The sequence below is a fragment of the Sinohyriopsis cumingii genome, chromosome 1 (assembly GCF_028554795.1).
Source record: "Sinohyriopsis cumingii isolate HCF-2022 chromosome 1, ASM2855479v2, whole genome shotgun sequence".
Classification (NCBI taxonomy): Eukaryota; Metazoa; Mollusca; class Bivalvia; order Unionida; family Unionidae; genus Sinohyriopsis; species Sinohyriopsis cumingii.
The window spans coordinates 179722850-179794938 of NC_142961.1; the positions used below are offsets into that span (position 1 = coordinate 179722850).

The following is a 72089-nucleotide window of genomic DNA, read 5'->3' on the forward strand; positions in this document are numbered from 1 at the left end:
TTTGGTACACATCTATTACCTATAAAAAGATTTAAGAGTAAAATCTGATCATTATAGCTGTATAATTAATTTTCACTGACGAATATTTTATGTGCTTTAAAATCTTGACAGAACTGATTCACCGTCATTCCAGTGAAGCCATGTGACCAGCCATAGCTTCCATTTCTCATGTCTATGTCGACATCGCTAAATCACCCGAATTTGATAAATTAGAAAAGCTCAGTGATGCCTACATCAACATCGGAGTCTTTACCTATTTTATTGAAGCTTTAATAGTCATGATTGTAATCGTGCAAACTCCAGAAAGTACTTAACAAAATCCTCTGCCTCTATATTGGAGAGTGGAAAATCAGACCCAGTGACGTTAAACAGAAGATTACAACTACAACTAAAAAAAAGGGAGTATGTGATCTGATGTAATTGTCGTTCACATCAATAAATAGTATCTAATGGGGGGGGGGGGGCCAAGGTGGTGCTACGAAAATCAGCTCAAAATGGTGATGTTACAGTGGGCATTAAAATGTGCTTCCAATTGAGAATGGTGCAGAGGCGTCAAATCTCGCTTCCATGCGAATCTGGTAGAGGCAAACAAAGGCGCTTCCTAGAGAATGGGTTAGAGGACTTTAAAGGCACTTACATGAGTTATTTTTTTAGGGTTAACCTGTGATTTATATGATCCAAGTTTTTTACCCACAAAGCTAGCAGAGAGATTGATAAATATAAAGACACCCAATGGACAATCAACCATACTAATATTTCCTGCACCTCCAAAAAGATTACATTGAAATATGATGTAAAAAATACATTAAATTGTTTAAAATTATACTTAACACTCCAAAAATAAATCAGAAAGAAGTATACATGTTTATGCCCATATTTTATTTCATGTCTTGCATAGACGTTTTGTGAAATATTAAAATATTCAAAGAGGTAAGTTAACAAATGAAAATAAACTTTGAGATCTCCTCAGCCCAGATCACTACAATGAAAAGGGATGCTTAACATTAGACCTAAATTTGAAAAAGTACAGACAACACACAGTCTGAGTTACTTAGACCATTCACAGTCTTAGGTCAACATACTAGTACCATATACAGTATAGAATAGTCAACCAACATGTACTTAAAAGCAATCTATAGAAACCTATGTATGTATACTAACAACTTTATTCATACTGCAATATGGATAAAGATGATGAAATATATTAAAGGACCCAAAGAAATTCTTCCACAAATATAGGATTAATGAACACAATAATTTTCACTTCTGTGTAAAAAATTACAGAAAAACTGTGGGGGAGAAAAACATTGATGCAGAATTTATAACATGAGAAAAATGTATATCACAAATGTAAGGTATTTCCTTTCTTTAGAATGATTTTAATTTGTTATGTGTTTCTGTGATGAGATATTTTTATTACAATAAAACCTTGCCTTCTCCTGTTATGTTTTGGAGGGATCTTTTCCAACACAGGAACAAACTTATACCTGAAATAGATCAATAAATATATTGGTTACCGAAATAATTATTAATTAATAAACTAATTATTAAATGCTAAAAAATAACAATAATAAAAATAAATATATTACTGCCTATTACTAACTGTACAAAAACTTTGTTTTGCATAATAAAAAATAATAATTTGAGATTTCCTGAAAAGGTTTTGAAAAAAGGTCTGACATACATAGCTCCACAATGCCTGAGAAGACTATCAAACTAAACAAAACTGTCCAGCCAATACATTCTAGGTACAATTGCAGTGAAATTCTCTATTCTTTACTAATTTAGAAAAGGGAGGTCACATTTAATAAGCAGAATTTGTCACAAAAAATGACAAGACCTTGTTCAAAGAAACAGACTATCTTCAAATTTGGTAACGTTATGTTTAGTACATTCATAGAAAATATCGTTAAATTAAATTTTAGCAGCTGTGATGATGTATGATAGCTAATACTTTATTCTAAAATAACTGATAACACTAATGTTTTCTTTTAAAATGTGGCCATATACTGGTTTTTGTTTAAATGGAACTTGCTTTGATGTTTTTTACATATTCACTAACAGTGAACACAACTGATGGCAAATACGTTCCCTAATCACATTACTTGAGCAGAAGACATAATAGGAGAAAGGGATGCTGAACATCCGACCCCTATCTCAGGTATCTTTCTAGGGAAAAATAGCTGAGTTACATTTGCAGGATGATGGATTTGAAAGAAACCCAACTGGGTCTACTTGCAGCTTTGAGGAAGACATACAAGGTAATATGAAATAATTCAATTCATATGAAAACATCACTAGGTCTCCTCTTGTGGACAAGCAGTGAGCATAAAGAAATCCAACACTGCCAGGGCTGCCTGCTGGGTTGTCCATCGAATGGTCGGCCTGGAAGCTAACATTACAGAAGATGGTCCAGCTATTACTGGTACTGGCCGCTCCAAGGGCCTGGCTGGATAGACAGATTTCTAACTGAAATCTGTTATAGAAAGGGCATATTACTGATGGTACAGTTAGATAGATGGTTATGTCACTAAGATCCCCACAAATCATGGGTGGCTGGACTGATTCAATGAAAAGGTCCTCATGTTGGAATGGTTGGACGGACAGTGATGGCTGGATGGCTGTTGTATAATATATTTGATCCAATGGATCCAATGGATCTGGTACAAACCCCTTGCATCCTGACTTATAGGCCCAGAGACCATGCTTTGATATGTAAACTGGGCTGCCAAAAAATGAATGAGTCGGAAATGCAAGAAACAATCTAGCTGGCTGTCCGTTTTTACAAACGTCTCCGTGGTGGATGGTTAGTGATGGCCAAAAAAACTGTACAGTGGTATAAGGAGGTATATCCAATTGATCTAATTTGAACCCCATGCACAAGACATACGGGAGGACTTATGCCCACTGGGCTGCCTAAAATAGGGGAATACTCCCCAGTGTGTCTGTATCACGAACAATGAACAATAGAGTCTCTTCCTTAATTTATTCCATCATTCCTTCCCTTTAATGCCAAATTGACAATAGCTTTGATCATGAATTTCATTCATTTAGTAAATATTTCTCCTGAAACAACACAAAAACCAAGCATAGATTATCAAATCAGTATGTGACTAACTAGCTAATATGGTAGCCCAGACTTCCTCTGACCATATATTCCAGATGATGCATAGATGGTGCACGCTTATTATAAACAAAACAAGTGTAATGGTAGATTTCCAGCCCGGGATTCGCTTAAATAGCATTTAATTGACATACTGCTGAAATGACTCGAGAGGAGAAAATAAAGCATAACTTATTAATTCAAGTTACTAATTCACTAATATAAATATATTCCTCATTACTAATGAAGGAATTGAAAAAGTCAGTATCGTGTTCAAACATTGACTATGCTTTGAACTTATGCATTTGAAGCATTAGGTTGACAGTTCTAATGAAACTACACAAGTAGAAAGAAGCATAAATAAGCAATGCAGCATGTTAAAAACTTGCTAAAACCAACTCCAATACAAATGGAGCAGCGAAACAAATCAAAGTCTGCCTAAATCGTAATGACCTTGCAGAGGTCAACATTAGCATGGTGTAACGTGGACTTAAAAGGACAACGTCCCTAAAGGTAACAAAATCACTCGATATTCCCTGAAATTTAAAAAAAAACGAATGTATATAATCTGCAGCAGATTGATTAATCCACACAATAATTCCAAAAGGAATACTGAATGAGTTAATTAGAACAAAAAAATTGCTTGGATTTTTGGAAGATAAACTGGTCAATGTTATCCAGCCCAGCAGCAAAGCTAACAACCAGCAACACTTGGTGGTGCCAAGGAGAGTTAATGGGCAAGAGTTATTGCCACTTGTCTATTGAAATATAATTTGTTTTTAAAAATAGGACTGGATTCAGGAGGTAGCAGGCTAATATATCTAATGTAACGTGATAGGGAAATGTATTTAAAGGAGAAATGTGCTTTCCTGCATTTTCACTTTTCGAAAACACAAATTGCAGATTAGATCCAAGACAAGGGGCTTGTCCAAACATTAGCAAAATACCATAACTGATTTAGTGACAGCTCTTTAGCTTTAGATAGAACTTAAAAGTTTTACTGTGTATTTTATTATCTCAAGTGGACTGTTTCATCCATTTATAAACAGTTCAAATTTTGCATTCTATGGTATTTGGATACTATGATGATCTACAGTCTACCAACACCAACCAACAAACATAATATTCTAATGCCAAAAATGTGGTTTTGACAAATTTAGAGAAATTTCCTTCAGTGCTATTTCGAGCAAATGTTTACTATCAAGGTTTTATTCTTCCTACAAAATGGTCAGTGTTTTAATGCACATGGTCCTCATCTGTGCAAATATGTAAGGTCTTCATACAAGCTGTCAATTTAAGTAAACTTTATTGTTTGGTTTGGGCAGCATTACAAAATTGTTCTCTTTTGCTATTTGTAAGAAAAGTCATTCAAAAGTGGGGTTGTTACTTTTCGGTAACAGCTGCCAACTTTGACAGCCGATTTGTACAAATCTGACAGGTCTTAGTAACAGTATAATGTTTATTAACTTTGGAGTAGGTAATTGGTGGAAAATACCGGTATTTAGTTGAAATGTATTCTATTGTTAGTAATGGTGGCTATATTGATTTAGCTATGACCTTGAAATTTGTTAAAAGATTTTCCATCAAAACTAACTATGGCAATATTTGATGGTAGATTTGCATCATGTTTTACAAGATGTGCATGTTGGCTTGTAAGATTCTGCAAAACAGTTTTTGATATAATATTTCAAGTATTTACTATTAGTAATAGTGGGCATCATTTGCTCTAGTGTCTATTTTCAAATCTTGTCCAAATTTTCCCGGTTCTTATTACCACAAAAAGTATTTACAGATTTTTCAGTTTTAATAAAAGTAGCTTAACTTGATGTCAAATCAGCATCATAAACAGGCATTGTTGCCAGAAAGATATTATTTCCCAAAAGTTCTGTTCAGACAGCAGACTGATAATATTTTTACAGACTGGAATGGTTTGACGTTAGGGTGCATTCTGATAAGTTTTATTATTAGCTTAATCTCATCTCAGAAGAAACCGTTTTTAAGTTTATACTTTTTTTAAAAATAACTTTGCCTATATCTGATTGTGGATCGGCATTATTCGTGTGAACTGTAAAGGACTGATGTTAGGATACCAGTCCATTCGTTAAAATAACAAAATAGACATAAAAGCTATATGGACTATATCAGGGAGAGTTTTAGCAATGATCTTTACCAGGTGCATGTACATGTAATATGCAATATGGAAGATACAGAGGATGTGACAGAAAGAAAACAAGATTACAATCTTGAGGTAAAAATCTCCTCAACACAATTTAAAATTGATTGTCTGATTTACTGCTTGATATCCAAACATAATAACATATGGAAATTGAACCTACTATTAATTTTATAATAGAAGAAAACTGGAAACCATAACAAAGGCAAAACAAAAAGCTAATTAGAATTTTTACCAAAAATAGTCGTATTTACCACAAAACCATTAACCTAGATTATGAAACACCAATATTACAGAAGCTTAAACAAAGCACTAGGTTAAAAAAAAAGCAATGCAGAAAAGCAGCCAAAAATTAAAAGAATTTTATTAAACATAATATAGCATTTTGTGGACATACCTACAAAAATCACCAAAAAGAAGCAAATAGGAACTAAAACTTTTACAGTGAGAAGCTCTGAATCATCTCTGCTCGTTGAACTAAGGGTGGTGGACGTTCTAACAAATGGAGGATTGAATGCTGCAAAATAAATCAATTAATAATAATAATAATAATAATAATAATAATAATAATAATATTAGTAACAGCAATAGCATAGTTGTCTGGTTATATTAGTGGTAGAGAAATTTTAGCTATTTACCAGTCAAATACAGAGGTAAAGAAATAAATCCAATTCAAGTTAATTTTCCTGAGCAGGAGCAATGATTTACACAAAGGATGAGAGTCATAATTGACATACATACAGCACAAGTAATAATTTGCTCAAATCCTGAGCAATCATAGTGATGGATGTAACCAACTAACCCACAGCAATATAAGAGAAGAGTTATGGCCTGTCCCTTTCGACAAATAAACTTTGAAATCCTGAAGACCATGAGAAAATGAAACTGAAAACTGCAATATAAAAGGTTGGCAATCCATGGCTACAAGAAACTAAAGAAGAACGTTTTGAAGAACCATTTAAACAATGGGGTATCTGAAGATTTTATTAGAAATATGAATGGATTATTAATCTGAATTTTTTCTTAATTTACTTGTTTATTCAAGATTTTGTGCTGCGCCATGAATTTGTAATTAATATGTAGTCTGTTTTATCAATGGAGTACTAATACCTAATAGTCAAATATTATCATCAAAATGCTTAATATAGTTAAAGTACACGAATAAAATAAGCAATTCATCACTATATATTCACGTGGATACTCAACAACAAATTTTTTGAAATGGACATGGACATTTAGGCACAATATTTTTTTCTAAATGACTTGACAACATTCTATCTGAATTTTTGTCCATTTTCCAGCTGAATTAGAAGGAATAACACAAATTCTTTTTTCAGGAAATGATCACCATACCTAGTACATGTACTTTGTCAGGTAGTATAAACATACGACATTTTTGGATTTTACTGCTGCTTTAGTTATCTAGATTTTTTGTTTTCATACTTGTGTGCTTTACTTTAAATTCATTCCTTTCTTGTATCCCTTCACCTACATACCTAATAGCCATCACATGTCTGCAAAACTAAAATATTCTTTTCTTTTCCTTCCAGATTTATTTTCTTAAGGTTGCTTTCATTACTTTATTCCTCTTGCTTTTGATTTTTCCCAACCAAATAATTTTGTTATGTCTGCCAAAAGCTGGAGTTTAATTTTATCATGCATGTCTGTCTGTACATCCATATGTCAGTTACTTTTTTGCTTTTGCACAATAACTTTAGTTTTACACCATCTAGCACTTGAAGGAACAAAGATGCCTATTCATTTTGTGACTGAAAAAAGAAAATTCATTTTGACTCTGAGAAATAATACATGTTCTGCAACACAAAGCAGGACTAAACTTTGTGCATGGATTTTGCTTCCATTAGGAATACAACTCAACAATTTGGGGGTCAAGGCCATAGTCACTAGATTCTGCACAATAACTGGCCAATGTACATTCACTAAAGCTTGAGTATGCCATAGAATTTTGGATGAGAAAGAAGCCAGTAGATTGTGGGGTAAAAAAAACATAGATCAAGGTCATCCTGACACAATGAAAAATTGGTTTTGAACAATAACATTTATTTTTTTAATCAAGCTCCCTATCTGAAATGTGTGGTTACATTAGGCTTAGAATAAGAAACAAACCTATGGCTTTGTGTCTAGAGGTTAAAGGTCATGGTCATTTCAAGTCTAACAAGAAAACAATTGTTTCTACACTGTAAAGTTAGTTCAAGACGGCATTCCTTTGCTTAAGGTCACAGATACCCTTTGGATGATAATCTACAAAGTCAAAAATGTTTCCAAAAATTTCATTGTTGCCAAGAGAATGTGAAACAGGTGTTTGTTGAAAACTCTGCAGTCAACTAGTAGCAATCCATATAAACTCTGAGAGTAAAACCAGACATCATTCAAAAACTTGTGAGCATCCAAACTCTTTGTTCCCACTAAATATAAACATCAATATTGGTTTAATGAGAATGGTGCTGACAAATGGAGTGTACTGAACAAGAAACACTGGCTCCAACATATCCCTTTACAACACAGGACTTCATCATCCAATAAGCAGGTTTTAAGAGCATCACAAGGACTCTCCAATGGAAGCTCTGAGAGTTGCAAGACTGATGGAGCGGTGTCTTGATATACTAAAATCATATGTAACACAACTATTAAAGGAGGGAGTTGAAGTTACTGTTGCTCCCATCATTACATTTCAATGGTGACCTAATTCTTATTTCCTGTATTGAATGAATGACATATTCTTCCTGTATCTAATAAGGGAGATAAATCTTGTGTATCTTCTTACAGACCAATCTTCTTACTTAGTTGTTGTGGTACAATTTGTGAAAAGTGTTTATCTTATAAAACAAATAACTTTCAACAATTTTAATAAGTTTATTTACTTAAAATATGGACAAATCATCACCTGCAGATGTTACTTTAGTAAATAAAAAGATAATAATAGATAATGATAACAGTGCATATTTTAGCACTGGCAAGAGTAATTTCCATCACATTAACCCCTAGTGATAACATTACGGGACAGGAGGTAGTAGCCTACTGCCGAGCTCTGTAGCGTCATGGTCATGCATGACACACTAAAGTGGGTGGTATTATAGAAAGGTAGACAGATGTAGCTCTACAATGATACCAAATATGGAATAGCTAGTTGCACTACAAAATACAGATAGAAAAATCTCACTATTTGGACCCGACTTTTTAAGGCAAAATTCGCCTGTGGTTGGAATCCGATTTCGTGTCCTGATTTTAGACTTTTTGGTCTCAGATCAAAGGCAAACCGGTATGAACTGCAAACATACAGATGAGCCTCTGCAAAAAGTAGGATAAGATGGGCATTTGGACTAAAGAGTCGTCTCCATACAAAAAGAATGGCTCCGTTTAGCAAAAGAAAAAAGAAAAGAAAAAAGAAGTCCAACTTTTACCCTTCTGCTCATACGCGAGTCAAATAGCCAATGAAAAACTATGTTTCTAGCACAATTATGCAGTATGTTATTGAAAGATGACTGGGGATTTGGTCTTTTCGAGACTATTCAGAAATAGCTTTCAAAATGTGTTTCTTACTTGATTTTCAGGCGAAAATGACAAAAGCTCCAGGGGTTAATGTGTTATACAACTTTCACACTGCTAAACTTTATAGTACCTACAACAACTAGCATTAGGATTTTAATCACAAAAACTTCAATGCTGATGTATGAACTACATCTATTCATGTAGCTTATTGATGAAAGTAGTGATGTTCAAAGGACTTAAACAAATATTGATGTGATTGAAGGCTGCTCCTTATAAGCAAAATTACCAAAGAAACCAATCAGTGATATGTGAAAGCAGGCTTCCTCAGAACCCTCTACTCAGTCCTATACCATTCTTCATAAAAGTCAATAATATTGTTACTGATACATAGTCCTGTGTACAATTATTTGTTGATTACACATAGCAATAGTAGATCTTCACAAGGTTAAAAAAATATATTCTTAAAAATGGCCTGAACTAAACACTTTCAATCTATTAAAAACTGGAACGAAGACTATAATCTGGAAAACTGTTCCCCAGGATCATTCACCACTGTTTGTGAACACAGTAATCCATATTATCACAACATTTTGGCTTAAAGTTTGCGAATAAAGGTCAATGGCACATTCATATGACTGAAATAACCGAGCTTGCATGAAAAAGAGTTGAGAAATATAAAGGAAATAGATGAAATGCAGGATAGGTTAACATTGTGTGGGTTAAACGCATTAATCATGCAAAGGACAAACTCAATACAGAAATCAAATTTTTGGAAGGGTTGTCCATCATAGTCTGCTTGCTCAGTCAGATATATTTTGATCAAATAAATATCATTGTTTGATTGTTATTTATTCAGTTAATCTTAACCTTTATAGGGACAAATAGTTTTGTAGTGCATGATCCCACAAGGCTTAATTCTTTGAGAAAAGAAATGAAAATTGCACTCTATTTTTAAATTGTCTATATTTGAATTAGTCTTGGTATTTTGCCTTTTCTACATTTAATTTTGAACGACCACTGCAAGGGGTGTGGGGGTGGGGGTGGGGTGGGGTGGGGCAGCTGGCATGCTGTCTATTTTTGTCCAAACATCATTTATACTGGACTTGTATGTAATACCATTTTCAGGCTCCAAATTAATTAATGGTATTGACATTAATAATTTGCTTAAATATTATGATTTACTTTATAACTTTAAAAATCCTTGTCATCATTACTATCATGGGCCAGCATTTTCCATTTTCTCAAGATGAACTAAACTGAGAATCAACAATTTTGGATTTTCTAGGAAACGTGTATTTTAAACATGCATTTGTAAAATTTCCTTCATGCAAGGTTCAAACTATGACATAATGCTTGTTCCAGGGCCCAGTGTGCCATTCAAACTTAGTTTTACATCTGTTTAAGTCAATCTGAAGAATCCAGATGCATCAACAGTTGCCTGCCCTAAACTCTTGATGTCGCGACAAGTGTTAATGATACCTCTACTGGCATGACTTATGTTGTGGGAATAAATGGTTAAATAAAAACTGCATACTGCTCATAGTATATTTTCATATGCATAACTCTAAACTAAATTGTTGGAGTTCTTGCACATCACTTCTTTCCAAGCGAGCAAACTCATACAAACTTTGCACAATTGCACCCCCTGGAAGCATCTCTGCTTCTTGTTGGCAAATCCTCAATAGTAAATTATACAGTTATAAGCACGCAACTCAATTTACATATGGAAATAAAATGATGTTATAAAGACTATACAGTGTATCCAGCAATCAACAGGTATACTGATCACCTGCTTTTACAGAAATATTTAGACATAATGGTTACATGGAGTCATACCTAGCAGACAGTTCTTAACATCATAAAATGTGCCATGATGCCATTATCCAATAAAACATCCAACTGTGATGGAGGACCAAGTTCTTGATGTGTAGCACCATCCATACCTGGGAGTTAGATCTGAGTGACAACTTATAGTACAACCCGCATATCAACATCATCAAAAAAGATTCAGCTGTGCTTGGATTCCTTACAAATAATTGAAGAAATTGTACATCTAAAGTTAAAGAAAAGGCTTACTTCACCAAACTAGAATATGCATGCACCATCTAGTAGCTATATATGGATTGTTTTATATTATAATGGGCCATACAACATTTACCATTATGATAGTGCCTCAAGCAAACTTAATGCCTTGTAATGGCAGTTGTTATAATAATGGTACATCTATGCAGAATTTACACTACCTTGCAAATTTGTAAATCTTCATGATACAGCTACTCACAGCAGATGATCATGTACCATTACGAAGTATCTATGATGATGTTAAAATAGTACAATGGCCACACAATCACTACAGATAGTACCTGAATTAAATGTTACTTTCTTCCTGGGAGCACCCTATATTTACTGTTGTCAGATAACTTAAAGAATAAATTACTGACTTCATTATTATTAAGTAGATCTCCATAACCTCTGCCATTGACACTGTGATAACATCTGTCAAGGGATGGCAATTACTAGAGACAATGTCAAGGACTGGTCTCAGTATGCACCTCAACTGTGAACACCCAGTAGCCAGACAAACACCCAATAGCCAGACAAACACCCAGTAGCCAGAATAAAAAAAAGTAGCCAGGCAAACACCCAGTAGCCAGTAAAACACCCAGTAGCCAGTAAAACACCCAGTAGCCACCAGTAAAACTCACAAGATAAAGGAGATCTTATGCTTGTTTCTGATCCTGGTCAAGAGGTCATATTAATTACATTTAATTATTGCATTACAGGTCATATTAATTACATGTTATTATTACATTACAGGTCATATTAATTACATAATATTATTAGATTACAGGTCATACTAATTACATACTATTATTACATTACAGGTCATATTAATTACATGTTATTACATTACAGGTCATATTAATTAATGCTATTATTAGATTACAGGTCATATTAATTACATGTTATTATGACATTACAGGTAATATTAATTACATGCTATAAAGGTATTCTTTTCTAATTGAATAGACAGATCTGTCAATTAAATGACATGTGATTGTATGATTTATTCTTAATTTCTTTATTAAATTGTAAATAAATCATTTGATTTTGTGTACTGAAAAGGTAATACTAAAATAACATGTTTGTTAAAGGTAGAAAATATTGTTTTCATTCATGCTAAATTAAAAGCCAGCTTATACCAATAATTAAAGAATAAAATTATCTTTTAAGAATAAATTGCTAAATTTCTCATCCATGGAAATAACCCTCTGTACAATAACAATAATATTAATAATAATTTACTTATTTGAAATGTTAGTCTGTTTCAATTGTTTTAAGAAGAAAATCTATAAATATCATTTCATTCAATAAAACCTATGTAAAAAAGTGATCACTGGTTTCTAGCATATAATAAAATCAATAACATTAGAAATAAAGGATCTAAGCAAATGGAATTAACTGTTCCAAAGCAACTTTTCAACATGTCATGAAAATGTTATGTCGATATAATTACTGCCTACACTTTAAAATAAAGATCACTATAAATACTACTACTACTACTACTACTACTACTACTAATACTACTACTACTACTAATACTACTAATAATAATGATAATTGTTATTATTATTGTCATTCCATATATGCTCAGTGATACATCTACTTCACCTCATTGGAGATTCTTACTTTTCCATGTAATCATTTTTCAGGCAGAGAGAGAGAGAAAGAGAGAGAGAGAGAGAGAGAGATAATTATTACCACTTGTGATACTTTTTAATGTTGAAGTAATGGTTGTACCATCTGGATTGGTGTCATTTCTGTAACAAAATTGATAAGAAAACAAATTACATAATTAAGTCAAGCCATGCACGACAAACGATAATATTTCATTCAATATTGTAAGACAGCTATTAGATAACAGTAATACAATCACTGATACAATCCTTACTTAATCAGGGATTTGAACTTTAACTAATGTTGTACTCTGATTGATTTAACCAACCAATAGATTTGTCTTAAACTATTCAGTTGTGCATGCAAACAGCAAGGCATATTTTAACCTATACCATTAACCTTATGGGTATACATCATTTTGTTTTTAAACCACCATAAAGTCCAACTTCAGATATCAATAACCAAATTCATGTACTAATTAGATACATCATTTTGTTTTTAAACCACCATAAAGTCCAACTTCAGATATCAATAACCAAATTCAGGTACTAATTAGATACATCATTTTGTATTTAAACCACCATAAAGTCCAACTTCAGATATCAATAACCAAATTCATGTACTAATTAGATACATCATTTTGTTTTTAAACCACCATAAAGTCCAACTTCAGATATCAATAACCAAATTCATGTACTAATTAGATACATCATTTTGTTTTTAAACCACCATAAAGTCCAACTTCAGATATCAATAACCAAATTCATGTACTAATTAGATACATCATTTTGTTTTTAAACCACCATAAAGTCCAACTTCAGATATCATTAACCAAATTCATGTACTAATTAGATACATCATTTTGTTTTTAAACCACCATAAAGTCCAACTTCAGATATCAATAACCAAATTCATGTACTAATTAGATGAAAGTACATGTAATGGTGCAAAATCATAGCAAATACACTAACAAATTACGAACTATTTGAAAACAGTCATTTCGCTGATAATTACTTGCTCTCTCACAGTGTTGATCTTAAGGACCCAATTAATAATAATAGTAATAATAATAATAATAAATAATAACAACAACAATAATAATAATAACAATAATAATAATGTAGGTTTGCTAGTGATGCCAAAATTCATTATCTTAATGAAATCAAACTCTGAAAGCAGACTTTGTCACATAAATTTGTTGCCTTCCCTGTGGAACATATTTTTTTCTGTACATCCATCCATATTAAAGTATCATAGACTGGTGTAGATAAAGTAAACAGAAGTGTTACATGTTTAGGCTCGAATAAACAGTAACACAGAAAGAGTGAAAACAACAAGCTTTTTAAAATTTAACAAATAATTTATTTTCCTGGAAAATTCTGTAAAAATTAAAAAAAGTAGAAGAACTTAGTTTCAGAAATCAAATCCAAAACTAATCTAAGAATAATCCATGAATTAAATTGCAAAAGTCCTAGTAATAAATGTTCTCATAATTTCAAGTTTGAATCCTGATGGAAAATCCAAGATGGATGATGATGACGTGTGCTGTAGTCAGTACTGTGCTTATCTACAGTTCCTTGTAGAAATACAAATAATGGCACTCCGGTGTTGGAAATCCAAATTAAATTTGCAAGCAATATCTTTCTAAAATTTCTGTGTGAGCACTCCTCAAAATATATCCAGAGAATAAAGAATTAATCCTTTTGAAATCCAAATGATCTGAAGATAATTAACTAAAAATTTGGCAACAACAAAGAAAACAACTTGATACCAAGTGTAAAAGCCTGAAAACTGAGAAATCTGTCTTAAAGGATCTCTATTAAAACTAACAAATGCGCATAATGGAAAAACCGGAATTATGAAATCGAAAATGGGGGGGGGTCACATGATCGTGTTTACACCAAAAAATGACCCTGACGACAACCAGTCGTTTTACTCCATGAAATAAAATAAAAAAACTGTTTACCACGTAGTCCCATCATGACCTTGGAAACAACCAATCATTTTAAAATAAAATAGAACTTGTTTACAAAGGTAGCTACAAGTTCTGAAACAAGGTGTTTATAAATTAACAGTCAAGGTCAAACAATTTGCTAAAAAAGAATATCATCTCCAGTGAACAAACTCACATTATAATAGCATATAATAAAATTAAAAATTTAAAACTGACAAACAATGAAATTAAAATAAATATGAATTAAATCAGATATACATAACAGAAGAAACATACAAATATTTGAGATTATTAAGACTTTCAACTTTCTACAATAGTGAAAAACAAAAACTCCTGAACCAAACCACAAACCAAATATATGCTACACATGACCAAGCACTAGCTCAGAGTTATAATTACTATAAAACTTTTGGCCCAAATATATCTACAGTGATCATTGTTGACTATCAAATCATTACCTTCAAGAATAGGGGATAAAAACATAATCCTAATAATCCAAATAAAAAATAAAATGAAAAATTGGAGTGAACAAAAATTCCGCCATGAGCTAAATTTTACTTACAATTGCCTGTGCAGCAACTAGTATAAATAAGCATTATTATAATTTACTCTGTATCATCTAATGAGAGAAAATTAAGAAGCAATCAAAGGTAAATATTCTGGAGGTATGTCCAGATGTGCAAAGAAATACAATTATCACATTTGCCTTTACATGATTTAGTTCTATTTATATTTCAAAATCTTTCTTTTATCAAAGCAATTTTAAGCAGACCTTTGGCAGGTAATGTTTTAAAACACATTATAAAGTGGCTTTAGATCAGGGAAAGCTGACATTCTGAGAACATGTTAAATGGTGACTGAACAAATATTCTTGGCATAATGCAGCAAGAAGAGCTTGAAAATTTTGATGTTATTATTCATTTCAGGTTCTGAAACTTTCTTGAAATCAATTTGTTTAACTTCTTTGGCTTTTGTACCTTTAGCCAAAGTTATGGACTACATGTGTTATGTTTTACTACAGTGTGTGTTTAACATTTGTCCATCATTACTGACTGTACGGGTCACTTGTAAACAATATATTACATTGCAAACCTTTTTCCACGATTGAGGGTTGCATTGTAAGATAATATTTGTAAATATCTGTAGAAATGTTAATACGCCCATTTGACCATAGGTGGTTCTAGACAGAGAACTTGTTTATGAATTTGATTGGAAAATAAACCACATCCTGGTCATCTTTTTTAAGGAACGAATAAAATTGGGTCAGGAAGCAATGTGTATGTTAGCTTTTGCTGACTTGTCTGATATATTTATTCTATTTCAACTGAGAACTCAACTTCAGATGGGTTTAATAGTCCACAATTTCTTACATGGATTGGCTCCTGATTATCATAAGCTTAACAATTTTAAATTTGTTGAAAGTATACATATGTATTAAAAAAGATCCATCTTAAACAACAATGTATATTCACTTAACCAAATGTAAGAGTTATATAAGAAGTTTTCATTTTTATGACGCCAAGTTATGAAATTCTGCCCCGACCTACATAAGATGAGCTGACTCATCCAGATGTTTTAGTCAACATCCACATAAAGAAATGTTTGTATGAGTTTGTGTAGTTCAGTAGTACTCCGTTTTAGAATAATATTCTTCTATGTACCCACATGTAGTGTCTGACCCAGGTTCACTACTAATCTTTATACGAATCCTGTATGTACTCATCTTTAAAGCCTTATACATATTCTATCATATTCATGTTATATTGTATAATGTTACGTGTTTAGGCTCAAATAAACAGTAACACATAAAAGAGTGAAAACAACAAGTTTTGAAAAATACAATAATTTATTTCCCTGGAAAAATTCTGTAAAAATGAAAAAATATGAACTTATGGTTTTAAGAATCAAATCCAAAAATAATCAAAGAATAATCCACGAATAAACTTTTAGAAGTTCTAATAACAAAATGTTCTAATGATTTCAAGTTTGAATCACGACAAAGAATCCACGATAAAAGACGATGATGTATGCTGTAACTTGTAGTGTTGAAGTCTACAGTTCCTTGTAGAAACAAGAATTATCACTCCGGTTTTGGAAATCCAAATAAATTTTTATAAGAGCTGTCTTTGCTCAAGAATTTCATATGAGAACATGTATTTTCCAGAAAAAAGTATTAATCCCATTGAATCCAAGTAATTTGAAATAACTCCAAACAGCAAAACATATAACTCCCAGTGTAAGAGCCCAACTACTGAGAATATCTCTCCAAAACTAAGGTTATATCGTATTCTAAAATGCAGAAAATGGGTCACGTAATCATGTTCCAGAACCTATTTGAAATTGTTTGGTTGTTAAAGATCATGAACACCCAGTGTGGAACTGATGCAAACAAATCATTTCAATCATTTCAATCATAAAATTTAATAAATTGTTAAAAAACCAATCATTTTAAAATAGAAAAAGAACTTTTTTATGTGGTTGCTACTAATTTTGAATCAAGGCCAGGATCTAGGTCAAATCTTTGTGTTTACTAAAACAAACAGTCAAGGTCAAACTATTTTCTGGAAAAAGTATCTCTAGTGAATAAATTTACATTACAATAGCATGTAATGAAAAATAATAAACAAAATTAAAACTGACAAACAAAGAATTAAATTGAATATATATATATATATATATATATATATATATATATATATATATATATATATATATATATATATATATATATATAAGATCATATTTAATTAAATCAAATATACATAACATACATATTATATTGTCTGGCATTTAATAGCATTTGTTGTCCAAAGAAAACTTGAGGTGAAAAAAGTTTGTATCATATAGATATAATTGAATAATGTCTCAGTGAAGACTGGTTTGTTGACCTCATGAGCCTCTTTAATTAAAGGCATTATTATTTGGATTTTATGTTACAGGTCTCCCCAAGTATAAAACACTATTTGATGTCCATAAATACCAACCATACAATGTAACAAACCACAGTATAATGAGAATGATAGAAAATTATATGAATATGTTTGAGGTCAGTGGAATGGGGTGTCGGATACAATGCCATTCAAGACATAAACAGTAGTAATAATTTTACTTTATGTAAATTAGATTTCATTTTTCATTCTGTCAAAGGAAATATAGATACAATACTAAGCATAATGTTTTTTTCAACTACATTGTTATACATTTGATTTAATAGGTCACATGAGAACAAATTTAGTCCTTCACAACTTGACTTTGCATTTTGTGAGATTTAAGTCACTTGGGAACATCAAACTTATCTTTCAAAGAATAAGTTTTTCTTTTCCTGCATATCTCCCTTGATAGATTAAAAGTCTCAATTCACTATTTAACCACATGATATATACAAAAAAGAGTTTAGGTTTAATTTACCTGGAAATACAGGTAATTTACTTCAAAACATAGTGACACTTAGCTGTTTTAATGGACCCCATCTTCAGCTACAATATGCAAATTACCATTTATTTTGACTGTCACTATTTTCTCTAGTGACTGGAGAATACACTAGTCTTGCGGGAGAAGAACCAAAGATGAGGATACTGTAGGGTATTGTTTGTGGACATTTTGACAGACAGATCACCGAAAGTTGTGACATGTACACAAGACTGCTAATCCATCCTGTGATTTGTTGCTAACCAATTTTCAGTAAACAATGACTTAAAACAAGCTGGTCTTTTGTATGATTGGTGAGGTGTGTTTCCAGAAATTAAGTCACTGATCCACAGGAGTAGCTTTAGTGCTAAAGGAGATTTGACAGTCTCATGTACTGTTACCAAATAATAAGAGCCAACATGGGCCAAAGTAGAGACATGGGTAATTTCAGGTGTACTATAGACTGTCATAACTACAATATCCGATACTGAATACAATAGTAGCTAATTAGAGTCAAACACTGACCGTAACCACTTATTCTGGTAATTTCCAAATCAGGTACAGTTGTTCTGATGTAATGTTTTCAGATGACGAATGATCAGAATTCTAGAGGAAGAAGTGTGTTATAATTGGGGAGAGCTGTATTGAGTGATGGAGCTGAACAACGGTGAGTGTCAGACATGTGGCCTGTCTATCATATTAATAGCATTGGTGGGACACTTTATAAGCATGTGTATATCATATGCAAGTAACTTGAAATAACAATTAAATGTATGGATCAAGGATACCAACATAGTTTCACGATGAAATATAAGAAAATCAGATACAGTAATACATGTACAAATCTGGGTCGGGAAATAGTTTATAACATTTCTGTATAATTTTTTAATTCATGAATTTAATACCATATAAGTTTGATCATTGGAATTTCTCTTTGTGCATACAGACTATTAATCATCAATCTCATGATAAAACACTTTAAACAGACAGACCACAGCTAGGTATTCTCAGTTGTCATGTAAGATGTGTCGAATTTGCATCTGTTTGTATACCTAGCAAATTAGCATTTTGAATCTTTAATCCTGTGGTCTCCTTATTCCTATTTTTTTAATAGTACAAAACAATCATTACAATATCAAGAAAAATATATTGTGCAAATTACTTTCCAAACAAAAGGCTGAACAGGTTAGCATAACAAGTAATATGCATGTTAGATAAGCATTCTAAACTGTATAAATATCAGTGAATAATCTTAAACAAAATAAGTAAAAACTCATCATGGTTTAATATGTTAATTAATATCACATTATACGCTTGCACCTTTAAATATGCACATCTTTTTATGAGAGCAGGTGGCAAGTAATTATGCCACATACTCAAATGTAGGTAATTCTGCCATTAAATCAAAGGTAAATAATTCTGCCATTTAATAAAAGGTAATTAATTCTGCCACTTACTCAAAAGCTTGGCATTTCCCAGAGTCATTTGGATAATGCATCCCCTCAGGACACTTATCCACACATGAGTAATCTGCCAAGGAAACAGAACAACAATCTGAGGGATAATAACTTATAATTGTTTGAATCACCACTTAATTTATTTGGTTGTAAATAATCCAATACCTGTGTTCTTTTAAAGATAATTATGCATATGTGATATTTGTTGAGGAATAAACACAACATACATGAATAACATCAACTGTTGATCCTATTTACAATAATACCCACTTGGAAAAGCTAGGCCTGGTAGGATGACACTAAGTGTTTTTAGACAGTTTACAAGAAAAACAATGATGACTGATCACATCCACACGGGTCAATATGCGGTATTCCAACTGTGACTGATTACTGACTCAATGACCAAAAGGTGTCTCATACACTTACCATGAAGTGGATGCTAATAAATACATGTTTGAAGAAATTGTCTGCAGGGACTTCCTGGTCTGTAAATATCTAAGACAGTGTCTGCAAACATATATCAGGTCAGTTCCTATTATTGAATGAACAAGCTAGCAACCATGACAGGATATAATAAAATAGCAGAGAAATATGTCTCAGCTGATGAAGTTTTCAGTTTAATGCCGTTCCTCAGCACAAGGTGGGCTATATATGGCAGTCAGCATAACTGGTGGAGAGAGAACCCGGGAAAACCCTGTTAAGAACCATCAACAAACAGGAAACTCCTGGCCATTTTCTATAATACCCTCAATGGCAGACCCCTGGACTCAAACCCTTACAGAGATGGGATGGCAGCGACCGGTAATCGTAACAGCTGTAGACTACTCAACCATTTAGGGCCCCATAACCGAATTAGAAAATATTCTTCATAGAATGTAAAGTGCAAGAAATAGAAATATTGATGGAAAATACTTCCCTTACATGCTTTTTAACTTCCTTCATGGCTTAGAAAATATAGGCAGCAAAAGGTTTTGATCTTTGCTCATACTTTAAATTGCTTAGAGTTCTATCGGCAAGTTCATAAGATGTCACTGGTTGAGAGAATTACATAAGTAACCAGCATTTTCTTTAATTATTCGGTATCATATTCATAATACCCCATGGATAGCTTCATTTCCCTATTGATAGACTCACTTATCTGATCTGGTTTGCCAAATTGTGACCTCGAATAGGTGTTAGCTTTCAAAACATGACTACAGATGCAGCATATTTCATTAGTATGTACCACTACAAAACTACAACTTTGACAATGGAAGTGGTAACTGAAACTAAAAGGAACTGCCTACCCAGTGCTATTAATTGATAATGGAATATAGTGCTGCACTTGTATATGAGTAAGATCAGTCATCAGGTGAACAATACGCTTTTCTCTCTCTCTCTCTTTCGCTCTCTCTCTCTCTCTCTCAAAATGGGGCCTAATTTTTATTTGCTCTTGATGTGCAAGAAGAAAACTGTGATGGGATATCTGTCTTTGTCATGGTAATTCCTGGTCTAACTAGTCAATTCAAATGCACATCTATGTAATCAAATTTAACTTATATTACTAGCGCATTCCTCTCTTGTACAATTATATCTGGTGTATGCTAATTTTTAATACTGATGATCATGTATTCGTTTTAAATCCTTCTTAAGGTGGGGTCCTACATTTCTTATACACGATCTCTTCCTCAAAATAAATCATTTTTACCCATTATTGTACGTACTTATTGGAGAATATTTATGTGCAAAATTTTGACATTGATTTGAATGACATAATCCATATATAAATCGATGTGGTATATAAGATGAAGGTACTGGTAACAATGTATTGTCTTGTATATAGACCGTCAAATACGGTATGAAAATGTAATATAAATCCAAATCTTGAGAAATGGTCTGGTTAATTGATCCCCAGTAATCAAATGTATATGCCTCCGAATGTCAACGAAATCAATAAAAACGTTTTGGGGGAATGTGATAGCTAAAGAAATTATCAATAATATCTTTAAAAAAATAAGAACATCCAATGCCCTCTATGAAACTATGTCTTGTTGCATGTTGTTAGAGGTGTGACCGTAAGTGATTTGAGAAAAATGAAAAATTATGTATACTTACTCTGAAGCCTTGTTCCATTGCACTGATAGTAACCACACTGCACATCAGTGTGAACCTTTGAGAATCCAATAAAATCTCGCTGTCTGAAATGCGACTCTATATAGTCCCTCTTGTAGTCACATCTGCAGATGCGGTCGCTAGTTTCATCTCCTGGCCTGTACTCCATTTCTCCCTGATCATTACACTCTGAGCGGTGATACTTGCAAACAGGAACAGTTTCATTCGACCACCTATTGTCTGGCTCAAAGGTGTCAGATGGGCATTTCTCTATCTTTGGCACTGAGGTCTTGAGATCAAATACCATTTGATGCCCTAAAATCAGTGCATTACCAAAACAGTGTATGGTACAGTTCAGAACCAAAGGTTGTAAAAAAATCCAAATATGACTTTGACATATATTTAGCCATAACCGACCAAATGATATAAAATCATGTTTTGATGAATGTAAAGAATAACATTGATATTAGCATGGCAAGTGATCCTCGCCAACTGTAGCTTTCTTATGTTAATTATCAATGGGGATGATTGTTTTAATTTATTTACGTAAAAGAAACCCAAAGAATTGCTGTTTAGATTAAACATGGTTAAACTCTTATGATTTCTTCAACAGATAAAAAAAACATATTTTTTATACAAAACACCCCACCAAAAAAACAAAAAAGGAAACGTTTTTGCATGTATTATACAACATATGGAATGAATGTAGAAAGAAATATCTTTTACATTTATTAGCATTCATGTGAAACTTTGTTGGTGGTAAGTCACAAGAAAACTATAATATTTATTAACAACTGATAGTTAATTATGACAAAAGTGCAGTGCACGGTACCAATTGGTAGTTGTGACAAAAAACTACATTAGTTTCTAAATGTATTTTAAAAAATAGTAATTTTTTAAAGATAAAGATATAGAAAAAATGTCATCTTTATGAAATGAACTATCATGAGCACTTCAAGCACTTGGCATTAGCGAGTCTTATTTATTTATATGACCATCATGTTTGGAAAATGATGAAAACAGAGCATGCCTGCTGCCAGTATCTTTTGAAGTTTGTATGTTTCGTTGTTTGAACAAAATATTCTAAAAAGTCATTAAAAATATTCAAAATATGAAATCAAAAGACATAATACTGCAAATAAAGCAAACTAAAAGTATTATCAAACTCTAATATTGTCATAGGCTTTGATAAATTAATTATCATGCACCAATTTCAAACTCAAAAGTATTCTGCAACTCTGTCAAACTTGGCCAAAGTTAATGATTGTCATACTATTTTAAATATCTTGTTGGCTAACTCCCTTGAATAAAATGTAGTTGGGAACTAAGTATTTGTAAACTAATAAAACTCATTCTCAGGAACGAGGTGCAATTAGTGGTATGGCCATACTACTCACAATGCAAGAACAATTCAATTTCTTATACTGTAAAAAATATCTTCCATAATAAGTGCACTTCTAAATGAACACATTTCAGTTTATTCTGTTTTCTGAAAATGCAATAAACGTTGAATATGCATCAATTTGAACTTTTCATCATAACTGCTGGATAAAACTTTAGTTTTTCTTTCAACTATTCACCAAGAATTCTTTAAACGAAAGCTGGCATGAGTTCGAACATCACTAAGATATATGAGGTAATGATCACAATGAAGACAATTGTAAAGTTTAGAATGTGCTCGTGAAAATTGTAATTTACTAAATGATTGTCACTCAAACTACTGAAAGATTTGTTGCATTAATTATGGAAGCAATATGCTGTAAAAGGTATAAACCAATATATTATAATGTATCGAATCAGAGATGCCCTGCCTTACCAGAGGAAAAAATATGGCTACGGTAATTAAAGCTGTTAAGATTTTATGTCTTTATATATCATGACGACTAGGTGCATAAAAATAACATGGTAATGTTTGTTACATAATGATACAATGAATAATGTTATGGCAAACATGTAGGTTATGGTATGCATCTGTAAATGTCAGCATCTTCCGGGAATCTTTGCATTTCATGTTTGAGTAAACTACATTTTGTTCAGTAGGTCAAAATATCCAGTACTGTAATGCTCATTACATTCACGCAAGAAACTACATTATACTGTGATACTAGCTTTCTATTTCATGTGCTACATTAATTGTTTCAAATCTTTATTTTGTGAAAATGAACAACATACATGTTTCTATGCAGTTTTTATTTAAATCTAATTGATAAAATAACTAAGTATAATCTATAAAATGTAGTTTCTTCATTTTTTTCAATCTGATGGGCAATGTCAAAGTTCTATTATTTAATTTTCACAACACTGTGAGATTTAATGTAAACAATGTAGCACTTGTGTACTACTGAAAGGTTCATTGCCAAATGGTCATGGACATGTCAGGATTCTTTCATATAATTATAAACGTTACAAAGTCTCAAAATGTAAAAAAAAAAATGCTGGCATTTTAAAATTCACATGTATTTATGATATTTAAGAAACAAACAGATGTATTATTCTCCAGATGCTGAAACATTGAAACTTTATTGATACATTGTACCAAAACTGTAGGAACCACAAGTGGTATTTACAGTCTGTTTTTTTTACAGGATAATTACAGGAGAACGGTTCATTTCTTACTGTCTGGTGTTTTCAATCTCAAAAGTAAGTTTTTCAAATATTCTGATACGCGATGCCATTTAATTATGAAAGTCATATAAAAACTGGTTAGAACCAGTCTATAAAATAGTTATACAGAATGAGAAGGATGGTAGTAAACTGTAAATCCAACTTAAGGCATAGTCAAAGTCAAAGTATAGCTTTATCATGAAGAAAATTGGCACAGTATAGAATTCAGCCATTCAATATTTGGATTTAAGTTGTAAATGAAGGTTGGCAGAGACTGAATATGAATATAGATAGTGAATAAATCAGTTTACAGTAAAACCTCTTTTAAAAGATCACCTGCATCGAGAGACCAAGTTCTACATGCACACATTTAGTGAGTATAGAGTGTTGTGGCCTGTCTTCAGGGACCATTATGTTTTGGCAGAAGTTGTGGTCTTTCAAGACAGGATGTATTTTACAAATGCTCTCTGTTTATATGTTCTATAGTATTTCCAGTAGTTGAGGATGTAAGAGACTCAATTTCCAATAGTTGAGGATGTAAGAGACTCAACACCAAGTCTCACTTACCTCGAGACTTATACCTATGGTTATGGCAGAATGGTAAAAGGTTTTCAGTTGTACAGATCACTGACATTTCATCTTTGTGTGGGTTCTAGTCTGGTTGCCCAGTGCAGGTATATGAGTAAGCTTGTCGGTAGCTTTCTGTGGGGTTTTCCGGGTTCTTCCTCCATCAGATATACTGTCTGCTATGCATAGCCTATCATGTGTTGACAAATAGTGCTAAAAACCCCACAAATTATTATTTTTATTATTATGTCAAACCTAGTTGTAAGATGATTTTGTTTTGAATAATGTCTTTGATGCTACTTTGTATGATATATAACCACAGGCTGACTACAAACCTGCAGGAATAATAAAAGGAACCAAACAAATCTCCATCACACCGCTGTTATCTGTTAATAGGCAGTGATATATCTTGGGTGGAGTGCAGTTCTTGAAAGCTTTCTTTAAATGCCATTCAGTAGAGAAAAGATGTGGACACTCTGTCTCCGTCTCCAAGGGGTGACTATTCACAAGATATAATTCAAGCAGCAGTAACTGAAGAAGAAAATACAATATTCCTCCAATCATCTAAGCGTATAGATCTATTAAAACTAAGAAAGATGTATATTTTATTCCATTATCTATACAGATTTAATGACGTTTATACTTAAATCATTTCTTTTAAAAGGTAATTCAGTTATCTTTGAAAGTACTGTCATATACATCAACTGACTTTGATTGCTGCAGAAGTTCTTCACCACATGAAACTAGATAGGTTTGAATTCAATACTGTGTCATGTTAGAATTTCAGATTCAACGTGCAAATATTATTAAATATTTAACAACAACATTTTTCTTCTCCAATTTTGCATATGCCATGGACTGATGAGGAACAACTTAATTTAAGTATGAAAATGATGCTATCCTGTATCCCTGTATTCAATATTGTCCATTTTCACTTGTCAATTGTCATCTTGAAAAGAATCACCACTTTAAACTTTGATACATTTTAACATGATAAAAAAATTACTATATGTAATGTAAAATGACTGGCACAAATATGATTGCAATGATACATCCAATACAGGTTTCAGCATGACAATTCCAGGATGACCCCCGTACAGTGGTTACTGGTAACTGAATATGCGTGTTTGATGATGAAATAATAACAAGAAAATTCAACACTTACTATACTGCCCGGAGGAATCATATAACTAAAACTGTACATCTTTTCTTTGGTTCCACTTGTTATTCTACAAAGAAATATAGCATGTAGTGCAGCTAAACATAACAAAATCAGACAATGACACCATACCTCCAATTTAAAAATTAGGCTCCATACAATCAAAGACCTTTTTTTTTATTTCTCATAGACTAACATCAATCCTTCTAATGCCAACAGTGATATGTTGTGTGACAATTAGTTGCCTTAAATGTACTGGGATGTTTCTGCATGTCGACAAAATTATATTTTGGGGTAACAATCAAATCCAAAAAGTTGTACAGGTGCAGTAGTCATTTATGTAGACAAAAAACCTAAAGTCTTATAATAAACTATTTATTCTTTTGTGAAACAGTAACACTATAAAAAGCAAATGTTTAATTAAATTTTGCTTCTCCAAGGATTCTCACCCAATCACATTATGTTATGGATATTAGCCTGCTACCTCACTAATCCAGCTCTACTAAAAGATAAATATGTATTTTGTTTCTGTCTATCTCATATAGACAAATGGCAATGTCTATTGTTCATAACCTCCCCTTGCCACTGCCAGGTGTCGCTAGTGTTTTAACCGAATGGTACATTAACGAGGATGCCCGTATGGTTGGGTAGTTGGGAGAAATTTTAAGTAACATGATTGGGTAAGTATTCTCAGAGAAACACAATTTACTGTACTTAAAAATTTGCTTTCTCCTTCTAATATACTCCACAAACTATTACGTTAGGAAATTATGGAACAGGAGGAGGGAAATCTGTGCATCAGACCTCTACCGTGGGAATGGTGGCTGGATTAACCATGCGAATCCTAACTCATTTATCATAATTGCATAAGCAACATAGCCTAGGGTCACTTGATCTATGACCCCAACATATGGTTAAGACGTTAATTATTTAAATCTCGATACCTACAAAATGTACCCTGGCGAATTCAGCAAAGCTGATAGACTGTGTTGATTGTTTGAAACTGGTCTGGTGGTCATCCGGGCTGCCGCCACGAGACCTACCAGATTCAAGATTTGCCTCTGTGAAGCTAAATATTTGAGATAAAAACTCAAGAAGGTTGACTCTGCATGCCATCTAACTGCTTATACTATAACTAGGATCAAAACATTACATTCAAACACTAGGCTCACATAAATCACAATAATCGTATGAGCAGTAATCTTCATGAGGTGACTCTGATATTGTGAGACCGCTGAGTAGGCCAAGGGTATAACCCATTTCAGCCACGAAGCAAGGGCTTGATGGGTGATATATTGTTTCTCAGCTTTCACTAGACAACGAGTCATTTGCGCATGCCACGGATTATCTATGTTCGTTTCAAGTAGTGCTTGAGTACACAAACAGGATTTTGCATAGCCGCTGTTCTCGACCTATCTAAGGAAGAGAGCAAATGAAAGACTACTCTTTGACTACCAATGGGTGCTAACATATTTTTGGCTCCAAAATCTGGTTGTGTTAAGAGGACCACCAAACCATCTAATCAAAACTGAAGATAGTTCAGGTCAATGAAAAGGGCACGTAGCTCATTCACCCTGTTGAAACTAAAGCTATGAGGAAACATGTTTTGTATGATACTAGCTTTAGTGTGGGCTAAAGGCTCAAATTTATTTGAATTAAGCCATGTTAAAACCCTGGACTGATTCAGATATCACTTCTCCCATGGTGCAGGAATGTGTGATATCATAGAGCACTAAACTTTGATAGTAACTGTAGCCAAATATTTCTCCTCGAAGTGCCAGAGCGAAACGTTGGCTAGTTGAAGGATTGAGACCCTCAGAGATTATTTTTATATGGCAGTAGTCCCTGAAAACATTCCACTATCCACCGTAAGCCTTCTGAGTAGAAGATCTTCTTGCTGTCGAGATCCTCCCTGATGGTTTAAATTGACTATCTCATAAGTCTGTCTGAGCAAGAGCCAATCGTGAAGAAAATGGTCTAGGCAGGGATAGAACACATGTTGCTATGATTGCTTGAGAAATTTTGGGTTGGCTAGAATCTTCCTGGGCAGATCTATCGATATATCGAGGAAATCGGTAACTTAGGACTTGTCCCATCTGAAAGGGGCTAACTTTCAGAATAATCTTGCTTTTCAGACCCATTAACTTCTGGACTATTTCTGGTACCAAGACCTTGGTAGGGTATACAATTTCAGCTGATTGACAGAGCATCCATGGTCCTAGCTTCTGGGTCTGGAACTGGAGAGACAAATGTGGGAAACTTGTGATTCGACCATGTTTCAAAAGGACTGATCATCAGATGCTCCCAAAGGGCACATATCCGAATAAATACCAGTTGATGGAGAGACCCTTCAATGTAGATGATCTTCTCTAGATACAGTGTTGGCCAAGACACTGAGTCTATCGGATTTTGTCTGTTTTGTACCGTAATATATGGAGGTTGTCACACCAACATAGAAACAACCAAATAAGAATATACTGGTCGGATGATCTGGTGCCATCCCCCCCCCCCCACCTATCTGCAGAGGTAGGTTACCACCACAGAGTTGTTGGACGTAATGAGGACCATTTTGCCTTAGAGTCTATCCTGCAAATGTGAAAGACACTGATGACAGCCTTCATTTTTATAAGGTTGATGTGGAGAGGTCACTCCCCTGGCTCCTACATGCCGCTGATGGAAGTGATGTCCAGCAACAGGTGGACATCACAATTTTACGTACTGGTGTCAGTACGTACCATTATTTCTCCAGTGGGATCTCCATGGTCAGCAAACCTGGACTGCAACAAGGACACAGAAATGATCATATCTCGGGCGTGATCATGACTGTATGTTCAAAAGGACGTGAAATAGGGCACCGTCGTGCTAGCATCGTTCGTTTGCAAGGGGTGCATTAAAAGAAGGCTGGGTGGTGTCAAGTTCTCCGCCACTTCGAATAAACCAAGGAGTTGAAAGAACCCTCGCTGAACTCCGAGTCCTGTTAGGAACAGATGAGTTCGACGATCCCGATTACGAACATGAGGAAGCTGAACCAGACTGAGGTTCGTGATAAACACCTTACTCAGATGCACAAGATGGATCGAGGTTGTACTTTTCCCAGTTCACTAGAAAGCCTAGATGATCTAGACGTGAGAGAAGATCATTTGTGGATTGGAGTAGAATAGAACTTACCATATGTTTCTGGAGGAAGTCATCCATTTACACTGCTGTTGTTGTAAATGAAATCGATCGGAACAGGATGACAACATAATCAATAACCTTGGTAAAAGCCCAAGGGCTGATGCTGAGACCAAAGGGTAGGACTGTGAACTGATAAGCTGTGTCGTGGTAAGCAAAAACAGCAATTATGTGATGCGGGGTGGATAGAAAAGTGAAGATACACGTAAGTCAGATTGAGACTGATGGCATATTCATCCTGTTGGATGGAATGACAGGTTAAGCTCACTGTCTCCATCTTAAACTTCTGTAACAAAATGAACTTGTTAAGGCAACTCAGTCGGTGATTGGTCTCAACTTGTCATTTATCTTCAAAATAAGAAACAACCTTGAATGTAACCCCAGCAATAGTGGTCTTTACGCAATCTTCATGCCTGTTTTTTTGTTTGTTCCCTTGTATCTGTTCCATGGTCAATCCACGTTATGGTAGCGAAATAATGGTGCTTTTGTGATGAAATCAATTCATCCACTGTCAATGTTAAATCTGTGAAGCACAAAATACAAAACTACTACTTGCGAAAATAGACATGTGTTTTTGGGGTCGCCCAAAAGACCCAAATATCAGGGGAGGCCTCTTACATTGTAGGACTAACCCTTACTACCCAACTTTGATATTTAGTACCATATTTTAAGTCTTTGGTACGACTCGGCCGAGGTTCGAAACCACTACTGCTTGCTTCCGAGGCGACACTCTAACTACTAGGCCACCGGAGCGGTTGCTTTTTGTGTTATATATATATATATATATATATATATATATATATATATATATATATATATATATATATATATATATATATGTCATTGCTTTTTATTTTTATTTCTAAACATTCGTCAAGGTCTTGTAGTGTTTTTCCATCATTCGCTCTTCCTCTTCTCTATTTTGTCTTCTTTGTTCTTTCCTTCTGAATCTGGCCCTTTCTCGTTCTTTTTCTTGCTCTTCTTCTGCCGTCAAATTTTTAGGTGGTGATTCTGATGTTTTTGTCCCTGTTATTATTGTAGCTATTTCGAATACTTGTTCTTGTTGATTTTGTTTTCCTTGTTAATTATTTTCTTTCATTATTGGGTGTTTCTATTTAGTTTCTACCTTTATTGTTTCTCCCTTCTTTATTACTGTGTATGGTCCTATTTGTGGTGATTTTGTTGTTTTAGTCCCATTGATGTTGGTGGTGTTCTGGGTACTTGTTCTTGCTTATTTGGTTTTCCCTGTTGTTTGTTCTCATGCACTTTTATTTGTTCCTAATTGGTTTCTTCCATTCTTCATTGCTGTTGTGTATAATGACTAATATTAAAGTATGTTTTATTAATAGAGACTTCGTACATAGCCACGATAAAACAACACATGGTTACGAAACCTTGTTCACCAGTGTTTTAATACACATTATATATTCGTGTAAATCTGTCTCTGAAGGTGCATTCAGCACTACTCTATCCATGGTTCTGTCTCACCCAACACGCGTTTTACTTCTTTTTTTGCTATTTGATAGCTGTCTTCGAGTTCTTTAAAGAAGAGAAAAACGGGCATGTATAAGTATTTGTTTGTAGTGTTATATAGTTCCTTAAAGACGAGAAAAACTGGCATGTATACGTATTTGTTTGTAGAGTTAAATAGTTCTTTAAAGAAGAGAAAAACGGGCATGTATAAGTATTTGTTTGTAGTGTTATATAGTTCCTTAAAGACGAGAAAAACGGGCATGTATACGTATTTATTTGTAGTGTTAAATATTTCTTTAAAGAAGAGAAAAACGGGCATGTATACGTATTTGTTTGTAGTGTTATATAGTTCCTTAAAGAAGAGAAAAACGGGCATGTATAAGTATTTGTTTGTAGTGTTGTATATTTCCTTGAAGACGAGAAAAACGGGCATGTATACGTATTTGTTTGTAGTGTTGTATAGTTCCTTCTCACGCTACACACAGTCTCCACTAACATGGCAAATGAAATAACCTTAAGCCAGGCCCTAATTTAATTCGTTAACTTCTTTTAATTACTAATTGAAAATCGCAGGTATGTGTTTCAAAATTGCCAAATGCAAGACTTGATTCAGTTCTTGGAAGTTTGACCTTTCATGTGATGATACATGGTTCTAGCAGAAGCCAAACACTGTAATGGCCGTTGAATTGATACGGCTTCTCAAAAGAGATATGTAGACGCAGACATATACAATTGATTTAAAGTCACAATTTCATTACATAATAATCAAAGAAAGAGAAAAAGAAAAAGAAAAACACCAGTCTGCTGGAGTTATTTTACCGACATGTAGGATTGACAATCATAGTGTTTATGTGGGTTTTGTACATTAAAAGATTCGATTCTCCCTTAAATTACATACAGTGTAAAAATACATATGGCTATTGGCTGGCCAGCACACACCTACGCTATTCCCCTCCCCCAATTTATAATATCCTATTAAATTTCAACGCAGGGAAGCCAGTTTACATGCAGACAATATGCTGTACACTTACACGTAGTGTTAAAATATTATGTTAAATAATGGCTGGCCAATACATTTTTAACATATATTTACTGTGATGCATAAAAAGGAACCACAACTGCCTTCTTTACAGAAAGACAAAGTGAGAAACAAACAATCAGTTTCAGGTAGATGATACTTTCGCGTCTATATTCCCCTGAACTATATGGAGCAGAAATATAAACAAACCTTTCAGATGTAAATAAACCTTTATTTCAATTAAAGTTAACGTGACGTGCATACGCTGTAAGTGCCTTGTTTTGAGCGAAGCACGCATACCCCCTCCACAGGGGCTCATTACACAGAATTTTAAGAGTATCAGTCACTGGATTGAGGGCTTGTAGACTCCCATCTGTAACAATATAACACCCCACCACCCACCACCCGCACCAGACCTCTATCCATTGACCGACACTCTTGCAACGAGCCCCATATTCCCCACCCCCCCCACATCTCTTAAAGTGACATGAAAGTGGATGTCAAAAGGTCACGTAACACAGTGCGTGTATTAAATAGGTCTATAAATATCGACTTGACTGAATTTTCCACGCTCTAAATATAGACTAGTTGAATACCTTTAATAGGCATGGCCTTTACATAATAGTTTAAGTAAAATATGATACAGAAATTGTTAAAAACTAAATTGGGTATTTGTTAAATTTTGTCGGAAAAATAAATAAAAGACGTAAAAACTGTGTTTGTCGTCCTTAACTTAACCAATCCCTCTCCCAGTGTTGGTTCGAATTTCTATTACGCGTAGCAAATAAAAGTTTTTGGTAAAATAAAACATAGTCTCTCAATATTAAAGACATCCTTACAATATATTTAGTCACAAAGTTAGTTACACCTACCCCAATAATGAAGTACGTTTTGTCGGTCTGACCAAAAATGACAAAATGTATACGTTTCCTAGGTCATTCTGGACCAAAGTGCACAATCAACGTAAATACCACCAATTTCAGCAATCTAAAATCGGGTGTTTCATTCCTAAATTCGTTCAAATTGTGATATTTCAAATAACACTTACTTTTCCAAGATTCACTGTCCAATTTATCCGAGAGGCGATAGGGAAACTTCGAGAACTTTTTGTGTTGAACTGCGCACTTACACGCCAAATCTCACTAATCTATTTATATACCCATACATTATCTACGTATCCATATATACTACCTAACTAAATAACTTTTTAAAATGTATGTACAACATACGTAGCCGCACATGTATATTCAGAATTTTCTATATTCCTTGCTTTTCTTCATGCTATTTCTGTACCTTATCTAATGACGTCCCTTTTGTTGACCTTCTTTAGTCGGGTAGATATACGTAGGTGGATAGTTGTCTGTTTGTAGATATATACTGAACCTTAACAGCGTACACGTATGATTATGGCATACCTCGTAGCGAGAAGTGGATCATAGCGTCGTCAACTGATTAGCTATTATCGTGGAATGACAAATGACAGGTGTATTGCAAGAATGACAATATGTGTCGCTTATTGAGAAAACTATGTCTATGTTGAATAATTTTTACATAGACCCCACTCAAATCCCCCAACAAAGCAAAATCAATTTTACAGACATCCCCCTCTATATATTCAATAATTGCAAGTCTGAAATAGTGTAAAAATAAAGGCATTATGACGTGCAAGAGGGGCGTGCATACAAGAGCATTGATAGCTTTCGTAGCGAACCATCCACCTTGCTTTTTGTAGTCTGGGTTCCAGAGCTTGGTAGCACCCGATAAATCTTCTCGAGCCTTGGCGCTTGCCTATGTGAACAAGATAAATCAACTATTTACTATTCCCTTTATCACCTTTAGCATCGATAATGTCATGGAAAGCCTTCTGTCAGGCACTCCACCTCTAGGCTACATATTAGAATAATTACCTCAATATTATTTTGACTTTCCGTTTCCTTTTGCTCTAAGGAAGATACAGATCAAAATACGATTTTAAATCGGTTTCGGTGCAATTATATATATCAGATACCACGTGACCTATCACGTTACCCGATGAGTCTATTCGTAACTGGACCATCCCATTCTTGATACGGTGATACTTGTTAAATTTAAGATCCAGGAGAAACGTGTCCCGCATTTGAAAACAAACAAAACATACAATGAATCAAATTTTAATTATGAAAATATATCATATTAATCTATCAGAAAGTTTTAATTCGATGAATTGTTTTACAATGATTTGACACCTGATGGAGCGACGTATTTGCATTTTATGGTTCACTATAAAACAGTTCCTCTACTCGCTATGTTTTGGACTCCTATTCCTCCTACATTGCTCGCCGTGTTTTTACTTCTCTGAGCTGTCTCAGTTTGTCCGATCCATCGCCCTTTCGTCAGTTGCTTTTTGTATGGGTTGTCAAGACCTAACAATCATCTATGTATGCACAAGTATATCCTTACTCATAGCGAATATATTTGACTGTCTGCATAGACTGGCCTTTTGATGTCTGGCTTAATTCTGTCTGCATAGACTGGTCTTTTGATGTCTGGCTTAATTCTGTCTGCATAGACTGGCCTTTTGATGTCTGGCTTAATTCTGTCTGCATAGACCCATCCTTTGACGTATTAGTCGGACCAACTACTCTGATGGAGGAGCACGTCAATACGTTCGACATCATCGGTTTTCCTGTAGTCTCGAACGCAATTCCTGCAGTCGCTGAATGCATCGTTTGCAACATCAATGGATACATACTTTTTTCTCATAAAGAAGAAACCTATGACCCCAGCGAAATAAACATTTTTGTACAAATTGCCGCCCATACCAAAGGTGAAAGTTGTCTCTCCTAAATGTGTCACCGTTGTACATACTGCAAATACAATATTTTGCTCGGCTTTGACGAGTGGAGGCAGGTATTAGATGTGAATTTGCCACTAATATTTATCAGATACCAGTGTGGCTGCCTTAGTGTGAATAAAAACCTTGGTATCACAAACTCGGATGATGGCTGCTACGTGCATTCCTGCCTCGGTAACTACAGATTGGAGTCAAGTGAGCGCCCACGGTTATTTTTATTTTTTCCTTTGCGTCGGTTTTGATGATTGTCAAGGAATAGCCCTGACGCACGCACAATCTCTGCATGTTAGGTTTGTTTGATTCTGAACATGTTTGTTTAAATGTTCCCACTGGCCACATTTCAAATGTTTGACTCGAGTCAGGGATTTAGAGTCAGTATTCTTGCAAGAATCTGCCCTAATGTTAGTACTTGCAACCTTATCGCACTCGGACAGCTTTTCCAACATACTCATTTCGTTATAGAGCTCTCCATTCATGTATTTGCAGCTGAGCTAGGATATGCTTTATCGCCACTTATTCGGATATTCTTTCCCTTCCTTTCTGTGGGCTGCTGAGGACAGTATCCACTATCAAATTTGCGCTGTTCTCCTGATTTAAGACTTGAATTTCTATGGCTTGGTGGAGGGCATCATTTAGACATTTGAACATAATTCGTTTTCTTTAGTGGTGATATGCCGAATTTGTAATGTTTTCTTGATTTTAAATATCTTTAGAATGGTTTACTCTTTTTGTTATCAAGTACATTTTGGATGGTATTATTTATGTAGTTGATTTCTGCTAGTTTGAATTCCCTTTTGCACTGTTTCTTCTTTTTAGCTCGGTTGTAAAGCTTTGATTTACTTACTTTTTAACATTCTCTTGAGTTTGTGATCAAACCATGGCGCACATTTTCGTGTTGTGTAAAGCTTTGCCTGAATAGTTTTGTCCATGATTGTGTAGATCGTGTTCTTAAAGAGAGACCATATATTTTCAACATTTTTCCTTTCTCGAATTCATCATTAATCATTTTTGATAGTTGTACAGCTTCTAAGTAGATGGTATCCCAGTCAGCTTGGAGTATACAAGTCGTTTCCTTGGTTTTTGCTTAGTTAGTTGAGATGTCATAGCAGGATCTTTTACCACCAAAACATGATCACTAATACCTGGGTTGCTGTACGAAGCTTTCACTAGAGATGAATAGGTAGTGAACACCAAATCGAACACGTTTCCGTAACGAGTGGGTTGATTATGTACATGGGTTATACCATGATCAATGGATAAATCAATCAGTGTTTGTTGGATGTCTCTGTCTGAAGCTCCAGGTTTAGTGGTTTCTTTCTAACACTCAGCATCTGGACAAGTGAAGTCACCTGCTAAAATAATGATTTTGTTTTTATTACACTGTGAATGTTTATTTAAAAAGGCATTAAGTTGTTGGTTATCTTTCATATTCTTGCGTGGCATACAAAATGATAATACATATAAATCTCTTTTCTTTTTAAATTTTAACCTTTGACCAAGCAATCTAGCACTCGGTAACAAGTTGTGGCTGTTCATCTGCAACGAGTCCTTCCTTGACCCCAGTGAATACACCGCCTCCACGACTCCCTCTATTATTTATGTGAATTGAATAATCTGGAGGGAAAATCTCACATGCTTTAATTGCATCATTTTCTGAGTCTTTCCTTGGTTTAACGCCTTTTAATCATGGCTCTGTTTCACATATGAGGTCAGGTTTGATATATTCTAAGACTGATATGAATTCTGATTTGTTCTCTTTATACTGCTGCATTTTGCAGCTAATAAACTTAGGTTAGCATTTTTCTTGTAATCAGTTGATAAACCTTCACCAGATCAGCTACTAGTGTTTACACATCTTACTGACTCTCGTACTCTTCTGCTTGATGATGGATGACAATGACTGAGTGTTACTTGCATGGAGGAGACTGAATGGAGCAATTGAGGAGATATAATCAAGTGTAAAATCCATTTGACGTATGCAGTTCGAAGCTGTTATACGTAAAATTTTCAACATTTAAGCTATCACATTTGCAACAGTGCCATACAACACTAGATCTTTCAAGATATGACATGTCTTTAGTGCAGATATCCCACAAGTTTTGTTGTGCCATATATTGCAATTAGTACAGCATACTCCAATATGTGACCATGTCACCGGGAGTTCATAATAGCTGCATGTGAATATAAAGCCATTTCCGGGTCCTGTGTTAGGCTGTACGTCACGAAACATGAGTAACAGCAGTAATAATACACACACATTAGGTCTGTAGCTAGAAGATGACTTTAAGTTTGCGGTATGCTTTTAGTTTAAATCTTTTGTTTGACTAGAGTTCGTCGATCATTACTTTAGTAACATTCCAGCATGTTGCCGAAATACATAGGGTAGAATTAGCCAGATATCCATCCGAATTTGTACTGCAAATCACAACCAGAATGCTAAAAAATAGCAAAAAAGATAGAAAGATCCATGGTCAGTGGTTTGTTCTGAGAAACTGCATGAAGACCGCCATGTTGGATTACCCGCCCTGACTACAGTAGTCTTTGGCTAGTGCCCTGTTTTAACAGTTTACCAAATTATGATTTTCAGAATGATCAATTATTTGAGGAATTCTACAACCTTTTTGTGACAAACTTTGGTTAACTTTCCAGGTTTATCTAACTCTTTTCAAACGCGATATCCAACGCTGAATTTTGCACTTCGAAAAAAAACCACGTCAGACTTTCCGCGCATGCGTATAATTTTAAATTGTTTACAGTGTATTTTCTCACAGATTCATTTGTACTATTTTGCACATGTTGTATCCTATTATTGTCTGGCGCCAAGATATTATGGGACAGAACATGCGACCCTATGGGCGCAACGTCTTGTTTGTTGCTTTGCAGCTGATTATTTTGATATGTTGCCAACTATGTTGCTCTCTTGCCAATCACACTGCCCTGTTGCCAGCTATGTTGTCTACATGTCAAGTAAATTTTCCTGTTATCAACTATCACAGGTGCGCGGTATTATCGGTATGCCGCGGCATTTTTTCGGGTGGTACGTACCACGGTAATTTTTCACTCAACCGGTACGTCGGTAGATTAAGTTAGCAAAGAAATTGCGGAAATTCCAGTGAATCTTCTTACAACTGTAATGATACTAACATCGTGTTTTCGATATTCGTGAGAAACTAGTTTAGAATATTATCCATTTTTCCTGTTCAAAAAGGTTGAATCTCTCACAAATTAATGGTTAATCATATGTTCGGCATGTGTCACTATGTATTCAAATGGCATGTGGTGATACATATTCGGACCAGATCCAAATTTCCGAGAAAAATGAGCGTATGTGAATGTGATATATATATATATATATATATATATATATATATATATATATATATATATATATATATATATATTCCTTTGTAGACTGCTAATTATTCTACAATTTTCGGAAGCGCGCTTGTTTCCTGTCTGAACTTTGCGTAATTTTTCAAGTTCATTAAATATTTATTTTCTCGTTTGTTGAGAAGTGTCTTATGCAGCAGAGGGGGCGAATCGGACATTTTGTCCAATCGTTATTTTGCTTAATTATTACTTTCTGCACTCAACGATCTAGTGTCGTCAGCGCCTGGTAAAAAAAAAACGACGACGTCGTTGGGGGATCGTCGCGTCGTCATTTGGTTTAATTAATACCTTCTGCGCGTCGATCCCCAGCGTCGTCAGCGTCCGGTAAGCACATCGACGACCGCGTCGATGTCATCGCCCCCTCTGCTGCTAAGTAGTTATTTACAATGATCTTACAAACAGAGTGATCACTAACTCCTCCTCCTGTAGATCAATTAGGTTATTTGACTGATCGGTAATTCTAAAATTAATTCTCGTTAAAAACCGATTATGGCATCTCATGTAGACTGGATTAATCGGACTCTCAACGATTAAAAATCCGGGAGGGGCTGTTGGTGAAAACGAATAAAGGATGTACCCCTGTTGAGCCTGATTTGATTGCTTGGTATCCACCTGGTAACTCCCTTCGATAACATCACACACTAGATTAATCGCTATCACCGATGCGATATTTACGTTGTACGGGGCAATATGCCTACCACCATCTCCGTTATCGTGTTTGAGGATATAAGTTGATGGACCGAGAAAATCATTAAGAGACTTTCTTAGTTCTGGCGCGTTGTATCCTGGAAACCTGAAATCGGGTAAATCGGCTTCTGTGATATTATACTCGGTTAGGAATTTTTGTTTACTACCATCGCTGTTATCGGATATTATTTTAACGACTCGTTCATTGATATATTCCATGTCTGATATAAGTTGATTTAACACCTCAACGTGTTTTTGTGTTTTTGTTTTCCGTAGCTGTTCTAGTTGTAATTGGTAATAATGATTAATCTCGGCAAACATATCAGCGACCGATTCAGTAGTTTTCTTATGCTGAAAATACCACTGCATGATATTCCTGTCTTGAAATAAAAACCAACTGGGTGATAACGTGCTTTTTATAGTAGATAAATTACCTAGATACCGGGGGGTAATTTCATGATACGATTTCGCATTCGTGTGCAAGTCCTCGGGTGGATTCTTAGGCCATCCTAGTATGGTTCTTATTGAACTGTTATAAATATCAACCATATACCCCGGTGTGCTTATTTCAATCGTCGACGATAACGTCGGTTCATGAACCGTAATAGCGATTTTTGATTCCTTTCCTGTGATCGATTTTATCCTGCGTTGAAATTCCTTATTGATTTGTTCTATTTGGTATGACCCAGTTGGTATTGTAACCTCATTCCAGTCTGGGGTCCCATCGGGCTTATTTGTCCATGCAAAAACCAGCGAGTTATTAGGTTGTTGTCCGTTAAATGCGTCCGCTCGGATATTAGGCCAACTGTGATATACTCGCAATTTTGCCAGCGCTATTTCCTTCACTGGAACCGGCGATGGGAAGTTTACACTGAATTCGGGTTTCGTTGATGTTATCGATATCATATTTGTTTGTACCGGAGTGGTATTCTCCGCGATCCGCTGAAGTAATTGAGACCCTTCGGGGTTCAGCGACATTATTATTATTCGTTGTCTTTAGTGTCTAATTTCAACAACCAGGTGGTTCCGGCTTCCAGTTGAAAATCCTCGATTTTTGACATCGCGGAGCTATACAACTGGACCATCGTGGAGAATTCAACATCGGATACGAACAAATTATCAATCGATAACGAGATCAACCCGGATAATTTCGAGTATGCGTCGGATACTATTTGATGTTTTACTGTATACTCGTTGAGTTTTTTCTGAAAACACGATGATATCTTCCTAGTGATTGCGTTGGCAACTCCAGCAACTGTTGTCATCGCGGAGATAGCGATTGGAACAGCGATCGGGGTTATCGTGGTCACCGTGGATAAAATAACACCGGCGCCAGCTACTATACCCGACACCGAGTACACGACCGCGTCGATGGCGGTTATTTTACGACGGTATTTTTTTATTTTTGCACGGTATTGTTCGGAAAGCGTTTTCAAATTCGCGGAGAATTCTTTTGCGGTATCGAATCGATATTGATGTGACGTCGGTGATACCTCTGATTCAATTTCCTTGGTGGTCATTTTTATTTTAAAAGAACTAGTGTTTTTAATTACTTAGATTCGCTACAAATTCCACATACCATGTAATGTCTGCCCTAAATATATTGCTATCAACGGCCTTAATCACAAACCGTTCAGTTGCGTCCTTGTCTATAATTGTTGATATTGTATTGTTAAACCCGGATGAACTCGACGATGATATACTAAACTGCATCGCCGAAATCAATGTCAATCGATAAATACCCTTAACAGTTGCGGTGATCTCTACTGTATTCTGTGTAGGAGTCCAATCGAATGATCCATGCTGAATTGTGTATACTGTGTTGATGATATTCTCATGAGGGATTTTTATTCTTTCGGATTGCCCTGTTTTCAATAGTGATTGTCTAAACGCTTCAACAATAATTTTGATTTTTTCTATTTCCTGTCTATACGCAGTGATATCATTTATAGTTATTGTGATTTCATCCGGTTTGATATTTTTTTTACCAAAGAATTTATCAACGGCGTTATCAATCTTGTTAACATTTTTTCGTAACAAGGATAAATTGGCTGACATCGCCGTAAACTCCAAAATAGCATTTCTTATTGTTTCAAGATTTGGTTCGGTTATCGTCGTGGTTCCAAAAAAACTATTGATAATGAATTGCATATTGGCGACAGATACTTGTACCCCCTCGAACTGAATTGCTTGTATGTTAAATTTATTATACAAATTTTTTAACGAATCCGACATGGTTATATAATTGTCGCCAAGTGTACTTATTTTTCCATTTATCGTCAAGATGGATTCACCCGGTTTGATTCGTCCGTCGCTGGTATACAGCGCGATAGTGTCCTCGGCGGCATCACGCTGTCGTATTAAAACGTCATTTAGTGACACATTACTGGATTTCAATTTACCCTGGCGGTCTTGAAATACAACTATTTCATCTGGGTCAACACTGGTTAAATTCAACGTATCAGCGATTTCATCCTCAATTAGTTTTTTTATGTCATCGGTGGCGGGCGTTTCCGTGGGCTTTTTCAGCGCCGAAACCGGTCGTCCCCAAATATCAATCATTATTATTGTAAATGTTATTCTCTAAAATCCGTTGAGCTTCTACGACTCCACTAGTGTATTCGTTTACAACCACATGAGGTGGTTTTCGCGATGATGAAATCGCCGCAAGTACGTTCAATACCTCACGGCCACATATCGGTGGGTCGCTTAATCGCTGTGTTGGCAGCGTGGAATAAAAAACCCGGGCTGAACACGCCCGGGCTGAACACTCCCGGATATACCGCATGAACTCTTTCGGCGGAGCTAACCCGTATGAATCAAAATAGACGATCGCACGCGGATCAATCGCGTATGCAACCCAATGAGTTCCCGCTCCGGAGGACCCATCGAGGTTAATTATGCCGGTTTCAATATTCCTTGGTGCCGCCGGTAATTGATCCCTCATAAAAACACCTCTGAAGTTTTTTATCGCTAGCGCGTTTGCGGCGTCTATTAAATCAAAATTAGACATGGGAGTCATTGACTCAGGAGTCATTGACTCCCGAGTTAATAAACGGTTCCCGGTAGTCTTAGACCCTTTCCCGAGTACCATGAATACGGGGTTCCCGGTAGTCTTAGACCCTTTCCGGCCACGGGTCGTTTTTTTTTGTAGCCTTTCCCGGTTGCCTTCTTCAATGCCATTCCCGCCGCGGTACCAACGGCTCCTAACGCCGCCGCCTTAGCCACTGCTGGGGCCGCCGCGGCAATCAATGCCGGAATCGCAGCTAACAGCGGAAATATCCCACCGGTCTTTTCCATGTTTTTAATTGCTGCGGCCGAGAAATCTATTTGAACACCCTTTTTATTCTTCATCGCATCATTGAAATGTTTTATTTGACGCGCCGTCAACGATATCTTATGATTACCACCTGCCATCTGCGACGGCTTCAGTGTTATTGTGGTTCCGCATTGTTTAGCCGACTTTGATCGTAATTTCTTGACTTGACCATCAGTCAACTCTACACTGACGACACTATACGACATTTTATTGTAAACGCGTTTTGTGCTTTCAATTACATGTTTTCCACTGGCGCATCAACGATTCTCATTCGTCCACCAACGCCTTCTAGCAGCATTGATTTATCGCTGAGAATGACAGCGACCGCTCTGTAATTAACACCAGCTGGGGCTATACGAGCTCGGAAGTGTATATCAACGACGGATTGTCTCGTTAAATCAAGATGTTCCAGCGAAAAATAATAAATCGGATACAGTTTTTTAAAATCAAGTTGTGATATTTGCAAACCAGTGTCGACGTTTTGATCACGACCCATATACGACAGCAATCGATGATATACACGTGCGATATGGTTGTCGCCGTAATTAAGCTGTATATCCTCGGATGGTTCCTGTTGTCCGTTTATTCTCAGCGAAACATCCCTGACTCCTAATTGATCAAATATCATATGGCTGTGTTCTTGACTACCCAATCGATCCCTATTCTGCAGCGCTATGAATATATGACGCGGGGCTGAAACACCCTGTTTTGATGCTAGGTGCCATGTAAACGTATCGGCGACGTTATCCTCTTTAGCATCAGTTGTTACCGCTAACCAACTCAACAGCGATTTCCCTCCCTGTTCCATAAATGCTAACAATTGTGCTTCCGTGGTAACTGATGGAGTCAGCACCGGCATCCACAATGCCATTTTAGTTAAAATGACTTTACCGGCAGCGACGCCAGCAGCACGCCATATTGCATTGTTATCATCGCCCCTTCGCGTCAGCGCGATTGTATGCTTAGCCCCATAGACAACCTTCCTAACATTTCTGCAGAATCCAAATATATGATGGAGTGGAATCGCGCATGAAAACTGTCGGCGTGGTCCTTGCAACATTCCTACTCGTGCTGCGAATCCTAGATTGTAATTATCGTTAAGACTTTTTGTAACAGTGAAATCAGCGTCCGGTTTTGCTCTGCGGTCTGGATTGGCTGCTTCAGCCTGATCAATTGCGGTATCTTTTTTCGCCAGCACGTTAACGTACTGAAGATGGTCAGCGTTATTGGTGGTGTCCTTCGAAAACATCATAGATGGGCCCGCCGATCTTGTATAATCATCCGAGTATCTCGCCAACCCAATTATCGTCGTTGCAACATCAACCTCGCGTTCTATTGATTCAATTTCTCGCCCGTCAATAAGATATCTGGCGCTCTCAAATAACGCCATGATACCGTTGTTGACGAAGCCAACTCGAACACGATGGTCATCTGCGTATGGTGCATTATCGGCGGCATTTGTCACGAGTTCTCCCTCGATTTCGATAAACGCTTCACACGGCAAAAAGTATTTACTGGTATCTTGGACCTGAAGTTCAATTCGCGATCGTAGGTCGGGTTGCGCTGCATAATAAGAATAATATTGATAATCGCGGACAGAATCATCCCTGCGCACTGGGGCGTCCATATCAAACGCGGGATCAGCGGTTCGCGCAAACATTCTATTATTTATCATGTTGATGTTTTCAATTGCGATTTTTTCGTCGTAAATTCTTTAAATTTAAACCACTCCCCGCTATCGCGTTCATGAGCGCGTTGGTTGCCGCATCGGCGGATGGCGAAGTCGCCAACGACTGAGTCGTCGCCAACGACTCTAATTTTTCTTCCACGGCGTTATTTATTACTTTACTGACATTTGCAGGCATCACTGTCGTTGATGGCATTACCGGTGGTTTCTGTTTTTTTCTCCTGGATTTCACCAACGACATTAGTTTGTCCCGCGCGGCTGAAAGCGCCTTTCCGGCAACATCTCCAATAGCACTAATACCCTTATCACGAATAACATCAATAGCCTTCATTCCTAATTGTTTGGCTAACGGCGCTACTTTTGGAGCCATTCTTGTAAATAACCCCGCAATGGTGCTACCGAGACCATCTCCATAGTACGCGCGGTAAACAGGCAATCGCGAGTTTACCACGTAGACGAGTACTGGTTTATCGTGATTGTAGTGTATGATCATCCTTATTAAAAACACCAGTTTTCCAATTAATCATCCACGAGTTCGTCTATGAGCGTTCGATATGCATTAATGTCCATAATACCGCCTGCAAATAAACGCTTGCAAATATCAGCGGCCTCATTGATTATTTCCGTAGAGTTATTTCCGGCTCGTTTTCCTCCGATTAGTACTTCCAGCCGTGATATATCACTGAGAACACTATTAGGACAGGTAACGCCATAGGATTCTTTACCAACAGAGTATCCTTTTCCTTTTTTTGGTGTTATAATCTTAACTTCCTTGTGGAATGCGTCGTAATCGGATTTACTATGATGTGGTAATGCATCTTTATGTTTACTTGCTAAATACACTATTCTTGCCCAGTCCTTTAACGACTTTATATTTTTCTCGTAACCGCTATTGATATGCTTCTTATCTCGTATGTTCTTAACAAAATTGTTGGCAGTAAAATTAATTAATTCTTCCCTGTTGCTGAAGTCTCTAATTTGATCTATTGTGCTCTTCTTGAGTACAATACGGGGTATATTCCCCTCTTTTTCTTCCGGTATTTTTTCTTCTGGTGTTTCTTCGGGTATTTCTTCTTCTGGTTCTTTCGCAGTAGCACCTAGTTCTTCTTCGTCGGCCATTGTAACATAAGGTTCTTGTGGTTCGGTTATAGCGAGTGGTGGTGGCCTCCGTGTTGTAGCAGCCGCTATTTTTGCAGGGAGTGTTTCTAAAGACCTTTTTGTTTGTTCGGTCTGAGTTGCTATCTTTTCAAGCGCACCAAGAACGGGTACAGTTACCGCCGTAACATCCTTAGTCGCTTTAGTTACCGGGGCAAAGAGTTGTTCGCTTCCAACAGTAAAATCGGTTTGCATTTGTTGTCGCGTTTGAAGTTTCTCTCTCACCCTGTCTCGTAACGGTATAAACTTTCTAAGCGCTGCTAGTCGCTCTCTGGCTAGCCGAGTAGTAAGTGATTCACCTACCATTATTGCAAATTACTCCGCAAATTTCTAATTTTCCGCCGAGTGTACCATCGGGAGCTCCACGGAGTTTTCGCCTATAATCCTTCTAATGTTTTTGATCTTACTAGAAATCTCCCGGCGTCGTTCATAAACACGTCCGAGTTTTTTTCGTATTATTTCAACGGCAGTAAATAGTCCAATGAATGCATTTGCGTCATTGTGGTACAAGTTTTCATTAATCGTATGTTGTAATCGTTTTATAAAAAAGTACTCGCGGGCCAGGGTAAAACGCCCCCGTTTCGACTGTTCGTTAATAATCTCATAATCGGATAATATTTTTTCACTGTCGAGACCATCAGATAATTCAATTCCTTGATTTTTTAATTTTGAAATCTCAGTTAATATATTATTGATGTCTTCGATATTCATTATTCTTATAAAACATCTTATTTCTAATATCAAAAATTTTAATAAAATTATTGGGGTCATTTTTGACCCCGTTTTTTGTATGGACAGTACAATGCCGTAGATCTCCACTCGAGTGTTGTGGCAGATTGCAGGCATACATGGACAGTACAATGCCGTAGATCTCCACTCGAGTGTTGTGGCAGATTACAGGCATATACATATACTTAATTAAGGACATTCACATCTTGGAACCCCAAAGCATACATCTCCGGGAGGGAGGCCTAGGGTGACAAACGTCATCGTAGACCGCCCAGAAGATATGCTTGGGGACATCACTACATGTACTTAATTAAGGATGAATATATTTACAATGAAATGATTGATGGATGATGGGACGGCACAAGACAGCACAAACATAAAACGGCGGGGCGGAACTCTACGGCCAATTCAACCAATCAAAAGCAACCCAATTAAATTAACCCGGTTGCATGATTGTGAACAAAAGACAACCACACGCCCGGGTCAAGAGCGTGGGTTAGTTTTGATTAGTTGAATTGGCTTTCGAAAGCCCCAGGCTTATAACGAGTCATCTTATATATAAAGTGACTAATACAGCGGCGTCAGTCACAAGGTGTGTGTTAATTTGAATTCCCTTGAATCGTTTGAATCCTTAAATACTTATTAATGGTGTTTCACGGCATTTAAATGAAACCAAATACTCAAATAAAACATTAAAAAAAAGAATACAGCTGTTAGATAATAGCGTGTATTTCATTAGTTTTCATCGTAAAATGATTAATTAATCGCAACATTAATTGGACTTCAAGGGACATAACTCTTGTCATGAGACGCTATCACAAAACGAGTTATCTCCCTTTGATGTTATATATGAAAATCGAATTCTGTGACCCGTCTTTTTTGAGATCGCTGTTTTAGTTATATTCTCCGCAACATCTAGAACTGATTTACTACAAATATCGAAGTATTTACCAGCCGCATTCATAGAGCGAAATATTTTTTCCTCGTGCGTTATTGTATCAAATGACTTTACGGGTTTTGCCTTTCTCATCCCTCCTGTTTTTCCAAATTTGGAATTTTGACTCGGTGTAACAGCTCTTAGATTACACAGTCTGTTATTTTGAGGACATCCATCAATGTGATCAATAACGAGACCGTCGTTGATCAGTCCGTTAAACGCTTCATACACCATCCTGTGAATAAGACAGATTTTTTTCCCAGCATTAAATCGCAAGTATCCGTGATTATTTACGGTACCAACCGGCTTCTTCAGTTTGCGGTTTCTAACAATGCCGTCGCGAGACGCCTCGTAACTGACGAACACAGGATGCGGCTGAAATTCTTGGTCCATTTGTATAATAATACTATTTGTCTAATTTATTATTTGGTTTAATTATGAATTTTTCAACGTAGTCTTGGGGGGTTTTGATGATGGAGTCAGCGGTGGGGTCAATGACGGCGTTTTTAATTCGCTTGTCATAATAGCGTTTTAGTTCCCTGTATCGCTTTCCGCCACAATTAATACACAACTGCGATTTTCCTCTTACACCGACGTGACAAACCAAGCACGGGAGGGGGCCAAGAGAACCATTACGAACGCTTTGTAAATGATATCCGCAGAATTCACCTCTACATGATTTATTGCACGGGGTTATCGACCCAATCATCAACCATTTGCAGTGATTCATTATACTATATTCTTTCATTTAAATACTTGTTTTAATTATATGGATGAGTTTGAGAGATTAGCAGTAATTAAGCCCTGGAAAAATATTAAATTCAATCTCGATAGAGTCCTCAAGGACACACCAAAAGCGTTAATAAACGATAAAACCCTGTTGAATAAAATACGCGATTGTATCAATGAATTCAAGCGTGATGGTGCATCTCATAGTTGGTCAACATTTCGAATTGATGGTGTTGTTGATGCTATCATGAACGACAACCGCGCAGCAACGATAATATCACAACTTGACGGTAAAAGATATTTCTTCAGAGTAAAATTCATTGTCCGGGTGAAATCAGGCGATTGGATCATACGTGATAAATTTGAACCGGTTCTCAGCGACAAGAAAACAGTCACTGTCAGCCGCGACTCCAAGCCGGGGTTGTTAACCGGAATTGACAGACCATACTATGAACGAGCGTATCCTGAAACAGCAGTTGTTTATGGAATATACCCGTTAAATAAGAAACCTGATATCGGAAAACTGAAACCGATGAAACAGTCAACGGGGATAAATTGTGTAGCAGAACGAATAATAGAGCATTTTACAAATGCATGTCGAGGAAACAAATTGACTGATTTACGACGTAGCAAAATCAACCAGTGGGAACTAACCGTAAAAGAGCGTGGAGCAACCATCAGCGACATAGCGAGATTAGAAACGTCGTTGAGATTTCCAATAACCGTTACAACGATAACCGGTGAAGTATTATACGAATCGAAGTATAAATCGAAGGGAGCCCCAATCAAAATTATTGATCATAACGAACACGCATGGACGCCCGCGATCACAATATTTCCACGAGATAGAACAGTAAAGTATATACCCGAAGAATTCCTGGGAGAACAATTCTCCAAGGACGGTTTTCTCGCGGAGAGGAAACTATTTGATGCTATCGCTTATTTGTGTAAAAACGACCCTGTATCAGTGTGGTTACTTCGCAGCGCTGAAAACGATGCGGATACCTTTGATCAGTTTGTAAGACCAAACGGCGAATTATATCGCACTGAAGCATTTCACAACAGGATGAAAAAAACCGCCATGGAATTTGAAGAGCATGATGAACAACTGCTAACAAATTGTTTTACGATTCCATCGGTTGTAGCTCATGTTGCAGCAAGGAAAAATGCGTGGAGACCAACGCGCAAGGAATTTCTACCGGATGTACAATCCAGTTGTTTGGAATACTATCACGGTGGACTATGGAACACTGAATACAACCGCGACGCTATGATTTCCGTTGATATGGTTGCCTGTTATCCAGCGAGTTTTCTCGGGTATGGATCCGCCGCTGAGTATTTCAAACGATTTGGACACCCCAGACATGAAATGACTCGTGTTGCTATTAATGGACCACTGCCTGATTTTGATTTAACCGGATTCGCTCGCATAGTATCATTTGAATTCGCGGCAGGACTTCATCGCTGTTGCTATATTTGGATCGGTAGACACATGACTGAAAAAAAGTGGCTGCCAATAGCGCTGCTACGGTATATGATTGATTGTAAAATGCTAGTTTCGTTGATTGTCAGTGACGCGATTATATCATACCGGGCACAGACTGAAGTCTGGTTACCAGAACCGGAGCGTCTAGATAGCATAATTGACGAGTCCAGAAAGCGCATTGATGCCGACGAGGAATATATCATCGAATGGTCCAGGAGGATATTTAACCAACGAAACCGCGAGGCAAAAGATCTCGGTAGAAGAATAATTGGTAAGTTTACACAAGGTGGAAAAAACTGCGATTACAAACGATATTGCTCACGGCTGATTATAGATGACGCAGAATATGATTTCGTAATCAAGGACGCAGTGGCAAAAAATAGATACGTGAACTGCAAAACAGCTTTCTTGTCCAATGGAACGAGGTTGGGTACAGTTGTTACCTACAGCGATGGAGACAGCCCGGCGTATCCACATTTGAGGGCGTCTATGCTGGGATATGCCGCTATCAATTTATTCTCGATGATAAATAGATTTCCCGATACCGCGGTTAGAGTAGCCGTTGATTCGTTTTATATAGACGTAGCGTATAAGGGAAACGTAGCCGAGTTTACTAGTCCGGACGAGAGTTGGGGTACATGGAGAATTAAAAATGAAATACGACGCGATTATTCCCCGTCAGCAAATGTCATCGTTGAGAACAATTACCTACGCGGTAATAATTTATCAGAATGGTCTAATGCACCACCGTGTTCTGATCCAATTTGTAGACATAAAACAGTTTATTTAAGCGGCTGTGGCGGGTCAGGAAAGACGACTCGGGCAATTGAATTATTTCGAACGCGGGCAAGTATAATCGTGCTTACACCGACCCATAGACTAGCGCGAGAGATAAAACAACGAAATGTTGACGCCGTTACTTATCACAGCTTTTTTCGATACAGCGGCGGTGAGTGGACTCCTGATCGAATGGGTGAAAAATTTATTCCCGACATTATCATCTGGGATGAGATATGTACTGTTTCGTTAGATACTTTACAAATGTTTCTTGAGTGGTTGCTGCTCGCGAATACAGCGGTAATCATGTGTGGGGACCATGGCCAACCACCACCATTTGTCGGCGAGGGTCCACATGATTGGTTAAGGGGTTTTGTGGACTATTATGAAGAAACCGATACTGATTACCGGGCACTTGATGAACAACTGCGCGAGGTTAAGAAATTAATCAGATTACAGCCGGATAGAATTCAATGTGAAATAATTCGCGAGGTGATTCCGGAAACGCCGTTAAATGAATTCTGGGAAACATGGAGACCAAACGATTTGATTGTAGCGAGTAGAAAGATAGTCAGAGACACACTTCAGCGGAAGTTGTTTACGTTTCATAAGGAAAAGTTTCCAACGCGCCCAGTGCCGTTATGTTATAGACCCGCGGACACACGGCGGCAGAACATTGAAGTTGAAATTCCAGGCCAGACAGAAAAACAAATTCTCGTGCTGAATGATATCGTGCTCGTTGATATCAGCGTCGTTGAGGACGCGCTACGTGCTGATAAATCCCCGTGGACGCTAGGATACGCAACAACAATACATTCCTCGCAGGGACTAACCATCACGGACACAATTGTTTGGATAGTTGATAATCGCATCGAATGGTCAAATCTAGTCTATCTTGCAGTGTCCAGAGTACGAAGGATAAATCAGCTTCGAAGAATTGTTATTGACGGAGCCGGTGACGGAGTCACTGACGAAGCCGGCGACAAAGTCACCATCGATGCAAGCGTCATTGATAGAAAACTCTCGGGTTACCGCCAACAGGATAAAAAAAAAACAGCGGCGTTTTGATATTGATGCCGAATTAATAATCTCGCTACGACAACAACAGAATAATCACTGCGCGAGTTGCAATTGTATAATGAGTTGGCGTTATTCGGATAAAGACACTCGCCAATTTACCGTGGATAGGATCGATAACAGTCTCGGTCATGTCAAAAACAATGTGAGGTTGACCTGTCTTGAGTGCAATAGACGCAACGGCGCTAGTTAAGACCACGTGGGGGTAATTGAGTATCGTTAGGTATCACTTGTAGTTGCTCGCGTGTAAATCCGCGCTGAGGAGCAGTTGAATCCAGTCTGTAGATCGGTGGTCTACCAGTTGATCGTGTTATCGTTGATATGTTATGTGTGGTAACACTCCAAATAGGATCGGTAGCCCTTTTTTTACCGCCTTCAAGCTCTCCTGGTTCATATAGATATCTAACAGTGACATCGCCAAGAATCGGCTTAGAAACGCTATTTATTTTTAATTTTCCGGGTATATACTCGTATTTAATCGCGTCGCTGGGCTTCATGTTGATTACTCGGGTAATCTCGTTATTTAACGCTGCAATTACACCTGGCAACCTTTTAACCCATTCACGAGATCGTTTTTCTTGGATGAATTCCTTCGCGTATTGATATCCAAATAACCGTTCAGCGAGAGTCCGATTGAATCGTTCAACAATTGCCTGATCACGATGTAGCGCAGTATGACCTCGTCGTATCGCGACGCTATGATGTTTCAGCGTTGATAAAACAGCGCCGCGAAATTCACTACCGGGATCAACTTGTAATAGATTTGGCCAGCGCAGAGGGCCTCTTCGATAAATTCTTTCAAACGCAGCGGCTACTTCAGTTGCCGACTTTGTTTTTAACGGCTCCGCTTGTTTGTATCGACTCGCAACATCAACTACGGTTAGCGCGTATTTGTAACCGTTGTCATGCGGCAGAAATAGTATATCAGCCTGATGAACTTCATTAGGTACGCTGACATCAAAGCGCGAGAAGTTGATTTGTTTAGGCGGTGGTAGATAGATTTGCCATATAGCCTGTTTGGATAACCAATTAGCCGCAGTGGTCTTTGTTACCTTTGCAGCGCTTGCAAGCTTACCAATTGCGGCCTTCCCCTTCCAGTATCCTCTCGGGGAATAATAGATGGAATCCATGTTGTTATTATAAACGTTAGCGTTTTCAATTACCAGCGCGAGAAGCTCCGCTTCCAATCATTAATTTACCTTTCATAGCCGATTTTACCAACCATGAAGCCAATTTTTCTTTGACGGATTTATCAGGAATAGCATTTAACGCGTGAATTAATTTTACGTCCGCGATATGACGCTGTTGCAGATCGCTACTTTTGTAAGCAACATCATGAGCATGACACGCCTTATCGATAGCGTTTATTGGATACTCACCGGGTTTGGGCTGATTTTGATCATCGAGTCTAATATCTAATCGTGTTCCGGGGCCACAGTAGTTATATCCTGGGAGGTGTTTTTCTCCTGGATACTTTGCCCACGGTGTTCCGGGGAGTTTTGACAATTTGGCTGCGATGTCACCTCCTCGCTTTTTTTTAAAACATCTCCGGGTCTAATAGAAATAAATCTAAATTTCTTTGTACCGCATTGTACACACTTACCAGTAAGCGCCGATCTGTTATTTCTTGTCGTAACGGTTGTCATATCATTTGTACCAGTACGTACTCTACACTTCACACAATATAGATCCATAATTTATGTATAGAGATATGAATATAATTGATTTTTCGGCGACTAAAACAAGAGAACCAGTTAAGCATGTTGCAGCGTTACCAAACTCGATCCGGATGATTATCATCGGACCATCTGGATCCGGCAAGACGCAATTGTTACTTAATTTAATAATGAGATGGATGAAGTGGGATAAGTTGTATTTGGTTGCTCCTAGCGTAGATGATCAACGATGCTACGAGGTGTTGAAAGATTTCAACGAGAATGCATCAGCGATCGCTAAAAAAAATGTTATTGAGTTTATTACGGATATCAATGATGCACCGGGTATTGATGATATTGATGGCGACGTTAACAATCTAGTCGTGTACGATGATGTTATGTTAGACAATCAAAAAAACCCAGCTAGGATATTTTCCAGAGGCGGGCATAAAAACACTGACGTGATATATGTCACTCAACGATACACTCAGATTCCAAAAGTAATTAGAGACAACTGTAATATTCTTGCTGTGTTCAACGGCGTTGATACACACACGCTACGAAATATTTGGCAGACATGGTGCGGCGGTGACATGGACTTTAATGTTTTTCGAAACTTTTTTAGTCATGTTCAGTCGACCCCACATGGATTCGTAACGATAAATTTACATGATCCTCGGACACGATATCGTATCGGACTTGACCAAATATTCGGTTAGTTGTAAATAATTTTCATTGTAAATAACCACTTAGCAGCAGAGGGGGCAATGACATCGACGCGGTCGTCGATGTGCTTACCGGACGCTGACGACGCTGGGGATCGACGCGCAGAAGGTATTAATTAAACCAAATGACGACGCGACGATCCCCCAACGACGTCGTCGTTTTTTTTTTACCAGGCGCTGACGACACTAGATCGTTGAGTGCAGAAAGTAATAATTAAGCAAAATAACGATTGGACAAAATGTCCGATTCGCCCCCTCTGCTGCTTGTGGTGATACATATTCGGACCAGATCCAAATTTCCGAGAAAAATGAGCGTATGTGAATGTGATATATATATATATATATATATATATATATATATATATATATATATATATATATATATATATATTCCTTTGTAGACTGCTAATTATTCTACAATTTTCGGAAGCGCGCTTGTTTCCTGTCTGAACTTTGCGTAATTTTTCAAGTTCATTAAATATTTATTTTCTCGTTTGTTGAGAAGTGTCTTATGCTTACTCTCCCTCTCGGATAAATATCTTGTCCGGGTGTTATGCATCCACTCAAAGTTGCCGTGCCTATTATATCAATAGTGTAGCTATAACTGTATGAACACTTCCTATTTGTAGCAATAACCTCTCTAACGTCAGCACGATGTTTACACAGTATCAGCTATATTTAATTGCATCATCCCACTTTCGTTACAGGTTTTTGATGACAACTTATAAAACAATGAAAATACATATAGCAAATTCATGTACTATAAGTTTCTGGTCGGGGGTGGGCTAGCTAAAATCTTCTTTTCTTTCATCTCGAAATAATTATTTTATTTCTTCAAATAATGTCATGGATATAATATAGTGTTATTTTACTCTAAATCAGAGCAATTTATTTTTCCAGCTATTGACAGACGCGAATTAAACAAGACATAAAGTGTCAGGCACCTGCTTAAGAACAATGAATATAATTGCGATATACCGTGCTACATATCGAGAACACTGAATATAATTGCGATATACCGTGGTACATATCGAGAAAACTGAATATAATTGCGATACACCGTGGTACATATCGAGAAAACTGAATATAATTGCGATATACCGTGGTACATATCGAGGTACGTTGAGAAATACCGCGATACAAAATTTTCGATCGGGTTAATTAATCATAAAAAAGTATAAAAGAGATGATTGTTACGTTTCTAGGTCTTAAATTATGTAAAAGAAAATGAAGCCTACAATTTATGCAAAGTCAACAAGCAAAATTTATTTCTCTACAATACAAACTTAAAATTTAAGATACTTACAGAGTGGAGAATTACATTACAAATAATCCTAATGTTTTATCACAAGTGAAAAGAAAGAAAAAGAATGTTCCAATGAGTTCCAAGTCGATGGCAGGACGTCAAAGCAATTAACTCTTAGTTGTCACTCGGGATTTCTATGGTAAAAATCAAGATCACACACACACACACACACACACACACACACCAAACATAGCGGAAAATGTTATGCCTTGGTCCTACATGAGTATGCTTGGTAGCATAGATCGAATATTATATATTGGGAGAGAATATTATGGTAACACTAAATAAAATGTGTTCGTAGAATTCGATTGCCCGCAACCTCTCTGCATAACAATGAAGCTAAACACGCATCATAATCTGAAACATGAAAAATTTACCCAAGAATGACGGACGCATGGTCGGATGGACAAGAGCAACTAGGATGGTCAATAGTAACTTCAGGCGCCCATTCCATATTCGTGAATATTATCTGGGCATCAGAAAATATATTGTAACAGTTCTAATTGTAATGACTTTGTACTCGAGACTGAACCTGCATAGGCCTATAAGAACTGATGCTATGATAACTATTTGATTAGCGGATCATGGTGACCTGAATTTTATTCTGGTTCCTAGTATTAACAAATGTTGAGCTTAATACCCGCAATATCATTTTTCACAAATTTATTTATATGTGGAATATCTCCAGAAATCTTGGTGGAATGCTCATTAATTAATTTGGATGCATTTCTAGATAGGGCAGATTACAAGGGAGAGAAGGACATTAAATAAAAAATGCTATTTGTTTAATGATTAGCTGGATATTATCTATATTGGTACCTCTTACTATGTTAAACTGTTTTACTAAAAATATATGCAAGGTCCGAGTAAGTAACTTTATAGCTTAATTTATCTAATGAAAATAAAAAAGTTCTTTATGAACAATATTCTTATGTTTGTATTCATCTATCACACATACATACATATGCAAGTACTTACCTGTGACTGACTTGAATGATAACCGGTTCTGACAAGATGGAGTGATAAAAAGATCTGATTCAACAGGTCACCTAGTATGACATGATTGTGTAGTCAACTAGACTCTCTTACGGATTATCAAAAATAACATGAGTGTGGAGTTAAAAATACCCACTTACGTATACATCAAGTTATGTATGCTAGTTCACATGCTTACAGTTCCTAAAAGGGACAACATATGCATGCACAAGATACAATGGTCGACCAGGTTGAAATTTATAGCAAATTTTATATATTGATGACCGTCCCGCTTATTATAAAAACAAATCCTGTCTCTAAATGAGCCATCACTAATATGAAATAAGCTATATCATAAAGTACTAAATAGAAAAGATTTAACCTACTTGAGACCGAAAACACTATAAATGGCCGCTATTGTCATCAACCGAGTGGTTTTTGTGAAGTAAAAAACCAAACCCTTCCAGGAAAAAAGAACTTTTATAGCACTGAGACACTTTTATCAAAAATAAAATGTTTTCTTTTTAAATATTCTATACATAATGTCAACATTTTCACCAAAACAATTATCAGTTTTGTTATAAATAATGTTTATCCTGGACGAACATTAATAACTATTTTCATGAAGATTTACGTATAATTTCTTTTTTACAAATCTACATCGATATGAAAATGGCACTTTTCCGTAAAGTAGCATTCTTCACGAACATATTTACTATCGACTTATTTTGTATAATGAAATCATTTTTAATGTTACTAAACTGGCACTTTTTAAACCCAGAAAGTAATTGTTTGCAAAAGTTAGAAGTACCATATTCATGAAAAATGTTATTTTCACGAAACAATTGTGCCTTTATACATCTATACACTATTTTAGCAAAGATTCTTACAACATTATCATGTTTCTTAAGAGAGTTTTTCATGAAGAAAGAGACTTTCCTCAAAAAGATCACCTTTTTCTTCTGGAAAAACAATATTAATACGCATGCATTTAATTAAAAGTTGAATTAATGCAGAATTGCACAATAACTTTTTCAGGATCTATTTCTCATACAAACAGATGTAAACATTAAGCAATACAAGATAAAATAGAAAAGGTACAAAATATAACATTCTTAAAACACTCGCTCAAAATTTGTTTACAAACCGTTTTTGCACAAAATATCCAAGCTTTATATGGGAGTACATTATCTTAAAGGTTCTCAGTTGAGTTCTAATAAAAAAGTCCAAGAATGGAAGTCGACACACTTGACAAATATTTGTTCCACTGTCAGCGGGTTTGCACTCTGACCGAGGTTCAACCTTCAGGGTGTGTACAGGAAAAGGTATGCGTGTCCGATATGCAACCGGCACAATGCTACCTCATCGCATCCACTTGTTCCATTATCCAATAATTTTTTTGACGTTCGGAAGCTTATTTGTGTACCTTTCATTCCAAATACTTGGCTAGGTATAAAAAACATTTTAATTAATATAATATATCAGGTCAGTGTATGGAATCTTTCATTCGGAAACGAGTGATGACATTACAGCTTTGACTGTTTATGTAATATATGAGTTATTAATTGATTCTCAGATTCAGATTTTGCTAGATTTTCGGAGTGGAATGGGAAAACGAAAAGATACAGAACTTGTCTTTTTGAGAGGTATCAAAACAGTTCAAAGATCTGATTAAGAATTTAATGTCTACAGTAAAACTGGTAACCAGCTGAGATGGCACCATGAACTCACGCAACGGCAGCTCCAGTCTTGTCGCCATCTTGCGAACAGTCTGTTTACATGGAGTTAGGGCACCGATAGGATAATGAATTGTCTCTGAAATCTTTTTGAATTGGCAAAGTTCAAATATGTTTTTGGATAGTTTATAACTAAGGCAGTGATTTTGGAATATAATTCTACAGCATTTTCAACACTGAATTTCGCGTGTTTAAGTGAGGACGAATTTGTATTAAAAAGGATTATTAGATTGTTTGGTAGTACTACAAACATGTCAAAGAGGCTTTGAACCATAAAGTATAATTCTTGCTAATTTAAATGGCCAAAAGGCCAGATCTGAACATAATAAGTATAATCTATATAATTCATGGCATAATTACAGGATGATTTTTACTATTAACCTGGATCTGGCGATGTGTAAGATTTTTTTCACCAATAATAACAGTTCATGTGGATTAATACCCAAATACAAAGACAAAGCATACTGAGAACTTTTTTATATACAACACTTGCTTTAACTAGTCTACATGTCCAATCTTTGCTGAATTAGCATACAAAACCACAAATTCTACAATGAGTATTACACCACTCTCATATTCTTCTCTTCAAATTCATAAAGTGCTTTTGCGTTGTCCTTTTCTAACCTGATATATTTTTGATATTAATAACTATTGATCTGCTCTAACATTTTTCAGTCATATAACATCCATGAGCCACATCAATAAAGCTTATTTCGCTTAACACCTGGAACAATATTCTTTACAAGTAGAAACTGGTATGCTACCAAAATGCATTATTACTTTAATAACTTTGTGAAGCACATTTTCCAATTTTAGAATCCAGTAAATTTTCTTGGAACTGCCGTATACACTTACTATAAATAGAAAATAAGGAAAGCACATGCAGAGTCTAGGATGGATAAATGTATCCGTATGCTATACTTACACAGAAGCCTGCTTTTTTTTTAAATATTCTGAAATGTATATGATGAGTGGGACTATAGAAATGATGATAAAAATGAAACTACTCTTTGTATTGATTTAATTTTATTTTTAAATGTGCCACAAAAGCACAATCCATATACAAGCAAGCGTAAGACTTATTTAGATGAAAAATGAAATTGCTAAAAGCGTACGTGTTCGCTTGTATGATACAAGTATACTTTAGTGCCAGTTTGGTTTATCTGATATAAAGTTCATTTGCTTCCACAAAGAGCATTTCCAAAGGGAAGTTCTCAATGTACACACACGAAACTAAAAACCCTGATTATGCATATTGGATCAAGCATCTGTAGGCATGATTTAGAAACAATCCAGAGTTTTTGACCTTACTCAAGACCTATAAACCCCTAAACAAGACCTTCCCATCCATTACTCAGTTTGTGTTGTGATCACCCATATTAAATGCAGTGATTTTCGACATAAGCCCTCAAAGAACCAAATACGAAGGAAAGTCAGTTTAATGTTGAATTTTTTAAATTTAAAATTGGTCTATACAATAGGTATAAGATATCAGTGAAGACGCAGTTTCACGTGTTTACTCATTTTGTAAGTCGTGTATAAACTAAGGTATTAGTTCAAGTCATGGCTGCTGTCTAAACATGCCGCAGACTAGAGTTAATCTCTTACGTAAGGTTACCGTGACCAGAGAGAAGATCCGGCATCTTGATTCGGTACAGGTGTTAGATCGAGCGACTTCTCACCTATGTGTTACAAGATCAGAGGAGCGAGGGACCGGGGCTTGTTCTAAATCCGTCCCCATGTGGACATACAGCGAGAAGGACATTGTCCGCTAAGTTTGATTGGATCGAATCAAAGCGACATCCAATCGGAATTGAGACGGAGAGTGTGATAACAATTTCGATCCGAATTATAACTTTTAACTAGCAAGCGAAAATTTAGTTCTCCTGGGAGCAAATATGATTACTCCGAGAAAGCCACTCGTAACTGCGCGGAAAAAACGTAGATAGGAGATTATAAAGAAAGAGAAAGCTTGTAAAGGAAGCTTATTGGGTGCAGAACTTCCGGTTCATTGAGTCCCGAGTCTCTAAGAAGGGAGATGGAAGAACGCAGAGCAGTCGGAGTCGACAAGTCTAGTCGGTATAGAGTCGAGGAGGAGGAGGAAAAGGAGTCGAGGAGGAGAAAGTGGAAAAGGAGGAAAAGTATAGAGAAGTCGAGAAAGAGAAGGCATTTGGAGAAAGTCGAGAGGAAGAGGAGAAGGAATTGGAGGAATAGGAGAAAAGAATACACAGATGAGTAGAATATGAGGACAGGTGGAAAGCTATCTCACACTACAAATCAAATAATGTAATAGGCTATCAGGGAAGGAGATTACTTGGGAAATTTTAATCATTTGATTATTGAACTGCCATTTAATTGTTATTTGTCGAGTTTCACATTTTTGTATATTCAGTCATTTAACCGTCGGCATTGCTGACTGGGGGCTGGGTGCTTTACATCTATCTTTCACTGATTTAACTTCCAACCAAAATCAAGCCTGGGTGGAACTTCTATAATAATTTTTAAAAAATATTGGAAGCATGTCACCCCACACTTACCACAGTAACGGCATAACAACCCAACACGCTACATACATATTATTTTCGACATTGTTCACATTTCATCTAAAAACAAATTAAAATATTTAAATATTTTATACTACTGAATATCAAAGAAAATTAAGGACATACAGCATGGAAATATGCAAAGAGTGTGTGACTTTCTTTCTTGTCTCTGGTTTTGCATGTTTTGATTGTTTCTTAACGTCTTATTTCTTTTCCAGCTGTTTCACCATCTTTCATTTCTGCGTTTTCTTTGTTTTATTCGCTGTTATTTTCTCGTATTTTTTCTGTTCTTGTACTTATTTGTTCGTTAGATTGTGTACTCTCTTGCTCCTGATTGATGTTTGTGATGCATAAGTTCCCTTTAACGAGTTATTCATTTCGCGAATGTTGCATATCTTGGGTTTCTTTAATTAAATGATAATGGTCAGTTCTTTTACTTTCTTGTCCTTCTAAGGATGTTCCTCTTGTCTTCCTTTTCTCTTTTCTACTCTTCCTATTTGCTTCCTCATTATCTGATTCATTGTTAATATATTTAGTTGTTCTCGTTTGCATTTTCGTGGACTGTCACTACTTCCACCCCATTTTTTGCACTTCCTGTGGTATATACAACCTGATACAATGTCTGTAAAGACATCCATGTATAAATAAGGATTGTTGGAGGTTGATGGATTGCTCTTTCTCCATGGTGATTATTGAAGCACCTGCTTATGTTGCTGGATGTATGTTGTATGTTGCCATTTCTTGCTTCTTTAAATAAGCTACCAAATCTGTTTTGAATCTTTAATGCATGACCTCTGTAGGAATCTCAGCTGGTATTTTTGTTTAGTATACTTCAGTATATTTCACTGTGATTGGTCTTTCTGGTATCATTGCCCAAATTACTTTTAAGAATTTCCTCTGATAGTTAGTGCATCTGTTTGTAGGAGTGATGTTTCTCCTTTTCCATGTTGAATCAGCATCCCTGGCCCACCATGTGATATTGTTTGAATGTCTTTTATGTACATATGTCCTATTAAAAATGTCAAGTATTTTTTTAACCTTTGAGTTTCATGTCTCCTTGTCAGCACCAGAACTTTCCACATTTCTGTCATTGAAGAGAGAACAGGTTCTTTTTATGCAAAATAATGTCTCTGCATAATGCAGAAAAGTAATTACAAATGGTTGATTTTGGAATGGTATGCAGTTTCAGCTTAGAATTGTAATTTTATGGCAAGAATAATAAAATAAAAATTATGATCGTAATTAGTATATGTCTGTTGAATTAAATATTATCTTATTGTTTACAGTTAGTAAAATAGCTCCAGAATAATAATGTATCACATTATTAATCCAAATCAAACGTTGATGCTTTTCGGGGTTTCATGGGTTTAGGATGTATTTGGCAGCCAGTGACAGGCACTGCTATGAGGAAACTATCTAAATCTGACAATTGAACTCAAGACACAAAAATTAAAAAATCGAAACTGTACAATGAGTCTTTTTGATATCTAAACAAAATAAAAATTATATCTTAATTGCCAAAATCAGACAGTTTTACATTTATTGCTAATATAGTCACAAAAGCGTTTTGCTTCTTGAGTCTAACTTCAAGTTTTGTGATCTACTTGGTTAATGACTGGGGCCTCTAATTCTAGATGGCTTTTAACCCATGGGGTTATGTTGCCTCTGATACAGACGATTTAGGATTCATGGTGCCTGGAGCCTCTAATTTAAAATGAAATGCGCCATTTTCAAATATTTGATGTCAAAGTTTGCAATGTTGGGTTGTATAGGGAAGGTTTTTTACTGCTTAATTTCTGTTGGGACGTAGAATGACTGCTCTTGAAATTGAACATGTGTGAAAAGCATATTAGAAATCTAAAGTTGAAGCGTACTGGATTTGAGAGGCAGTTGCAAACTTGGGATGTTCATTTAAGAATTTTTAAACTTCAAACATAAAATGTTTTAATTTAGTCTATTAAAACGGTACAGCCAACAGTAGGTAGCCTCCGTCTAATATTGGTAGCCATGTTCTTTCTGTGCATGAATTGCTGTGATGGTCAGCACTACATTTCCATGTACAGTATGTAACAAGATAACCGGGTAGGACTTTGGATTTATAACAGAACACTTTTGATGGTGATACAAATAAAATGTTTAATGATGAATGACTTGAATGAGAAAAATTTATGATTAAAACGTGCTTGTATAAGATCCAAACATTGGAAAAATTAACATCATCCGCACGAACCTAATAATGCAACAAATGAAACTCAAAAATAAATGACCTTACACAGTACAAGGACAAAGGTGAATGATTCACAGCAATTTCACACAACGAAAATAATAATTTGTTTTACTCGAATAATAAAATTTAATTCACTCAAATAGTGAAACAATGAGGTATTTTACTCAAAAAGTAGAATGATGAAAACAAAGGGACATATATCATACAAAATATCTTTACAATCCCAAAATACTATGTATTTAGAACCCAACAATTAGCGTACACACTGCATCCCCAGCACACTTGGCCACCAGTCACACTGGTTAATAAAGCAGTCATTATTCCAGGTATTCGCCGACTACCATTCGAATTCCCTGGTCAATCAAGCAATCAGCGCCCACCAATCAGTCAACAAAGCCCGATCACCTGCTACTAGACTAGCAACACTGTTCACTCTACGGCTGCTATGGGTCAAGTTTTTGCAGCTGCTTTCGTCAACTTCTATGGTTAGCTCTACAGCTGGTCCCACGTCAACTCCGATCATCTGAAAATTCTTCTAACAACGTATATTATACATTACACGGACATATACGTTTCATGACGTTATATACTGTAAGCTATACATATTACAATTATCGGCACAATGATTAAAAAGCAATAAACCGGTTCAGAAGTAAACATACCCGTGTCCGATTAGAATCCTACGGTACTAAACGTCTCTTAAAAATGCAACTTTATATTGCTAATATAAATCTCTTGCTAACTCACCCACAAGAATAGAAATATTTGCATTATACTTATAGGTTACTGCATTCGTCTGGAAAAATATGAACGAGTTTTCGGATGGAATACTGCACACCCTTGGGAGTGAAGTATATCCATCCGACAAAACGAGTTCATATTTTCCATACAAATGCAGTAACCTTTTTATGGTATGCTCATTATGACTGCTTATTTATATGAACAAAATACACTACAAGAAAAAAAGTAAATGAACGCATGCATTAAGCCGAACTAAATACACAAGCGCAGCTTCATCAATACACAACAACAACATTATTAATGCGCACATAACTCCGCCCTGATAAATTTGAACTTGTTGCGCGCTAGACGTAACTTTTGAAAGAAAATGCCGTTTTTGTTTACTTAAAATTAAAATTTGGAGTCATATTGTGAATGAATGAGCGTTGCAACAATTTTTCCATTAAATCTTGAATGAATAGATTTTTGAAATTTTTTCGATTCTACGAAATTTTGTGATTATATACTGGATTTAACTGTGCAAATTGTACATGAAATACATTGGATAGAAGCAGCGCAGGAGAAGCGTGTTGACATCTGCAAGTGTATTTGTTCTGTCATTGACTATTTGAAATCAGAATGGGGGAAAAATATGAAGTCTTTCAATTGCAATTATCAAAAAGACGCTATTTAATTTAATATTTATATCATTTTTAGTGAAGTAAGGAGGATGTAATTGCACTTTGAATGTAGTCGAAATTACAGTACAATTTCGAAATGTGTAATCAAGTTTGAGAACTCATGACATGGCTCATGTAATTCGGATTTGCAGAACTAAGAAAGTAAATTTTTAGGAAATTCAGGATCTAAAACTGTAAGTATATTTTTGCCATTCTTATTACCAGCCGAGGAAGACAAGTTTATGCCTTGTGAGTCGCATGTTATTTGTAAGGACCCTGTCTGGCGTCTACTGTATAGCTATCCTAAATCCGAAACATTGTATGAAAAAAGTTAAGGCAGAATGTGCGTCTGCATCCATTGTTTGTTTTGCAATAGAAAGTAGTTCCTTTATGCACGTGAATGCAATATAAATGTGTGGAATATCGTAAAATACTAAACGATTCTGACAATGTAAAGTTAACGGGGAAAAAAATGAGCATATAATGATACGTATTCTGAAGCTACATAGAAAATTGTACAAAAATAAACGCGGAAGTACAATAGTTATAACTTATACACAAAAATGTATAAATAACTCAAATATATCTACAGCTGAAGATTTGCAAGTCGTTTAGTAGACCGCTCACTGACAAAACGTTCCGTAATGTGAAGATTTAGTCTTTTGGTGAGGCATTTGTTTTATACACAGACGGTGCATCCATACATCATCTGTGCGTTGGAATTATTCGGTTTTTTCCATCGAAAGCTGTCCGTACGTGTGAAATAGGATGAACCGAACTCACTGTTTCGAACTATTGTACAAAATACATAAATCACCCGCGAGTATCGTTGTTCACCAAATAAAAACGAAACCCGAGTACATGTATTTGATAAATAAAAGGATTTATACAATTCCGTGACACAGTAATTCCTGCAAAATGCTTGTTCACAAACTCTGGTAATTCATTCAATGTGCGTGCTGACGAACTTCTGAAGTAATAAGGCAGAAAATTAAGAACGCCATAAACAATCACAAAACAATTACACGGTAGAATGTGTAAAAGTAAATTCTGTACGTTCAAACTATTATTTTTGTGTTCAATCATGGCTCAGCTAATGGACTATTTTACTTTAATGAATCATTTAAGGTATGAAAACCAATGCATTTTAAGTTAGTCTATGCTCCTACTTTCAAGTGATTACTATCAGGACAAAGGATGCGTGTTGACCAGAAGCAGGCAATGAATAAAAAATCATAATGCATTTTAAAGCATGTCTCTGTGAAGTTTATTTAGCATGTGATAGTCTTATCACGTTTATTATTTTGTTGTTACTTTACCGACAATGTGTTTGTTATTGTCTTGGGTCAGGACTTCTTAGAAAAATTTGATATTTTGGCATTTATTATATTTTTCTTATGCATACATAGTATAAAAACAATGGGCAGATCATCTGAAATTCATAAGGGAATTAAGTGTTCTGTACCAAATTTAGTCTCCTTTATTATGCAGAAAATCTGACTCTGATCAGCAATTTTTTTATCTGTTCATATGTCCCCAATCATCAATTAATTGAAATCATTATATTGAATAAGGGAGAAATAATGAAATCCGTTTTTGAAGAAAATCTTTCTTGTATTTGCTGAAACAGTTTATGAATTGCTTAACAATAAGAGAGAGAGAGAGAGAGAGAGAGAGAGAGAGAGATTTGCCTCAATGAGATACAGTGAAACCCTACTATAGTACGATGGCCAGGGTCCAACCAAGTCCGTTTACCAAACAACAGAGGAAAACAGTACGGGTATATGCCTTTATGAACAAAAGAGGTGGAGGGGGGACAACTATGTACCACAGTGACACGATTATCAACCCGATGTATATTAAATGAGTAATACTTTAAAACATGATTATTAGAGGTTTCCCTTAGATAACTTCAAGTTCAAAAAAAGTTCGGCAAAATCACCCTGCTTTCATCATGCAACTAATGTTGATCCTGGGACTTGTAATGGTCATGTGATACAAGGAGACTGGTGTAGGCGAGTGGTAATTCAAACCCCTTGTCTCTGTTTAGTGTTCGCCTCCATTGTGATACTTCATTGTCTCCCTCACCTGCCTTTTCTATGAGTTGCCCTCAGCTGTTAAGGTTTTGGCTTGACTGGGAATGATGGAATGCCCCATATTGCTTCAATGTTTCTAATACTCTGTCTGTTTCACCGATTTCGTCATTCTCACAATCACTACATTTTATATTATAAACCACACCCCGTTTTTTAAGATTTTGTTTTGTCCTCAACACGTGCAGGGTGTTCTCTTAAGGAATTGTATGGTTTTTGATAACTATTAATAATACCATGCTTTCTGAATACCCTAGCTGGACTCACGATGTACTGTGGATGTATAACATACTGAAGTTGATTTTATTTGAGCCATTACTGGTTTTATTGGCTGTTTCATTTTATTTTCTTAGGAGTTTTGAGAATCCATTTTGGATAGCTATTTACTCACAGTGCAGTGTTCACAAATAAAATAAAAACCTCAATGTATAAACTGGTGAATTTTGGTTAGACTGGGGACCCTAATATCGATCCCTATTTCTGTTGGAATAATTGCCCATTTTGAATAAAATGTGATATCTAAATACAGTCCCAGTAAGGTTTAAATATGTTAAGTAGGGAATCACATATAGATTTCAGAGTATTGTCTGCTGCCAATTTTTCTCTAATCACACTAGTAGTTTTATCCACAGGAATACTGGTGAAAATGGTAATGCATCATCACAGACCAGTTTTCTACATAGTGGTATCTCTAGATCCATGATATTTTGGACACAATGTACGCTGTTATGACGTTCTATTTCGTCCACTAGAGGCCCTATAACAGAGGTTAAGAATTTGGCAAGAGCATACTGTACACTGCCCAATCTAGATACTATGGGTTGGAGTGAGTCATTCTGTGGAAAGTTTTCAGCAGTGGGCCAGAGACAATAGTACAAAGTGTCAGATAAAATTTCGTCTTCTTCCATTGTCTTTACATGCTAATCAAATTGTTGTTATTGATGTTGCAGGGGTTGTCCTTCATTTATGATATTTGTCTTTCTCATTAAGCAACAGTCCAATTTTATTAACTTATTTAGCCCTGTTGAGTAGTACTGTGGTACATTCTTCATTGACTAGTCAACAGTAGTCACTCATGAAAGCAGTGTGTTTTTGCCACAATTATTGCTTGAATATGTTTTTTGATGTTTTTCTTTTGTTACTTCTTTTATCTCCGCCTATCCTTAAAAAAATATTATTAGATCCCATTAGGTAATACTAAATGAAATTGAAGGTATTGTACTTGATGTTGGACAAGGTCAGCTACATGATAAAATTATAAACAACCCACAGCATAAAATAAATAAAAAGTACCACACTAAGCAAATGAAATATACATAACAATAATATTCTCTTTCTGAAGTTTATGTGTTTGCATTCTTTGACCAGAGTTAAGATTTGAAATATAATTTGAAATAATATAATATTATCACAAAGAAAGATAAGTGGAAAAACACCGTTATTTTAAAAAAAAAGCTCAAAAACAATTGTGTTTCTGTTGAATAGAAGAATTAATCTATGGATCAACTCAGTCAACCACGTATATATATTGCAGTATGTTTACTCAGTGATACATGTGCAGAACCCTCAACCAGAACAGATTTGGTCAGAATTATGTACTGACTAGGACAAGTTGCCTGATGTAATTTGACTCTTGGTGAAACACTTTACTTCAATTGCCTTGGCACGGTATAAATGTTCATGTGCTGATGTAATGTCAAAAACCCAACCCAAGCCAAATCAAATCTGCAACATATGTTTTATTTTCTTCCATTAAATTAAAGCAGAAAAGTTGATGATGAACCATTGTGCCTTGACGGGCCAGATGCTCTTCTGGCAAAATGAATTTCAAAATAAGACCATTTCTTCCTTTGAACAGTCAATTACAGAAGCCATCTCGGGGTTTCTTCAGAAATAACTCTTATTTGTTCAAATTTGCTGCTGATGTGCTTGTATTGAATGTCAGCATGGCACCATTTTCTTTTAGGACAAGTTGAACTGATTAGAAATGTTGTGGTGAAATCCCCATGTCATATTGATCTTTTATGGGTGGAGTTGCAAAAAGGTATTTAGAGCAAATATCATGGCAGCCATATTAGATGTTCCACTGTACCGTTTTTGTTCAGAATCAGCTAGGTGTTGTAAGAAGTCTATTAGTGAGAACCTTATGTTGATATACCATCCAGTTGGTAGGAGTAGAGATAATATTTTAAAGAGATGTATTTCCATTCAAGAGCTTTTCAGTTGCTCCACAGCAGGATGTTTGAAAGTACATGATTGACCAATATTCTCATTTAACATCCGAAACTGTTTACCGCTCACATTACAATATATTATTGGATACCCATTCATGTCAGCATTTAAGGCAATGATAAAGCAGATCGTGCTGCCGAATTAGCCCTATCTTGAACCCTTTGAAATCTAGCACCAAAATATCTTTATTTCTTAAGTGACAGGATTCATATATTGATGATGTCAATAACAAGATACATCTCATCAAACAATACTCCTAAGGCGAAATAACTTCTTCCTACAGAATCAGCTGTAAGGAAAATGAAATCATTGCCTGGATTAGAATTGGTCTTTCTTATATATCCCAATCCTACATATTAATGGGTGAAGATCCACCCATGTGTGCTTCTGGCAAGGAACCAGATACCGTAAAGCACTTTCTTATAGACTGTTCCGATTTCCATCCTACATGCGAAAGTTACAACAATGCTCAGCACATGAAGGAACTTTTTGAAACAGAAAATGTGTCTTAAATGTTTAATTTTTTCAAGAAAGTTAGCATTATTTCTTCAATGTAATTTATGTGCAACATATTTCCTTTGCGTATGCAGAGTTAATGGCCCAAATGAATTTCTATTGTCTTATTAGTCTTATAGACACCATTTACATATTTGAACCTATTATCCTCAACATCACACGGTTTTGTTTGTATACTTTTATTGCTCGTTATCATCTAACATTTTTTGTAGCACTGTATAGCATTACAGTGCTGATGCGCCGTAATATTACAATTACTCAATAATTGAGGAGCAGTAATAACAAGATGTTTAAGATCATGGGTGCTGTGGCGGCAGTGTTCATTTAAGACCAAGTAGCCGTATAAAGTCGTCTTGTATAAACGTTATATTGATGTGGACATCCATTCAAGAGGAATAGCAATACATATTTTTGTTCAAGATGACCATGTGTGGCAGACATATTGGATGTTAAATCGATACCATTTACATTTAAGACCAACTGAACATCGTAAGAAGCCTTCTGGTGAAAACCCCACATCAGTATGACTTTCTATTCAGATAAAGGCAAGATAAAGCGTTTAAGATGGTTGCCACGGTGAGTATATTGGATAACAGATCGACACCAATTTCATTAGGACCTATTTATATGAAGTCGTCTGGTGAAAACTTCATGTTGATATAACCACCCGTTCATTCAGGAGTAGTGAAAACAAGCTTTATAATATGCTGTCATGTCGATCGTATTTGATGCGAGATCAGCACCTTTCATTTAGAAACAACTAGAAGTAACACAACGTTATTTTAAGCGTTAACGCCATGTTGATATGAATATTCATATAAGAGTATAAGCGATAACAAGTTGTTCAAAACAGACGTATGATCAGCACTTTTGTCTCACTTGGGACCAAATAGACGTGCTAAGTCTTATGTCTTTAAGCGAAAACCCCATGTTGATATGACCATTCATGTAGGAGGAGCAGCGAGAGTAAAAATTGAAAGATGATAATCATACTGGACATCCGAGCAGCACCGTTTTCATTTAGGACCAACTAAGCATCAGTGGCGGATGCTTTATCTCCTCTGGAAATGGACGCACCCGCCCATTCACGAGTCTCCTGCTGCCTTGCAGGTCGGCTTCGGTTAGCCAAAGGCTAAGGAAGTAAACCCTATAAGAAAATCCGGAGTGGAGACCCTAAGGCAGCTGGACGATGTACTACAACCCCTCTGGCAACTGCTTGGTTTGGAGAGGGATGGGCTCCGCCAGACGACTTTTGCCCAAGACACACTGATAATGCTGGACAAATCTGAGCCTACAATACCGGATCGGTCGTAGCCTGGGTCAACAAGGACCGCGCCTGCCGTTGTCCACCAGGACGGAGGCGACAAGTTTGCTACTGGTATTCTGCATAAAATCAGAGCGAGAGACAGCATTGCCATCTCCACCTGGAATATTAGAACTATGGCGCAAAAAGACTCCAAGAGTTGACACATGAGCTGGAGAACTACACATGGCACATTCTGGGACTCTGTGAAGTTAGATGGAAAGCCCTAGGAGAAGACCAAACTGAAGATGGGGATATGTTATACTATAGTGGAGAGTGTGACAAGTCCATAAATGGAGTAGGCTTCCTTGTAAACAAAGCCATCAAGGGATCTGTGCTTGAATGCTGCCCATATCTAGTAGAATCGTCTCCATTCGTCTGAAAGCATCTCCCATTAACATCACAATTATCCAAGTCTATGCTCCAACTACCGATCATGCTGATGAAGAAATAGAGGAGTTTTACAACAAACTACAGGGTATTCTAAACATGGTCAGTAAAAAAGACATCCTCGTCATCCAAGGAGACTGGAATGCCAAAGTTGGCAAAGATGCTCTAAAAGACTGGGAAGATCATTGTGGATCTTCTTGTAATGAGTTTACCTATGAAAGAGGGAGACGGCTCCTCGAGTTTGCAAGCTACAACAACTTGGTACTAGCCAACACCCTGGAACAATATAAATCTTCACGATACTGGACATGGTACGCACCAAATGGAACCCATCACAACCAGATCGACTACATACTGGTTCATAACCGTTACCGATCTGGCATCACTTCTTGTGATGGATCGTGATGTCAATGGGATGACAGACACATTCAGCACAGTCATGACAGCAGTTGCCAAGGACAGCATTGGCCTCTATCGCCCGAAGAAAAAACCCTGGGTTACAGAAGAGATTCTGAAGTTGTGTGATGCCCGAAGAGAACTCAAAAACAACAGACACGCAACAGGGGCAATGGAGTACAGAGAAATAAACAAGAATATCAGAAACCAAAAGATGATTGGATTGGATTGGACAAAAGTGCACAGAAATAGAGAGCAGTCTGATAAAGAATAACAGCAAAAAGGCATTCCAAATTGTGAAAGACCTCACCAGACAGAAACAACCAAGAGTCAGTACCATTCAAGACAAGAATGGAAAATGCCATACAGAAGCGAGTGACATTGCAAAAAGATGGACTGAGTATTGCAAAGAACTCAAAAACAATCAGTCCACAGGAGACCCAGAGGTGTTTGAAGTTCCAGACTCCTCAAATGATGATGACTTCCCCATTCTCAAAGATGAGGTGGAGTCAGAAATAAGAGCACTGAAGAATGGGAAGGCAGCTGGAGTACACATCGTCCAAGCTGAACTTGTCAAGAATGGGGGGGAGGACAGTGAAAGAGCTACTAACGAAAATCTGCAACAAGATCTGGCAGACAGGTGAATGACCTACACAATGGACCCATTCACTGATTATAACACTCCCCCAAAAAGGCGATCTCCAGCTGTGCCGAAATTACAGAACTATCAGTTTGATCATCCACGCAAGTAAGATGATACTGAAGATTATCTTGCACAGACTGAAACCAAAAGCAGAAGAAATAATAGCTGAAGAACAGGCTGGGTTCCGGAGTGGAAGAAGCACAACAGAATATATAATCAATCTCAGGGTTCTGTGTGAACAGTACTCGCAACACCAACAAGACATCTATCATGTGTTCATAGATTTCAAAAAGGCCTTTGACGGAGTGTGGCATGAGGCATTGTGGGCCACAATGAAGAAGTATAACATGGGTCATAAGTTAACCAATACCATCAAACAGCTGTACACCAAGGCTACCAGTGTAGTAATCGCCCAAGGTTCTGTGGGGGACTGGTTCCAGACAACAGTGGGAGTGCGTCAAGGCTGTCTCCTGTCAATCACGCTTTTCAACATCTACTTAGAGCGCATAATGAGCGAAGCCCTGGAAAACCACTGTGGGACAGTCAGCATTGGAGTGCGTAACATCACCAACCTCCGCTTTGCTGGCGACATTGATGTGCTGGCAGGCAGTGAAGAGGAGCTTGCCACCTTAGTGAAGAACCTGGATGAAACATCTTCCAGATTGGACATGGAGATAAGCGCTGAGAAGACAAAGCTGATGAAAAATAGTGGCAAACAAATCTCAGCCAAGATTAAAGTCAGAGAACATGAGCTAGAAACTGAGTCACTTCAAATATCTTGGTTCCATAATCACCGAAGAGGGATCAAGAGCAGAAATTATGTCAAGAACAGCACAAACAGTTTCAGCTATGTCAAAACTAAGACCCATCTGGAGAGACAAGAATATGTGTCTGAAAACTAAAATCAGACTATTGCGAGCTCTAGTCATCTCAATCTTTTTGTACTCATGTGAGGCCTAGACCCTGACAGCAGAATTACAACAAAGAATCTAGTCACTTGAAATGAGATGCTACAGAACCATCCTTGACATCTCTTACATGGACCACATCACAAATGAAGAAGAGCGTAACACCATCATGTACAAAGTAGGCCAATATGAGGACCTCCTCACCACCGTCAAAAAGAGAAAGCTGAAATGGTATGGCCATGTCACTAGAGCCAACAGTCTATCCACAACAGTAATACAGGGCAGCGCCCAGGATGGCAGAAGGAGAGGCAGACAGAGAAAAACGTGGACTGACATCATCATAGAATGGACCAGGAGAAGTTTTGCGGAGACACAGGCATTGGCACATGATCGAGACAAATGGAGGGAATAGGTCAGATATTCAGCAGCACATTCCCTCGAGGACCACACTTGGTCAGGAGACTGATGATGATGATGATGAAGCATCATAAAACGCCTGTTAATGAAGCTACATGTTGATTTGACCATCCATGTTGTCGGAGTAGAAATAAAAATATTTTCAAGATCGTCGGCTCCATTTTGATTTAGGTCCAACCAGATACTACAATAAGTCATTTTTAAGAATCAAAACGTTATGAACATGTATTCAGGAGGAGTAGCGATATCCCATTTTCAAGATAGTGGCCGTATTGTATGTCCAAGCAGGTTTTCATTTATATCGACTAGATCATGGGATGAATGTGTCTAAAGTTGGCAGTCTTCTAGGTACTTTATGAGGAGTAGCAAAAACAAATGTACTAACGGGCGATGAACAACAGACCATTCCATAAGTTCTTTTGATACATGACCAGTAGAGCTAAAACATA

At 36.3% G+C, this 72089-nt stretch overlaps 1 protein-coding gene across 1 annotated transcript; it reads right to left on the bottom strand.

Moving 5' to 3' along the window:
- Window positions 1-858: 858 nt before the first annotated feature.
- Window positions 859-32511, bottom strand: LOC149808480 (uncharacterized). Its single transcript, XM_089950725.1, has 8 exons — window positions 32418-32511; window positions 25711-25774; window positions 24881-25076; window positions 21378-21689; window positions 19284-19356; window positions 12549-12607; window positions 5674-5793; window positions 859-1487 (listed from the first exon to the last, which is right to left on the bottom strand). Exons 2-8 carry the CDS (start codon window positions 25747-25749, stop codon window positions 1417-1419), a joined length of 870 nt encoding a protein of 289 aa, XP_089806851.1. The 5' UTR covers window positions 25750-25774; window positions 32418-32511; the 3' UTR covers window positions 859-1416.
- Between the last annotated feature and the right edge of the window lie 39578 nt (window positions 32512-72089).

What these genes read in the sequence shown, in the direction of transcription:
- LOC149808480 (XM_089950725.1), bottom strand. Translation starts at nt 25,749, where the DNA reads ATGTACAGTTTTAGTTATATGATTCCTCCGGGCAGTATA. An exon ending in TCCTTTTATTATTCCTGCAG is followed by an intron (nt 21,690 to 24,880) that starts GTTTGTAGTCAG and finishes CACTGATTTTAG; the next exon opens with GGCATCAAATGGTATTTGAT. An exon ending in CTTTTTGGTGATTTTTGTAG is followed by an intron (nt 1,488 to 5,673) that starts GTATGTCCACAA and finishes GATCTATTTCAG; the next exon opens with GTATAAGTTTGTTCCTGTGT.